The sequence below is a fragment of the Patella vulgata genome, chromosome 7 (genome assembly GCF_932274485.2).
Source record: "Patella vulgata chromosome 7, xgPatVulg1.2, whole genome shotgun sequence".
Lineage (NCBI taxonomy): Eukaryota > Metazoa > Mollusca > Gastropoda > Patellidae > Patella > Patella vulgata.
The window spans coordinates 66,629,286-66,690,233 of record NC_065885.2 but is presented as its reverse complement, the minus strand read 5'-3'; the positions used below and the strand labels follow the sequence as shown (position 1 = coordinate 66,690,233).

The following is a 60,948-nucleotide window of genomic DNA, read 5'->3' as shown; positions in this document are numbered from 1 at the left end:
CTTTCTGGAACAACACAGGGATCTGTCCCCGGAATCTCCCCGTAAATCTGTCATCTTTTTATACAAAATGAATCACTGCCCCCCCTCACCCCCCGCATGTTCTATGTGTACCGGGGTGGTTGGGTGCCCTGACATTGAGTCAACTGGCATGGTTTTTGATTTCCCGCTTGTACGTGACAAGGAGTAGGGTCGCCTGTCACGTAATATTTATTACAAACAACACAGCATCGAAAGAAAAAAAAAACTATTAACAAAAATAAAATATTTATTTTAAAAATAGTTATTGTAATTAAATCTTTAGATAACAATATCTTCAGCGAGAGAAAATATAACATGTTTGGCAGTGAGTCACGTGGTACAAATAGAACATAATTTATTGTTACAAAATATACAAATATTATAAATTGGAAACTACAATAAAAGATATTATACAGTCTAGTTTATCAACGATGTACGGCCACTTGATATCGCAGACATAAAACCAACTACTTTTAAAGCTGCAAATAAATCCCTCCAAATAAGATGATCTATTTTAATTTTACAAAGTTTGACTTAAAGATACATTATGAGAGATTAGATAAAGAGCTGGCAGTTCTCACTATAATAGTTAAAAACTAAATAATGTAAAGGGAATTTGCTGAAAATTTCAGTCAAATTGATTCTCTCTGAAGCGAGAATTTAGCGATTGAATTTGGGACCTAGCCTTGATCACCATTACTAAAGTCGGTACGATAAAAAACATAGTCTCGAATTTAATCATGAATGAGCATTTAGCAGTAGATCGGATCCTAATCCAGTAAATATCGCATTTTTTATAACGATAACTTGTTTGCATTAAAAATAAAACAAAAATTCAATTCTATAATTGACTCCTCTTATTTTCTATAATTAACTCCAATTAAATTCTATAATTAACTTCAACTTAATTCAATAATTAACTTCAACTTAATTCTATAATTAACTCCAATTAAATTCTATAATTAACTCCTATTAAATTAATCATGAATGAACATTGAGCAGCAGATCGGATCCTAATCCAGTAAATATCGCAGTCTAGCGATGCCATCGAGAGTTGATTATGATATGGATAAGTTAATTTTAAATGTCTAATTAATAATTAACAATAGGCAGATTTACTCTTGCATATAGTATGTTTAAACGGGCTGGGTTAACTCTTTTGTTGACTAACACTAACTTTGTGTTCTGTCCTCACCCAATATATGTGTCTTCATTAATTAACTCCAATTTAATTCTATAATTAACTCCAATTTAATTCTATAATTAACTCCAATTAAATCCTATAATTAACTCCAATTAACTCCAATTAAATTCTATAATTAACTCCAATTAAATTCTATTATTAACTCCAATGAAAAGAATAAATCCCAGAAAGATTTTAGTTTATATTATCAAAACTGTTTTAGACTAGTTAATTTGGTTTCCTTTGTCTAAAGGACACAAAGTAATATGATCTGAGGAATAATTACCAGTAAATAAAAATTAATCACGTGATAATTTGCGTTATTACTCTGGCCAATATTCCCTGTCTTCGTGTCTGTTTCTGCCTCATTGTCATATTGTTTGACATCCACACTTTCCTCTGTACTGCTGCGCATGGCCATGGTGGTTGGTCTAGTTGATGACGTAGGTTGTTTTTGTGTAGTTGATGACGTAGTCTGTTTTTGAGTAGTTGTGTCTGAAAGATAATAATAGTATTATCAAACCAATCAACAAAACATAACACGTCAGCTATCTAAAACTATAATTAGAATTTAAAAATTCCAAAAAATTAACACTTTAGAAAATTTTCTAATTTTCACCTAAAAATGATAACGACACAGTTTCGTTGGAATTGGATAGATGTGAAATACTCAAATTAAACATTAGCAATGTGAATGTTTCTAATAAAAAAACTATTTGTTAGCAAGCAATGTGAATTAATCCAGTAATGTGAATTACTCAAATCAAACATCAATTTGTTAGCAATGTGAATTACTTAAATTAAACAACATTTTTAGCTGTGTGAATTACTAAAATCAAACAATTTGTTAACAATGTAAATTACTTAAATAAAACATTTTCTTTGTTTGCTATGTGAAATATTCAAATAAGAAGTAACATTAAGATTACCTTCAACGGGACACTTCATTGCATCAAGTTTTGGTACCGTGTTTACGTCTAATATGGCGCGCATAGTTACCACAGCTTCCGGTTGACAATTAGTAGTAATGGCTTTGATTGTACAGTTCTTAAACACGGGGAAACTTCTGTAAATATATAAAAATATCAAATTTAATTCACGCTTATATTTACTCAGATGAATCATTCGACATTAAATATGCATTATGTAAATTTAGATAAAGAACTGATATTTCACGCTATTATAGTTTAAAAATAGAAAACGGAAAATGAATATGTTGAAAATTTCAATCGAATTACTACATGCTGAGCTGAGTTATAGCAGTTTATAGAATAGCGGGGGGGGGGGGGGGTTGGATGGCCGAATGGTTAGCACGTGTGCGTTGTATCATAAGGTCTGTCATTGAGTCAACTGGTGGGGTTTCGATTCCCCGGTTGTACGTGACAAGGAGTAGGGTCGCCGGTCCAAACTCGTGGGTATTCTCCTGGTCCTTCGGTCCCCTCCCACTGCTAAATACCGCTACCAGTAAGCGAATTATTGAAATAAAATTGAACCATATGTTAGTCAAGAAATAACCCACTTTGTGTCGAGTGGGTGTTAAACCCCATTTCTCTCAGAGGCTCTCAACCAGGAACAAGTAAGACTACCAAGATTCCAAACTAGGCTACTTGGTGATGTTCGATTCACAGCCCAGAACGTCCCGAATTGACAGAATTACAGTCTAGTAACGTGGAATTCAGTCCTGTCACAGTTCTGTCAGCCCCGACAATAGAGGTGGTGTGAGTAGAATCGTGACGTAATTAAACACAACGAATATGTTTCGGCTGCATGGTTGGTTGAGATATATTCTTGTTCTGTCGACGCACGCGTTGTAGCCCGGAATCCCCCATTTCACTCGATTGTCACTATTTTTGGGATTGAGAAAATTCAATTGCGGAACGTTCATTCGAGTACTCCCTTATTTATCTTAAATTATCTACGAACTACTCCATATGTTTAATAGTTCATCATTTCATAGAAATTACAAAACGATTTTAATTGGTTTAGTATTATAATATATATATTTTTTTATTATTATTGTTATTATCATCACCCCCCCCCCCCCCCCCTCCTTTTAAATTCCAATATTATTGTTAGTTCATTATTATTAGCCCACTTTGAATGCATGTGCAATTGATTGATTGATTGTAGTTATATTTATGTGTTATATTGTAAATAGGGTACATATTTCTTTTTTCTTAGTTCTTTACCTGTTCAAATTTTGGGGAGAGGGGATTATATAGGCTTTATAAATTTTTCTTTTATCCCCCTTGTTTTGTTCTGTTTCTTTTTCTTAAGCGAAGCATGTTTCACCCCAGGCCCGGGGCTGTATTATCCGCGTGTTATGTGTGATTCTCCGCAGGTTTATCTTCTGGACTTTTTGCACCTATTATTACAATTTACTGGAACAACTGTTTAGCTCGGGATTTCAATAGTCGAAAGTGGAAGAGTTTTAATTTTGGTGCAACCAACTAACATTTTCATTCCAAGTTGGCGATTTATCCGCCTTTATATAAACAGACCATCAGTTCGTTCCGTATAATATTTGAATGATACAAAGTAGTGGATATAAAATCAACTTACCCACATTCCATTTCATCCATGTTGTATTCCAGATCATCAGCACATTTTTCCATGGCTGAAACGGTCTCATCTTTGAAGAAACAGGACACAGATTCTCTATACGCTGTTGATAAATACAATGTGTATATTACTATATGTACTATGTGTGTATTACTATGCGTATATTACTATGTGTATATTACTATGTGTGTATTACCCTGTGTATATTACTATGTATATATTACTATTTGTATATTAATATGTGTGTATCGCTATGTGTATATTACTATGTGTATACCACTATGTGTATATTACTATGTGTATACCACTATGTGTATATTACTATGTGTATATTACTATATATACTATGTGTATATTACTATATATACTATGTGTATATTACTATATATACTATGTGTATATTACTATATATACTATGTGTATATTACTATGTGTGTATTACTATGTGTATATGACTATGTGTGTATCGCTATGTGTATATCCCTATGTGTATATCCCTATATGTTTATTGCTATGTGTATATTACTATGTGTCTATTACCATGTGTATATTGCTATGTGTGTATTACTATGTGTATATTACTATATGTACTATGTGTATATTACTATGTGTATATTAATATACGTACTATGTGTATATTACTATACGTACTATGTGTATATGACTATGTGTGTATTAATATGTGTATATTACTAGGTGGGTATCGCTATGTTTATATCACTATGTGTATATTACTATGTGTATATTACTATTTGAATATTAATATTGAATATTATAAACCTTAGCATACCTTTTTGGTTTTTACAGATGTACTTAGCAGATAAAATGGCACTTCTCCAGGCGATTTGTTCTCTCTGTTTACAGCCGCCAATAGATGCATTCAAACAATTGGTCAATGTTGTCACTACCCTGTAATTATTAACATAAAAACGTTATACAAAATTATATCTTGACAGAGAAAATGATTACAGATTGGGCTACGTACGTTACTACCAATTTGAGACACATTACTACCGGTTTGAAACACAATACTATCGATTTAAGACACGCTACCACCGGTATTAAGACATGCTACCACCGGTTTGAGGGACGTTACCAACGTTACTGTCGTTTTAAGATACACTATGGCGTGTCCGCTGCTCTCTTTCACGTACACAGCAAATCAGTGCCGGATATATAGAGAGAAAGGCCTTAGACTATCAACAAATGAGACCCTTCCCAATCCCAACCCTCACGACTTGAGAAGGATGAAAGTGCGATTTAAACACAGTTGAGGAAAACCGAGGATGATGATGGGTGTCAATATGATTAAAATACAGATCTATATTTCGTGTCGTTTTTTTAATACTTTCGATGGCCTACACTACATGACGATCTGATTGATTGGAGTTGAAGGTCGCGTCAGGTGTCGTACGAGCGGCTTTTGACCTATAACGTCACACAATTGATTAACCAATCAGCGTTGCTGTTTCTAGTGGGCTACCCACAGTTCCGTGCACCTCACGCCAAAAACTCGCCGTAACAAACCGTTTCACTGACTAATCCCTCACATAACAACTCTTCCAGATCCAAGTGTTGTGAAGACAATTAAAACGATATTTTGAACTGCAAAATACGAAACGAAATAGGATTTGTGTTTTTAATCAGATTGGACGGATGTTTAAGACAACAGTGTGACTAACAATATGCGCCGTGGCCGGAAGTCCCACTAGGAGCAAACAGGTCCAACACATGGAGATAAAGAGTTCGGTCCTATAAGTGATAATTAAAGATACATTATGGGGGATTAGATAAAGAGCTAGCAGTTCTCACTATAATATACTAAACCGAAAAATTCTGTGTTTAGGAAGGAGCCTTATTGCTCAGGTAAAGTTGGAGATGTGGTCACAAATATACAATAAAAACATTTGGCAAGTTTTATGCAATGCGTCTATTCAGAAAAACATACCAACCTGACGTTTCTTTTGCTGCTTAGTAGTTAAAAACTAGATGAAATGGGAATTTGCTGAAAATTTCAGTCAAATTGATCCATTCTGAACCAAGAATTCAGGATTGAATTTTGGGCCTAGCCTCGATCATCATTACTACAGTCGGTACGATAAAAACATAGTCTCGATTATCCATTTTTTGATTTAATCATGAATGAGCTTTGATCCCAATCCAGCAAATATCGTAGGCTAGCGATGCCATCTAGAGTTGATTATGGTCTGGATAGGTTAATTAATGTCTATTTAATAATTTAGATAACATTTCAGGCTTAAAGAAAGACCCGCAATAGGCAGATTTAGCTCTTGCATAATGTATGTTTAAAAAATAATTCATATCTGTAAAATATGGACGAGAAATGTTGCTACAAGTTTTCCTTGATTTATACTATAAAGAAATAATCGGGAAACTTACCTACACAAGGGCTCAATATCTTCGATTACCGGAAGTCCAAGTGGATGATCTGGGAGTAGATTATACCCGTCACACTCGGCCGCTCCATGTTTGTCGCATTCTCCTTTTATACCAACACAAAATACTATAAACATAATAATAATGGTGATGAATGAAATTATGATGATGATGATGATGATGATGATGATGATGATATGAGAGAGAGAGAGAGAGAGAGAGCGTAGGGGTCTGTAGCAGTGGGAGGAAACCGGATGTCCAGGAGAAAAGGGCTTGACATATCATAAGGATTACGTATATATATATGATTTAAAATAGTATTTAGAGGTTTTATTGTTTTGATAAACTGTTGAAAATCAGAAACGTCATCTGATAATTCTGTTCTCAATTTAACCAACTATAACGAGCACTTATTATCACTTGTTAATTTAATTAACAACACATTTGACGTCCCCCCCCCCCCGGACAACACATATACCTAACAAAGAAATACACCCGCCTCGTTGATCTAGGTCAAAATAACGTATTGAATTCACTTCATCTCATATCACATGAAATGGGTTTAATGTCATATTGTTCTGCTCCAAACTTATATCGAATTCCAACTGTCCAAAGATCTTTTATGTGCACGCCAATGTAAACACAGAAGCTCGGTTTGTCGTCCCAAACGGGTTTAACGTCCACTCGATACAAACTGGTTCATTTCGGGACTAACATCTGGTTCAATTTCATTTCAATAATTCGCTTACGCGTACGAGTCTTTATAGCTGAAAGAGGATCCGGAGAAAACCCACGAGGTTAGACAGGCGACCCTACACCCTGTCACATACAGGCGCACACTGATCAGCAGTGGATATTCGTTAGACCTCTACAATCACTGATAAGGATTACATCGATGCGACTTAATGGGCCACAAATATTTACTTTTTTTCCTCCGACAAATTTAATTCTAAAACATTTTCTGATGCATTAGAAAAATAAATAAAGACGTTTGACATATTTGTAGGTAAAAATTATTTCCCATTTAGTGTAAATTGGTATTAAAATGACTAAAAGGCACCTTTCGGCTCGGCTCGAACCCGTAACGTCTTATGTAAACATTGCACGCGCCATTGAGCTAATGATTGACGCCGCGTGATGAGACGTCACATCTTGAAGGTAGTCATCTTTGACAGAGATATTAGAAGACTTTCGTAATTCTCTTTAAAACAGGTTGATACAGGCGTTGAATAGAACCCACGTCACTTAACGCAATGGCCGACTTTCTGGTATATCAAGCAAGCAAGCGTTAAATCCCTCGCCCAACCCATCTCCAATCTCCATTTGCGACAGATGTACAATAGAAAGTTCAACACAGACCGAAACGATATAATTATTGAACCTTCCAAATTTTCACGGGATCGCCTCCCGCCAATTTCCCCCAATCATATTAAATATTAGGTCTCGAGCATCCCGCCCCCCTCCCCCACGACAAGTTCCCACCACCCCCCGCCATATCTTGTGCTTTTTTGTGCCTCCTACAAACTGAGAGATTTCTAAGTGAAAATTATCAGTTATATGCCGTTAATATGATGACGATATTAATGCCTGTAAATAAACTTATTTATAGTTATCGTGATGAGACACTATCCGGTGTGGTCTATTTAACGGTGTAAATATGGGTCGTGCTAATCAGTTCACTCGGCACTCGGCAAACCTCGGCAGATTCCGTTACTTTACATCTAGCCTCGGCTGTATGACGGTAAGTGATATGTACCTACGCCTATACAATTGCGATGCGGCACCGGTTTACTTTTTAGGAAAAGTTGCCGCTTTTAAAAAGAAGTTATCAAAATTGCGTCGTTCGAAGCGTGTGTAGAATTTTTAGTGAAAAGTTGTCCTTGTTTGAAGAAAATCGGATAAACTTGAAAGAAAAACAGCTTCAGACTTTGAAATATTTGTATGATAAAACATTCTTCAAAGGCGTCGCCATGGGCAACGCCGTTGGTAATCCGGAAATTTGAAAATAGTTCAATGGCGGACTTCGTCATACAGCCGAGGCTAGATGTAGGGTACTGGAATCTGCTGAGGTTTGCCGAGTGTTCACTGGGATGTTAAATTGTCTATATGTGTCTTTCATCTTGGACCCACGTTCAGGTTTAACTTCCTATACTTCATACAGTGTGCTATGAGACAAATTGTGCCCGGACGATAAACCCCATTTCATTTCATTTATTTTAATCCAAACCGGGTGACTATCTAATTAAATGTCTGATATTATCCGAAAAAAGCAAATCTTTTAACGCATATCTAGTCGTTCGGATGGAACAAAAAATCCCGTCTTTATTAGCCCAGAACTATGACGTTAAACCCCATTACATTTCATTTAAATAAACATTAAGATAATTACCTGCTAACAAGAGAGTGGCGAATAAATCCATTTTATATTTCTTAATTGACAAATATACACTTTAATATTCGCTTTGAAACCAAGTCACTAAGTTCTGTTAAGATGTCGATTGTTATCTGACGTGAACAGGCGTTATTATGACTTATATATAACTTTAATAGACGTAAACCGGAAAGCAGCAGACCGTAGTTGTATATAGTATGATATTATAGAGGGTAAATACTTCAATACAATATAGTATTTACACAAATAGGATACAATGACAATATCATTTCCGTTTTTACAATGCTAGCTCTCTCTATATTTCATCATAATAGTCACCGAGGCTATCATTTATAACACCATCCATTTTGTTTCTTTTGTCAAAATCATCTACACTGTCATCTCATGACGCCCAAGGTTCCCCCGCCTCCCACGTTAGCTCTGATTGTTAAAATTGCGAATTCATCGGTTTTTGAATCATTATTTTGAATCATTTTCAGCAATAAAATGTCAACTCATGATTGAAAAGGTTGGCATTTTTAGATGTCTGTTTTTAAAACCCAGAATAAAGCTTAAAGCCACTGACCACCATGAGTCTGGCTTGGTGTTCCTTGAAGACCCATATTGTCTAGCTCGGTCTTCCTTTAAAACCCATATATCTTGGTGTTCCTTGAAGTCCATGATCGCCATTGGTCTGGCTTGATGTTGCTTTGTAACTCAATGACAGACCTTATGATGCAACGCGCACCATTCGAGCCCCCCCTCCCCACACACAGACACACACCCATGTACGCAGGAACAAGAGATATGGGGGTTTAACGTCCACTCGACACAAACTAGGTAATTTCGGGACTAACATATGGTTTAATTTTATTTCAATAATTCGCTTGCGCGTAGGGGCCTTTTAGCAGTGGGAGGAAACCGGAAGACCCGGAGAAAACCCACGAGGATGGACAGGTGACCCTAATCCTTGTCACGTGCAACCGGGGATTCGAAACCACGCCAGTTGACTCAATGACAGGCTTTATGATAAAGCGCGCACGTGCTAACCATTCAACCATCCAACCCCCCGCTTCCAAACGAACAGGGGAGTCACGATGGCTAAGTGGGTAAGACGCACGTAAAAGATCCCTTGACAGTTGGAATTCGATATAAGAGTAGGCCGTAGTGCCGCTGTCCGGGCAAAATTCCCCTCATAGCACACTGTATGGCGTATGCCGGTCTTCATTAGCCCAGTTGGAGCAGAACAGCTGGACGTTAAACCCCGTTTCATTTTATTTATTTATTTGGACTCAAGTTTTGAAAATTTTGCGTCGGTCCCTTAAATGTTATTGTATGTATTGTATAAATATGTAAATAGTATTATTGAAAATAAATTATTAAACATAGATATTAAAATTAACAATAAGTGTTGTATACATCTTCGGGCGGGGCGTAATTCGTCCTAGATCAGGAGTTGGGAAGGCTAGCTTGAATCACATGTTTTTTATTCATGCAAGCCGTGATTATCTTGATGCCCCGCCCCCCTCTCATCCTGAGCCACAAGCAAGGGGGGTAAGCATGCTGGAAGATTCTGAGGAACTTTCTGGACCAACACCGGGATCTGTCCACGGATTCTCCTGGTTTGTATGTCAGCTCTTTATACAAAATGAATCACTGTGCCCCCCCCCCTCTCCAAGCCCTCCCGTGTTCTATGTGTACCGGGGTGGTTGGGTGCCCTGACATTGAGTCAACTGGCATGGTTTTTGATTTCCCGCTTGTACGCGACAAGGAGCAGGGTCGCCTGTCGAACCTCGTGGGTTTTCACCGGGTACCCCGTTTCCTCTCACAGCTAAAGACCCACTACGTGCAAGCGAATCATTGAGATAAAATTTAAGTATATTTTAGTCCCAAAATTACCTAGTTTGTTTAACGTCCACTCGAAACAAACTAGGTAATTTAACTTAAACCCCATACCCCCCCCCCCCCCATGTGTACCGCCCCCGTAACCCTTTCCAAGATAACCGCTTCCTTCTATATATATATATATATATATATATATATATATTCATTACAAACAACACAGCTTAGAAACACATTCTATAGTATGGTTTTATTCCAGATCTTCAACAATCCTATTTCCCGTCTCTTCGACACAGTGGTGTTATGTTAGAGACTAGAAACAGTAGCACATCGAATGTTTAAATTTTTATAAAACTATATTATCGCCCTTATCACGATTCCCTCTCTGCATTAATAATAAAGCAAAAATTAAGTTCTATAATTAGCTCCTCTTATTTTCTATAATTAATTCTAATTAAATTCTATAAATAACACCAATTAAGTTCTATAATTAGCTCCTCTTATTTTCTATAATTAATTCTAATTAAATTCTATAAATAACACCAATTAAGTTCTATAATTAACTCCAATTAAATTCTATAAATAACACCAATTAAGTTCTATAATTAGCTCCTCTTATTTTCTATAATTAATTCTAATTAAATTCTATAAATAACACCAATTAAGTTCTATAATTAACTCCAATTAAATTCTATAAATAACACCAATTAAGTTCTATAATTAACTCCAATTAAATTCTATAAATAACACCAATTAAGTTCTATAATTAACTCCAATTAAATTCTATAATTACCCCCAACTTAATTCTATAATTATCTCCAATTACATTTTTTTTTAAACAGTATTTTTATTCAGGTTGTCTGAATAGGATTGGGGAACAGGCTTAGCCTATGTAAAACCCCTCTCTCAATTACAATCTTTAATTAATTCCAATTAAATTCTATAATTAACTCCAATTAAATTCTATTCTTATATCAAATTCTACCTGCCAACTTAATTTTAAAATTAACTCCAATTAAATTCTATAATTACCTCCAGCTTAATTCTATAATTAACACCAATTAAATTCTATATATAACTCCAATTAAATTCTATAATTACCTCCAACTTAATCCTATAATTAACCCCAACTTAATTCTATAATTACCTCCAATTAAATAATTAACTATATAATTAACTCCAATTAAATTTTATAATCACCTCCATCTTAATTCTATAATTACCTCCAATTAAATTCTATAATTAACTCCAATTAAATTTTATAATCACCTCCATCTTAATTCTATAATTACCTCCAATTAAATTCTATATATAACTCCAATTAAATTCTATAATTAACTCCAATTAAATTCTATAATTACCTCCAATTAAATTCTATAATTAACTCCAATTAAATTCTATATATAACTCCAATTAAATTCTATAATTAACTCCAATTAAATTATATATATAACTCCAATTAAATTCTATAATTAACTCCAACTTAATGATTTTTAGTTGTGTTGTTTTCTGAATTTAATGTACATTGGTTTAAAGGAAACATAGTGATATGATCTGAGGAATCATTATCAGTAAATACAAATTAGTTGATGACGTTGGTTGTTTTTGTGTATTCGATGACGTAGTCGGTGTTTGAGTAGTTGATGACGTAGTTGTGTCTGAAAGTTAATAATAGTATTATCAAACCATTGTAGTAATATGGATGGCATTGATTTGTGCTAAAGAACACATACGTAAAATAACATTATGGTCTTGATTAATTATACTCCTTTGGCAAAGTTTAGCTATTGTATGAGTTATTCTGAAACGCAAATAAAAATTGTTTACGAAATATTGTGACAATAACAGGAAAAGTCAAAAGACAAGAAAGGGAGAAATATGATGGCTTAAACAATATTGTTATCGTTCATATTATTGATTCTAAGTTCATACCTAAAAATATAGAAAGTATATGCTGGTTATTTTGATACGTTAACTGAGCTATAGATTAATGAACATGTTTCTTTGTTATAAAACATATATCATATTTGTTAACCAAATTAGGTAACAATCCCTGTCGATATACAGGTTGGGGTGAATGTCCATTCCATATTTGGAATTTAGCTGTTATCAGTTGTTCACGTAAATAACACAGACAAAAGAAACACACAAAAGAATAGGCACCTATATAAGAGAGCAGGGCTAGAATATTTGGGAGAGACGCATTGGGTTCTTTAGACAACCATTTCACGATGTAGTGGTTTCCTGAGTCTAGCCACGCTGGTTAGACTTTTACAGGAGTTGGGGTTGAGAGAAGGAGATGTTAATTTTAAATATTGTAATGTAGCCTATTGTGTAATTGTTGTGACATAAAAACGCATAGAAAAAAAACTATCATTGTTCCTGTTCCTCATTTGAGTTCGGAATCCTAAGAAAACACAATGGTGAAGTCCTTAAGAAGAGAGATACAACAATAGCAGTCCAGAGTCAACAAACCCTCATTAGACGATCAAGGTCAAAACAAAAAGATATGTGGCAGCGGCAAAAAGCAGACCTGACAATCGTGACTAATATAAATTTACCTCTCCTCGCACAATTACCAGTATTAAGTTGAAAAGCAAAGAAACAGAAATCAATTCATGATATCTTTATTAATCTTGTTAATCTTTTCTTTTAACCCATACATAGATAGACTACTGATGATTGGGTGTAAATGTATCAACACATCGAAAGAAAATCAAACTTCTGGCCTCTCTTATAGATGCTGAGAAACATTTTATTACTCGATTTAAACTACGATTTGTTAACTATATGAACTACCCCAATACAACAACAATTTGTTAGCTGTGTGAATTACTCAAATTAAACAACAATTTGTTAGCAATATAAATTACGTAAATAAAACAAAAATTGTTTGCAATATAAATTACTTAAGTAAATTCTTTTTCTAGCTATGTGAAATACATGTACTCAAATACGAAGTAGTATTAAGATTACCTTCAACGGGACAATTCATTGCATCAAGTTTTGGTGCCGTGTTTACGTCTAATATGGCGCGCATAGTTACCACAGCTTCCGGTTGACAATTAGTAGTAATGGCATTGATTGTACACTGCTTAAACACGGGGAAACTTCTGTAAATATAGAAATCATGTTGTGCTAAAATATCAAATTTAATTCACGCCAATATCTACTCCGATTGATCATTTGACATTAAATATGCTTTATGTAAATTTAGATAAAGTGCTGATATTTCTAGCTCATATAGTTCAAAAGTAGATAATGAAAAATGAATATGTTGAAATGTCAATCGAAGTTCTTCATTCTGAGCTGAGTTAGGGCTGTTTATAGAATAGCGGAGTCTCGAATGTCATTGCTACCGTTGGTACGATAGTTAGCAAAGTCTCGATGTTCAATTTCGTAATTGAATCATTAAGTGCCAATCGCTTTTAAATCTGCTGAAAATAAAGAGTATCCAATAGCCTAGAGAGTTGATTATCGTCTTGTCATGTTAATAAATGTCTAATTAATAATTTAGATAACATTTCAGGCCCAAGGAAAGACCTGAAATAAGCAGATTTAGCTCTTACATAATGCATCTTTAAGGATTCAAATTCAAAATACAAACGCTAGATAATATTGAATCGGATTGAATAGGATTTATTTAACACAACACAGCCTTATCAATCAATATTCACGGACAACATCATATTCCTGAAGCAACGGCCCGAGAAACCCCCCTCTGCCCATTGTTGGATTGGCTTCTGATACTTGAGTTTTTGAGGTAGTGTGTCTATTCTTTCCGTTCAATCAAATTTATCCCACGTACATCAACATGACAGCCCTTCGTTTAGTCTGGGGTCTTCCCGAAAACTTTTGACAGTGATTTAAGGTATTAAAAACGGTGAAAGTATTCTTTGTCTCTATACAGTATTGTTTACATTGTATCCATGTTGATACTATAATGACAGCCTCGTTTGTCACGCAATTAATTTTTCTGCAATATTCTGCTATGCGCTGGTTAATTGGGCATAAAATCGTGAGTCATGACGTAATGTTATGTAAACATAATTAGTCCAATTTGGAGCCCTGTTTAAAGCAGTTAAGCAGTTAGCTATTGGTTGTTAATCGGACTATTGACCAATCATAATTTGGAACAGAAATTTGCTTCCATAAAAGCAGTGTTTAGTGGGATTAGTTGTAATCAAACGAAACGCTGCGAGGAGTATGGGACAACATATGTTCGTAAATACTAACATGACGCACCGGGACTTTCAGAACAACATTTTCTCCAGAATTTAAATATTGACAAATAAACACAAAGACTATTGATATGATATATAATCTCTGGTTTATTTGGAGGGTAGGGGTTGGGGTGATGGCCGAATGGTTAGTATTCTCCTGGTCCCCACGTTTCCTCCCACTGCTATTGAAAAAAATTGAACCATATGTTAGTCCCGAAATAACCTAGTTTGCGTCGAGTGGATGTTCAACCCCATTTCTCCCCCCCCCCCTTTCTCTCTCTCTCTCTTTATCCATCGCACCACAAGTTGAATTAGAAGCCCTCAACCTGGAACAAGTAAGACTACCAAGATTCGAAACTACCTGGGGATATTCGATTCACAGCCCAGAACGTCAAGAATTGACAGAATTTCAATCTAGTAACGTGGAATTCAGTCCTGTCACAGTTCTGTCAGTCCTGACAACCGAGGTGGGGTGAAAAGAATCGTGACTTAATTAAGCACAACGAATATGTTTTGGCTGCATTGTTGTTGTTGCCCGAAATCCCCCTTTACGCTGGGTTGTCACTTTTTGGGGGATTGAGAGAATTCAATACCGGAACGTTTAAGCAAATACCCCCCCCCCTTCCACTTATTTATCTTAAAGTATCTCCCTCGTTTTGTTCTGTTTTCTTTTTTTTTAAGCGAAGCATGTTTCACCCCAGGTCCGGGGCTGTATTATCCGTGTGAAATGCGTGTTTCTCCGCAGGGTTATCTTCTGAGCTTTTTGTGAGGTGCTGCACTTATTAATACAGCTGACTGGAACAAGCGTTTAGACCGGGATTTCAATTGTCAAAAGTGGACGATTTTTAATCTTGTTGCAATCAACTAACATTTTCATTCCAAGTTGGCGATTTATCCGCCTTTATATAAACAGACCATCAGTTCGTTCCGTATAATATTTGAATGATACAAAGTAGTGGATATAAAATCAACTTACCCACATTCCATTTCATCCATGTTGTATTCCAGATCATCAGCACATTTTTCCATGGCTGAAACGGTCTCATCTTTGAAGAAACAGGACACAGATTTTCTATACGCTGTTGATAAATACAATGTGTATACAATGTGTATATTACTATATGTACTATGTGTGTATTACTATGTGTATATCACTATGTGTATATTGCTATGTTTATATCACTATGTGTATATTACTATGTGTATAAGTTTATAAATTTCATCATACCTTTTTGGTTATTACAGATGTACATAGAAGTCAAAATGGCACTTCTCCAGCCGATTTGTTCAACCTGTTCACAGCCGGCAGCAGATGCATTCAAACAAGACGCTAATTTTGTCACTACGCTGTAATTATTTATACAAAAATGTTATACAAAATTATATGGTGGCAGAGAAAATGATTACGGGTTGGGCTACGTTACTACCAATTTGAGACCAGCTGACCAGCTATTACCGGTCTGAGACACGTTATTGTCGGTGTAAGACACGTTACCACCGGTTTGGGACACGTTGCCACTGGTTTAGGACATGTTACCACCAGTTTTGGACACGTTAAAGTCTGTTTAAGATACACTATGGCGTGTCCGCTGCTCAGTGCCGGATATGGAGAAAGAAAGTCCTTAGACTATCAACGAATGAGGCCCTTCTCAATCCCGCCTTCACGACTTGAGGAGGATGAACGCAGTTGAGGAAAACCGAGGATGATGACAGATGTCAATCTGAGTAAAACACAGATCTATATTTCGTTTCGGTTTTTTTTTATACTTTCGATGGCCTACACTACATGAAGATCTGATTGGATGGAGTGGAAGGTCGCGTCAGGAGTCATACACATGGAGATAAAGAGTTCGGTCCTATAAGTGGTATTTAAAGATGCACTATAGGGGACTGATTAGATAAAGAGCTGGCAGTTCTCACTACAATATACTAAACAGCAAAAGTCCGAACTAAAGGCTGGCCAGTGCATAACATTGACACCGTTCTATTGTAGAAAGTCCCGAGTAACTCTGGCGGTGTGGCCAAGGCGTTGTCATGCTGGAAAACGTTGTTTCGATGACGTGCGAAATGTGGTATGACGTGGGGTCTGAGAGCTTGATCGATGTAGCGCACTGCTGTGATGCCACCTCCTCTCCCTGGACGAAGATTTTGGAACACGACAGGACACACTCTCTGGTTCAGGCCGATTCCACCCCAAACCATTATACTTGGACCTCCCCATGGGTCTCGTTCCATCACACATTTGTCAGAATAACGCTGGTCACGTCGACGCAGTTGATACGCAATACCGACTCTCATCTGTGAACAGAACTGTTCTCCATTGCCTGTGTCGCCAGTTATGTTTTTTGGGTAAACTGTAGACGTTCACATTTCCTGTTTCCAATTCTGTGTTTGGGAAGGAACCTTATTGCTCAGGTAAAGTTGGAGATGTGGTCACAAATATACAATGCTGTATATTTGCTGCTTAGTAGTTAAAAACTAGATAATGTAAAGGGAATTTGCTGAAAATATCAGTCAAATTGGTCCACTCTGAACCAAGAATTTAGGATTGAATTGTGGGCATAGCCACGATCATCATTACTAAAGTCGGTACGATAAAATAAACATAGTCTCGATAATCCACTTTTTGATTTAATCATGTATGAGCGTTTTGCAGCAAATCGGACCCCAATCCAGCAAATATCACAGGCTAGCGATGTCAATGTGAGTTGATTATTGTCTGAATAAGTTAATTAATGTCTAATTAATAATTTAGATAACATTTCAGGCCTAAAGAAAGACCTGCAATAGGCAGGTTTATCTCTTGCATAATCTATGTTTAAAAGATAATTCATATCTGTAAAATATGGACGAGAAATGTTGCTACAAGTTGTCCTTGATTTATACTATAAAGAAAATATGAACGAGAAATGGTGCTACAAATATCGGGAAACTTACCTACACAAGGGCTCAATTTCGTCGGGTAGCAGAAGTCCAAGAGGATGATCTGGGAGTAGATTATACCCTTCACACTCGATCGCTCCGTATTCGTCGCATTCTCCTTTTATACCAACACAAAATACTATAAACATAATAATAATCATATTAATAATAATCATAATAATGATGATGGTGATGATGATGATGATGATGGCGATGAAATGATGATGATATGAGAGAGAGAGAGAGCGAGAGAGAGAGAGAGAGATAGATATCCTGAAAAGTGAGTAGGTGTCTGTAGCAGTGGGAGGAAACGGGATGTCCGGGAGAAAAAGGCTTGACATATGATATGGATCATTAAACATACATTATGCAAGAGCTAAATCTGATTATTGCAAGTCTTAATTTAGGCTTCAGATGTTATAGAAATTATAAATTAGATCTTTATTTAAACAACAAGCCCAAAATCAACTCTGTAGACCCACGGATGGCTCGGCTACAGCTCGGATTTAAATAGGATTTCACTAATTGATTAAATCAAATAATGGCTCAACCTGATGAAAATACGTCAGTTAGATCGAGGCTAAATGATAGAGTGTACTTAGCGAGGCCGCTGTAAAGCGTTTCCGTATGCCATTGAAAACTTTACTTGATAATCGAGATATGTAGGTGGAGTTAACGCCTGTCAATCAAACGATCGGCGAAGGTGAAGACGCATTTCGCTACCATTTTTAGTCAAATATTACAACGATGATAACTATGTTCAGAATAAAGTAATTTGACTGAAATTTTCAATATATTCTTCTTTCATCATCTACTTTTGAACTGTTATAGCAAGAATGGCCAACTCTCTATAAAAATCTCCCATAATGTATCTTTAAGTATATATGATTTAAAATTGTATTTACATATAGTTTTAATAAACTGTTGAAAATCAGTACCCTAATATGATAATTTTGTCCTTAATTTAACCCCTATAACTTAAGACGTCTTAATTTAATTAACAACACATTTCACCCTCCTGTAACTAGAACCGCATGTTCCTTTCACCTGTTGAATAAATTAACAACCGTCAAGTAATGAATTCACTTGATTCGGTAGGATATGAAAGAGGTTTAATGTCATGCTGTTCTGCTCCAAAGAGGACTTTGCCCGGACAACGGCGCTACGGCCTACTCTTATATCGAATTACAACTGCCAAAAGATCTTTTATGTGCACAGCAATGTAAATGCTGGAGCTCGGTTTGTCGTCCCAAACGGCTTTAACGTAGGGTTTAACGTCCACTCGATACAAACTAGTTCATTTCGGGACTAACATCTGGTTCAATTTTATTCCAATAATTTGCTTGGGCGTATGAGTCTTTTAACTAAGAGAGGATCCGAAGAAAACCCACGAGGTTAGACAGACAACTTTACAGCTTGTCACATACAGGCGTTGAATCGAATCCACGCTCTTTCACGCAATGGTCGACTTGCTGATATAACAAGCAATTATCCCTCGCCCGACCGGGGGGGGGGGGTTGTGTGGATGGCCGAATGGTTAGCACGTGCACGCTGTATCAAAAGGCCTGTCATTGAGTCATTTGGCGTGGTTTCGAATCCCCGGTTGTATGTGACAATGAGTAGGGTCGCCTGTCCAACCTCGTGGGTTTTCTCCGGGTCCTCCGGTTTCCTCCCACTGCTAAAGACCCCTACGTGCAAGCGAATTATTGTAATAAAATTAAACAATATGTTAGTCCCGAAATGACCTAGTTTGTGTCGAGTGGACGTTAAACCCCATCTCTCTCTCTCTCTCTCCCACCCCCAATCTCAATTGCGACACATGTACAGTAGAAAGTTAAACACAAGCGATATAATTATTGAACTTCTAGTTGAAGGTAAACGACGTCGAAATATTCACGGGATCCGCCTCCCGCCAATTCCCCATAGCCATATTAAATATAAAATCTCGTGCACCTCGCCCCCCCTCCCCCACGGCAAGCCCCCACTAACCCCCGCCGTTTCTTGTGCTTCCTACAGATTTCTAAGTGTAAATTATCAGTTATATGTTTTTTAATATGATGATGATATTAATGCCTGTGAATAAAATAATTAATAGTAATGGTGATGACAACTATCCGGTCCAATGTATATTTCACAGTGTTGTCGTGCTAATCAGTTCACTGGGATGTTAAATTGTCTATATGCATCATTCATCTTCGACCTACGTTCAGGTTCAACTTCATATACGTCATACAGTGTGCCGTGAGGGAAATTTTGCCCGGACAGCTCTGCTGCGTATGACTTACTCTTATGTCGAATTCCAAATGTCAAGGGATCTTTTACGTACACGTCAATGGATACACGGTATCTTAGAGGTGGGGGAGTGGGAGAAGGGGAGGTTGGGGGGGGGGGGGGTATCTTATAACTGGAATGACCCAGGCCATCTATTCATCTAAATCCGGCACTGTAATTTGACGAATAATAGAAAAGATTTTTACGTGTTACTAGGTCCTGTCTAGTCGTTGGCGTGCACCTAAAAGATCCCTTGGCGGATGGATTTCGATATAAGAGTAGGCCATAGCGCCGATGTCCGGACAAAATTTACCTCACAGCACATTTTATAGCGTACGCCCATATTCATTAGCCCAGTAAGACGTTAAACCCCATTTCATTTAATTTCTTTTAATCCAAACCGGGTGGCTATCTAGTTAAATGTCTGATATTTTCCGATAAAAGCAAATCTTTTAACGCATATCTAGTTGTTCGGATGGAACAAAAAACCGTCTTCATTAGCCCAGAAGTATGACGTTAAACCCCATTACATTTCATTTAAATAAATACTAAGATAATTACCTGCTAATAATCCGCCTTCATTAGACCGGTCGGTGCAAAAAAAACCCTATGACATTCAACCCCATTTCATTTCATTTCTTTTAATCCAAACCGGGCGACTATCAACTTAAATGTCCGATATTTTCCGAAAAAAGCAAATCTTAAACGCATATCTAGTCGTTCGGATGGAACAAAAAATCCCGTCTTAATTAGCCCAGAACTATGACGTTAAACCCCATTTCATTTAAATAAACATTAAGATAATTACCTGCTAACAAGAGAGTGGCGAATAAATCCATTTTATATTTCTTAATTGACAAATATACACTTTAATATTCGCGTTGAAACCAAGGCACTAATATTGACTTATATAGACGTAAAACGGAAACCAGACGTCATCAACGCCCAAGGTTCCCCCCGCCTCTTCCCTCGTGATTGTTAAAATTGTGAATTCATCGGTTTTTGAATCATTATTTTGAATCATTGTCAGCACGAAAATGTCAACTCATGATTGAAAAGGTTGTCATTTTTAGCTATTTGTTTTTAAAACCCCAAATAACGTTAAAGTTCCTGATCGCCATTAGTCTAGGTTGGTGTTCCTTGAAGTCCCCGATCGCCATGAGTGTGCTAGGTATTTCTTCCAGACCCATATTGTCATTTGTCTAACTAGGGGGGCGGGGGGTGGGGGTGGATGGCTGAATGGTTAGCGTGGGCGCGCTGTATCATAAAGTCTGTCATTGAGTCGACTGGCGTGGTTTCGAATCCCCGGTTGTACGTGACAAGGAGTAGGGGCGCCTGTCCAACCTCGTGGGTTTTCTCCGGGTCCTCCGGTTTCCTCCCACTGCTAAAGACCCCTATGCGTAAGCGAATTATTGAAATAAAATTAAACCATATGTTAGTCCCGAAATGACCTAGTTTGTGTCGAGTGGACGTTAAACCCCATTTCTCTCTCTCTCTCTCTGTCTAACTAGGTGTTCCTTTATAGTCCAAGAGCCAGTAACGAAAAAACTGCGTCATAAGTAATAGAAGGTTTGACCATATTAATTGGCAGCTATTGATAGGGCAAATTCAAAACACCCAGTCTTACGAGGTTTCAGTGGGGCATTTGGTTGGGCGGGGCAGATAAAAAGGGTCAAAAAGGGCTAAAATTTGCCTCATGTGTAATAGGATCAGAATTATTTCTGAAATATTGCCATACAATGTCTCAATATAAAAAATATAAATCTGACCGGAAAAAGTGGGGCCATGCCCTTTTCTGACTGCCTTAAAAGTGTGACGGGGGCCAAATGTTTTCAGTTTTGACTTAAAAGTTCCAAGATTATCACATCGCCTCACATCAATATCAATTTCGTTCCAGAATAATGGCGCAGCATGAGAAAATGACCTGTACCCGAAGGTCTTCACATGTTGTAGCCTGGAGTGTAAAGTTTCAGTTGGTTTCTTGATCTGAGATCGCGTGTAGGAATGTAATTGTGTATCAGTTCTTGAAGGTACGAAGGGGATGAATCGTTGACAAATAACGTCACAGTAGTCGAAATGAGGACGAATATATGAGGTATACATGGTTTGCAGAGATCTACGACTCAATCTATATTTTAATGAGCGAAGACAATTTACAAATTTACTTGTTTTGGCCAAAATCTTATTTATATGAGTATCCCCCTTACAGTATTTTGGAAAGTCAGCCCCAGGTGATTGTGCTCAGAAACTTCTTTAATTACAGCATTGTCTAGATTTAGTGTCGGAAGAAATGGATTCTTTATATTTGCTAGTGCTGAAAAGATACAAACCACAAGATATTCGACCATTAAAAGTTCTTGGGGGCAATTCAGGGTCCCAAGAATAATTTTCCAATTTTTGATGCTACCAAGATATGAATGATGAAGATGCACCTACAATAGAAAAGTTTGTTTTTTGTCGCACATATAGATTAGGTCTTTAAACAAGTGTAAATGAGGTCAGATATCTCCCATAACGTATCTTTAAAAAGATAGAAGAGGAAAAAACAAGAAAACTAAACATCCCCTGGGAAAGGTGTTTTTATTAAAGAGAGGGAGAGAGATATCATCATCATATTAACAACCATATAACTGATAATTTACACTTAGAAATCTGTAGGAGGCACAAGAAATGGCGGGGGGTTAGTGGGGGCTTGCCGTGGGGGAGGGGGGCGAGGTGCACGAGATTTTATATTTAATATGGCTGGGGAATTGGCGGGAGGCGGATCCCGTGAATATTTCGACGTCGTTTATCTTCCACTAGAAGGTTCAATAATTATATCGCTTGTGTTTAACTTTCTACTGTACATGTGTCGCAGTTGAGATTGGGGGTGGAAGAGAGAGAGAGAGAGAGAGAGAGAGAAAGAGAGAGATGGGGTTTAACGTCCACTCGACACAAACTAGGTCATTTCGGGACTAACATATTGTTTAATTTCATTTCAATAATTCGCTTGCAGTGGGAGGACCCGGAGAAAACCCACGAGGTTGGACAGGTGATCCTACTCCTTGTCACGTACAACCGGGGATTCGAAACCACGCCAGTTGACTCAATGATAGGCCTTATGATACAGCGCGCACGTGCTAACCATTCAGCTGTCCAACTGTCCTTTAATTAAAGAGTAACTAAACTTAACAAAACTAGAATAAAACAATCACCACAATAAATATGGACCACTAGGAAAAAGGTAAAATCAGCGGGAAAACTAAAGATACGAATTATATTAGTCCGCTGACAGTTCCTATCCCTTCCTTTAGCTGCAATATGAAAATACGGTAAAATACCGCTCTTCCCTACCTCAGTTCTCAGGCTATTTTGGAACCCTTAACTTCTATTTTTCACCGTGAATAATTAGACGCCATCTTTACCATGGTAACAGTAGTTGAAATTAACACCTGAAGACAAACTTTACCATTTATGTAGGTTAGATCTATTTTTTAAGGCCAACTTCAAGTTTGGTCAAAGGTTACGAGATCTAAACCCAACCCTAACCCTAACCCTGTACCTAGCCCCAAATGCTTACACTAACCCTAATCTACAATCTTTCCGTCAATCACGTGCCCTAACCTTATTTTACACCTCAGCTACCTTGACGAAAATTGAGCTGGCCTTAACAAATAGATTTTAGGCCATTTATAGCATGATCGCTTTCATTCTGGCTATTTAAGCAACTGGAGCCAGTGACCGCCTCCATAGTGTTATAGATCGGCACCAGGTGTGGAGTGTTTATTAACACCTGGATTAATACTCAAGTTCCAATTTGCCGTCCCGTTATTGGAATTTCACATCATTAGGGGTCAACAGAAATAATTGACATCACTGAAAAAAAAATCTTTTGAATAATATTTCTTGATTCATTTGATACGTTTTTTTGTTTTGTAAAATTCAGTTTTAGCAGGTAAGTTCAACCAGTATTTTTTTGTTTTGTAAAATTCAGTTTTAGTAGGTAAGTTCAACCAATATTTTTTTGTTTTGTAAAATTCAGTTTTAGTAGGTAAGCTCATCCAGTAATTTTGTTTTTGTAAACCGACCATGTAGAGCAGTGTGTAATGGTTTTGTTATAACCGTGTCCAACTCCTTGAGACTATCTATATGAAGGTTTGGGTGGCCGAGCTGTCTGGATCAGAATGTTTGTCATTGAGTCAAGTGCTACGGTTTCGATTCTCCGCTTGTACGTGATAACGAGTAGGGCCAATCGTCCAGCCTCGTGGGTTTTCCCCGGGTCCTCAGGTTTCCTCCAACTGCTAAAGACTCCTACACGCAATCGAATTATTGAAATAAAATTGATCCATATGTAAGTCCCGAAATGACCTAGTTTGTGTCAAAGGGGTTTCATTCTATTCTATTCCTCGTTGAATGACAACTACCAAGGATTCTTTCGCTTCCAAGAAAGAGACGATAAAACCCCGCACTCGATAGAAATAAAAGGGCGGAAGATTCCCTATATAAGTTTGGATCTCAGTGATGCATCCGAGGAAAGACAGGATCCATTCCTTGTAGATAAATCATAGTAGAATATCCCCGGCAACAAACTTGGCAAGACTGGGTTTTGTTGTTACCAGCCGATGAAGGGCACATCGCCCGAAACGCGTTCTAGAAATAAGAGTTGGCCATAGTGCCGCTGTCCGGGCAAAATTTCCTTCATAGAACACTGTATGGTATATGCCCGTCTTCATTAGCCCAGTCGGAGCAGAACAGTAGGACGTTAAACGCCATTTCATCTTAATTCATTAGCTAGTCACCGAACCCCTGGACACAAATTTTCATCAACAGACAAAAAAGTGAACGTAAGCCCCTCTAGCGCGATTGTTTATAGGTCGTAAGCCCATCTAGCGCGATTGTTTATAGGTCGTAAGCCCATCTAGCGCGATTGTTTATAGGTCGTAAGCCCATCTAGCGCGATTGTGTATAGGTCGTAAGCCCTCTAGCGCGATTGTTTATAGGTCGTAAGCCCCTCTAGCGCGATTGTTTATAGGTCGAAGGGCCACATGGCATTTTTTAGTACAAATGTACTAGCAAATGAGTAGCAAATAAAGGCAAACCTTGTTGGACAAAAAACCAGAAACAAAACATCCCCCACCCCCTAAAAAAAACCCCCTCACAATTTGAAAAGATTCTCACCAACGGGGCGTTACAACCTACCAGGACCACCTATTTCTTGTCATTGTTTTCCACCTATGACTAACGTCATGAAGAATTGAATCTCCCAGTCGTCACCACTTGACATGTAAGTAAATGAACAATGTCTGACTGTCAATATATTGATGTCAATAGGATGTAAACACCCTGTAACTATGTCAAGTTTTTCTAATTTATTTACAGTTATCCATTGTAAACTATGACATATACTCATCAAATGAAATGTTGTTTAACGGCCTACTGTTCTGCTCCTATACAGGGCTAATGAAGACGGGCATACGCCATACAGTAGGCTATGAGGGGAAATTTTGCCCGGGTAGCGGCGCTACAGCCCACTCTTATATCGAATTCCAACTGCCAAGGGATCTTTTACGTGCACGTCAATGTATACACGGGACCTCGGTTGTTCTTGCTATACGAGCGGTTAGACATCTGCCCTTGCCAGGCCCTCCTTCCTGCACCACTAACAAGGGGAACCCAATTCGGAAAATCTCGATGAACTTTCTCGGCCAATGTAGGGTTCGAACACGCGACTCCCAGGATAGCGAGCCAGTGTCTTACCCACTTAGCCACCGTTGCTCCCTTATAATATGGAAATGAGCTACTAATTTATTTCGAAGAGTATTCTCTCAACGGTATTAATATCAAACTAAATAAGTGGATGAGACGCTGGCTAGCTAGTCTATAGTTCGCATTGTCGGTCGCTGCACTGTATGACCTCTGACGCGACCATCCAGTACAGTTGGTCAGATATTCACGTAGTGTAGGTCATCGAAAGTATAAACAAAAACGAAACGAAATATAGATCTGTATTTTAATCATATTGTAAATTCACCATATCAATCAAAGCATGGATGTGAACGAATCATTTCTAATTTGATTTGAAACATTCATACACATCTTGGATGCCATTTTTAAAATAATAATAATAATGACGCATATGTTTGGTTTGATTTCAGGTATAAATTATGGAAGTGGTTGAGTATATTCCGGGGATGAACTTCACCCAGGTAAACACGTCTGCTACTAATTTATCCGAACCAGTTGGTAGATACGAATACGAACATCTTCAGGCGTTGGTCAGATTATGCAACAATTATTTAATACCGATCATTATTGTGACGGGAATGCTGGGTAATGGAATCTCCTTCCTCGTGTTTCTGTTCTCCAACTTACGTAGTGTGTCGTCATCAGTCTACCTAGCAGCTCTAGCCGTGTCTGAGACGGGATTCCTCGTCTGTGCTGGAATCGGTTGGTTGGATAGTACAGGAATAGCGATTGTCCATGTGCCGGGGGTTTGTCAGACGTTAGTCTACGTGACGTATGTGTTTAGTTTTACATCTGTTTGGTTTATTACAGCCTTGACAACAGAAATCTACATTGCCATTTTCTACATAAATATAGCCGCTAGAATGTGTACTCCAAAATCAGCTCGTACCATCGTGTGTTGTCTCATGTTGTTCTCGGTCATCTTGTATTCCTTCTCCTTCTGGACATCCGAGACTATCACGGTGGAGAATCACGTGCTGTGCGTCACAGTTGGGCATGTGGGAGTAGCGTTAGTTGGTATATCATTGACCGATACAACCCTTACCCTGGTCGTACCCTTCACGCTACTCGTTTTTATGAACACGAGGATTCTCATTGACGTCATGAGATGGATTCCCAGCAGACGTCACTCGAAAAACGAGAACGCACCCATGGATGCCACGGTGGAAGTAGATCCAACAGATGGAAGGTTCAAGGCACAGCGACAGATGAAGAAGACGCTGATCACTACAGTCGTCGCATTCTTGATTTTAAATTTGCCAAGTCATGCGTTGCGTCTACAGGCTTTCTTCCGTTCTATGATTGATGTTACCTACAGTACGACTATTCTGGAACATCTTCTGCAACAAATCTTTCAAGTCCTCTTCTATTTGAACTTCTCTGTCAATTTCATCATTTATAACGCATGCGCCAAGGGATTCCGTAAAGTTCTACTGAAGATACCCTACACAATTAGGCAACTGTATGCAAAGAAATCTTATACCCGACCCGGGAACGAGGTTGACGGGAAGCCAGAACATTCCCGTCTGGTAGAGATGCACTTATCACAGCTTCAATGGTCACAGATGGCCCCGTTTGACAGTGACTTTGTTGTCCAGTCGCCTCCATGTTATATCCAACAGGAACTGGACGAACGGGAAACGTGTGAATTGGAATAACAACGTTATCTGGGATTCAAAGCGTTGCATCTGTAGACCTGAGCAAATCTATTTGTTAAGGCCAGCTCAATTTTTGTCAAGGTCGCTGAGATGTAAATAAGGTTAGGGCACGTGATTGTTGGCGAGATTGTAGGTTAGGTTTAAGAATTTGGGGGAGAGGTTAAGTCTCCATATAAGCACTGAGCTAGTATGATATAAATTTGGTTCGTGATATTTCCTAGTTTTATTAAAAATACGTGCAATACATAGATTAATCTACATAGTTGGTTTCGCTCTTTTTGGTGTTGGTGGCACTGGTGGTCTTCCTTCAGTGTCGTTTGTAGTTTTCTGGTGTTTTTAGTTTCTGAAGAAAAAAGAATAAATTTGAGGCTCTCGGGTGGATTTCCTAAAAACGAGGTTTTTTTTCACTATCCTTGAGTTACGGCTAAGGATTCTTATAACTAGTGTATTTTATTTTCTATGGGTTAGGGGCTACGGTTTGCTATATTGTTTGCTTTGGGTTAGGGCGAGGGCTGGTGTTATTTAGTCTAATTTACTGTATACAAGGATGTCGTTCAGATTTACAGTATAGTGTTTTTTGATGATTTCGGATGCATTTGCTGCTGCCGAGCTAAATGGAACTACAAAGGGGGTTATTGCGCTACACGTATGAATATTCAAACCTAGAGGGGGGGGGGGGTGCTGTTGTTTTCAATTTGTCAATCCAGAATTTTTCTCGTTAGCCTAAACGTTTTAATTCATTCTGTAGTTTCAAAGTCGCTCTTGGTCTTTTCTATTGGCGTGACAATGAGATCAGAAATGTCATGATTTGGTTGGTTGAAGTGAATTGAGACCGTTTTGTCTTTTTGGGTGACTATGTCTCACCGATGATTGTTAATTCTTTCCCGAAGTACATCTTGAGTCTCCCCTACGTATTGCTTGTCACAGTGTCTACATGAAATTAAATAAATTATGTTTGAACAGCTGCATGGAAGTTTGTCTAATATTGGGAATTGTGTGCCAGATGTTTTGTTATGGAAATGGTCGGATATGTTTATGATTTTGTATGTTTGACATCTTGGGTGGCCACAAGTTTTGGGTTTAACTGCTGGTTGCATATTATTTGTTTCTTTGGCGGAAATTTCAACTAGAGTGTTGTTTTTTATACGTCGGAGATATCGTTTGGAAAATCCTCTTTCTCTTAGTTTGTTAAATACCAGCGTATTATTTGTTTCTTTGGCGGCAAGTTCAGCTAGACCTATGACGAAAGATTGAGCTGGCCTTATCTTGTTAGCACTAACACTCTAGGCCTGCACAAAAAAAAAATTGTTTCTTTGGCGGCAAGTTCAGCTAGACCTATGACGAAAGATTGAGCTGGCCTTATCTTTTAGCACTAACACTCTAGGCCTGCACAAAAAAAAAATTGTTTCTTTGGCGGCAAGTTCAGCTAGACCTATGACGAAAAATTGAGCTGGCCTTATCTTTTAGCACTAACACTCTAGGCCTGCACAAATAAAGTGCTCTATACCATCCAAACAATTTAGGGCATAATTTAGAGGCCTATTAAGAATGGTTTAATGTAAAAGGACCTGGCATGAACAGGAAGTGGTACCAGGTGTTATATAATGAGTAATCATTCCCAGATTATAGAGTTGTAATTGTTAAAATTGTTAAAATAATATATTTTTCGGTTATGTTAATTTTCTATGTTATTGTTAGTGCGCAACCGTGGTTGTTAACACAGGAAAAATTGAAGAGTGTTGTCCTTGTATTACAACGCTGTGTCGTCCTTCTATTACAACACCGCGATCAATCTTGTCCTTCTATTACAACACCGCGATCAGTCTTGTCCTTGTATTACAACACCGCGATTAGTGCTGTCCTTGTATTACAACACCGCGATCAATTTTGTCATTGTATTACAACATCGCGATTGGTGTCGTCCGTGTATTACAACACCGCGACCAGCGTTGTCCTTGTATTACAACACCGCGATCAATCCTGTCCTTGTATTAGTACACCGCGATTAGTGTCGTCCTTGTATTACAACGCCGCGATTAGTGCTGTCCTCATTTTGCAACACCGCGACCAGCGTTGTCCTTGTATTACAACACCACGACCAGCGTTTTCCTGTATTACAACACCGCGACCAGCGTTTTCCGTGTATTACAACACCGAGACCATCGTTGTCCTTGTATTGCAACACCGCGATCAGCGTTGTTCTTGTATTAAAACACAGCGATTAGTACTGTCCTTGTATTACAACACCGCCATCAGTGTCGTCCTTGTATTGCAACACCGCGATCAGCGTTGTTCTTGTATTAAAACACAGCGATTAGTGCTGTCGTTGTATTACAACACCGCGATCAGTGCCGTCCTTGTATTACAACACCGCCATAAGTGTCGTCCTTTTATTGCAACACCGCGATCAGCGTTGTCATTGTATTACAAGAGTGAGCAATGTTGTCCTTGTATTACAACACCGCCATCAGTGTCGTCCTTGTATTACAACACCGCGATTAGTGTCGTCCTTCTATTGCAACACCGCGATTAGTGTCGTCTTTATATTACAACATCGCGACCAGCCTTGTCGTTGTATTACAACACCGCCACCAGTGTCGTCCTATTACAACACCGCCATCAGTGTCGTTCTTGTAATACAACAGAGTGAATATAGATTAGCATGATAAATGAAGTATTCGTGGATAACTCTCACTGTACAGTACTTGTAGAATACGCCCCTTTCTCTATGTGTTTTCTGACTCCTACATACAGAATGTATCATATTTGTTCCTCTTAATAAATTTATCACCTCCGAATAGTGTTCTATTTTTATGTAACATCAAGTGGCGTGGGTTCTGGCCCCCACCCCCCAATCCTCCACTGCTAAAGAGTTCTACGAGAGTGAAATGAAAAATGAAATGAAATGGGGTTTAACGTCCTACTGTTCTGCTGCTAAACTGGGCTAATGAAGACGGGCATACGCCATACAGTGTGCTATGAGGGAAATTTTGCCCGGGCAACGGCGCTACGGCCTACTCTTATATCGAATTCCAACTGCCAAGGGACCTTTAACGTGCACGCCAATATGTACACGGGACCTCGGTTTTTCGTCCCATCAGAACGACTAGACAGCTGTCCTTGTCAGGCCCATCCGTCCTGCATCACTGGAAAGGGGAAACCAGGCCGGAAAATCTGGATGAACTTTCTCGGCCAATGCAGGGAGGAAGAGAGAGAGAGACTAACATATTTAATTTTATTTCAATAATTCACTTGCGCGTAGTTGTCTTTAGCAGTGGGAGGAAACCGGAGGACCCGGAGAAAACCCAGACGGTTGGACAGGCGACCCTACTCCTCGTCACGTACAACCGGTGAATCGAAACGAAGCCAGTTGACTCAATGACAGACCTTATGATATATCGCACACGCCTAACCATTCGTCCCCACACCAGCCCTTTTGAGGGATGTTGAATCCTTTGCACACACAATATTGGTTTAAACATATGCAAGAGCTAAATCTGCCTATTGCAGGTCTTTCTTTAGGTCTGAAATGTTATCTGTATTGTTAATGGTCGAGACCATTAAAGTTGCAATTGCACATTTTCAAGTTATATTTTTAAAATTTATTAAAATAAAGCCTTAAAATAGATGGTATCCATAAACAGTCCTACCTTGTTAAAGAATAATCCTATTAATCCTAGAATTCGCTATTGCCAGCTGAGAAATTGGCAAAAATATCATTTTTAACTTCAAATTCCAACATTGGAAAATGGCTGCCCCATGTTGTCAATAGCAAAACAGGGGAGGTAATTGTGTTATTTTCTGTGTCATAGATTTTTAAGGGTGGGAAATAATGCCCATGATCGTATAATTGTGATTTGATAACCTATTGAGCAAAAGACATAGAAATAATTATGTTTTGACTTTCTTAGAAAATTTGAAATTCTCGCTTTAAACAACTTAAAATACAGACACTTGCACGTGTTTTGCAATGAAATGCGTCACTCGGGTTCAATATTTTAACTAGTAACACTTGGCACATTGCCCGTACGTTTTTTTGAAATAATGGTACGCCAACATCAATTAAAAATTATTAATTAGACATTAATTAGCTCATCCAGACCATAATCAACTCTCGATGTCATCGTTAGCCTGCGACATTTGCTGCTCAACTTTCATTCATGATTAAATCATGAAATGGATAATCGAGACTATGTTTTTATCATCCGACTTTAGTAATGATGATCGAGGCTAGGCCGAAAATTCAATCGCCAAATTATCGGTTCAGAGTGAATCAATTGGACTGACATTTTCAGCAAATTCCCTTTCTAATCCACCATAATGTATCTTTAATTTGTTTTCATAATTTACAACGATATGATGAATCGGAAATTTTGCAACAATGGACGCCCTTTAGTATGGAAGCGTACAGGGGTCAATAGCGCGATAGATACCGCAATATTAAGTTGGTTATATGTTAACATATTGTAATTGTTATGAAGATTTTATCTCTGAAAAGACGATTTTTCCCGAGTTAATTAAATAACTCGCTATGATGTATGTCGTCATTTCGTTTTAAATGCACACGCCGACATAGCGAATGACAATATTTCGCGAAAATGTCGACATATACTACGACGAAATAGAATATGTCGACAAAGCTTCAGAATAGCACTACCTTAACGCACACGTGCACGAAATGGGGATATATAACATACCACGTTGATTGAATTAATTCCACAAAAAATGTCTTTTCAGAGATAAAATCATCAGAACAATCACAATATGTTGACATATTACCAACTTAATATTGTGGTATTTATCGCGCTATTGACCCCTGTACGCTTCCATTCTGTAGAGATGAGACATACGGGTTCCATTCAAAACGGATGTAAATCAAAACCACCCAAATTCACTTTGAACATAACGCCCAAACATGTTATGGTTGCTTTGACAAATCTATGGCCGTTTTTACAAAAGTCTGTGACCGTTTTGACTAGATCAAATTGTTGGCCCGTTTTGATTTAATGCCGTATATACACAAGAAACACTTGCGGACAGGGCATACAAAGGGGGGGGGGATGGCTGAATGGTTAGCGTGCGCGCGCTGTATCATTAAGTCTTTCATTGAATCGACTGGCGTGGTTTCGAATCCTCTTTTGTACGTGGCAAGGAGTAGCGTCGCCTGTCCAACCTCGTGGGTTTTCTCCGGGTCCTCCGGTTTCCTCCCATTGCTAAAGACCCCTACGCGCAAGCGAATTATTGAAATAAAATTAAACCATGTTAAACATGTTAGTCCCGAAATGATATAGTTTGTGTCGAGTGGACGTTAAATCTTATTTCTCTCTATCTCTCTCTCTCGCATACAAGGAAATGAAATGGGTTTAACGTCTCATTTTTCTGTCCCGACTGGACGACTAGCCTAATGAAGAAGGGCATATGCCATACATTTTCCTTTGAGCGAAACTTTGCCAGGGCAGCGGGGCTACGGCTTGCTCTTATTTCGAATTCCAACTGCCGAGGGTTCGTTAATTACACGCACACCAATGTGTACATGGTACCTCGGTTTTTTGTCCCATCCGAACGACTATACGTTGTCCCTTGTCAGGCCCTCTGTCCTTCTACCAGTGATAAGGGGGGATCACGCCAGAAAATCCTGATGAACTTCCTTGGCCTGTACCGGGATCGAACACGGGACCTCCAGGTTAGCGGTCCAACCTCTTAATCACTGAGTCACCGCGGCTTCACAATGGTGAGTTCTCTGTGTAGATATGTCAACCGTATGGCCGCATTCATCACAGAACTTTAGAAGTTGGCATGATCAGAACTTTTTAAAAGCCATATTTGATATTCCTGGGGCCTGTTTCTCGAAATCTTAACTAAAGATAAAATCCAAATTATAGTAGATACTTCAATTTTGATTGGCTAAGCACTAAAATCAATCTAATATTATCCAATCAAATTACTAAAATTTGGATTTTATCTTGGTTAAAATTTCGTGAAACAGGCCCCAGTTCTGTACAATAAAATCACGATTATCAACATTCCCATTCTGTCGAAATCAATTATCTTTACTTATAAACCTATAACGGTAAATCTCTTTGATCTTTGGGGTATAATCTACATGTATAATCTAACTTCACAACTGGGCAGTGTGAAGTTAGCGTGATTTTTGTTTTTCGTTTTTCGATATTGGTGAATAACGAAAAATGAGCTACTCGTTTTTCGATATTGGCGAATAACGAAAAACAACTAGCTCGTTTTTCGATATTGGCGAATCTCGAAAAACGAGCTACTCGTTTTTCGATATTCAAACTTGAATCTCAAAAAAGTAGATTTAATCGATGTACATCGACAGAATGTCTCCGAAACACATTTGATTAAATCAGTTTTGTAAAACGAACTAAAAATATCGTAATAGAGGATGCCTGAGCAGTGGATTCACATAAAACTGACATTTCTCCTTGTTTTTTGATATTGGCGAATGTCGAAAAACGAGCTATTTGATGGTTGTATATCTACAGAATGTCTCCAAAACACATTTGATTAAATACGTTTTCTAAAACGAACTAAAGATATCAAAATGAGGATGTCTGAGCAGTGGATTCACATAAAACTGATATTTCTCCTTGTTGTTTGATATTGGCGAATGTCGAAAAAACGAGCTTGTTTTTCGATATTCAAACTTGAATCTCAAAAAAGTAGATTTAATGGATGTACGTCGATAGAATGTCTCCAAAACACATTTGATTAAATCAGTTTTGTAAAACGATCTAAGTATATCGTAATAGAGGATGCCTGAGCAGTGTATTCACATAAAAACTGCTCTTTCTCCTTGTTTTTTGAGATTGGCGAATCTCGAAAACGAGCTACTCGTTTTTCGATATTCAGGCTTGAATGTCAAAAATACAGATTTTAATCATGTATATACAGAATGTCTCCAAAACACATTTGATTATATATGTATTATAAAATGAACTAATTGAGGATGCCTTAGCAGTGGATTCGCATAAAAAAGCTCTTTCTCCTTGTTTTTTGATATTGGCGAATCGTTTTTCGATATTCAAACTTGAAACTCAAAAAAGCAGATTTAATTGAATTACATCTATAGAATATCTCCAAAACACATTTGATTAAATCAGTTTTGTAAAGCGAACTAAAGATATCATTAATGAGGATGCCTTAGCAGTGGATTCGCATAAAAAAAGCTCTTTCTCCTTGTTTTTTTGATATTGGCGAATGTCGAAAAACGAGCTAGCTTTACAAAACTAATTTAATCAAATGTGTTTTGGAGACATTCTGTAGATATATACAACCATCAAATCTGCTTTTTTGAGATTCAAGCCTCAATATAAAAAAACAAGGAGAAAGAGCAGTTTTATATGAATCAACTGCTCGGGCATCCTCTATTACGATATATTTAGTTCTTTTTATAATACTTATATAATCAAATGTGTTTTGGAGACATTCTGTAGATATACATCCATCAAATCTGCTTTTTTGAGATTCAAGTTTGAATATCCAAAAACGAGTGGCTCTTTTTTCGACATTTGCCAATATTGAAAAACGAGCTAGTTGTTTTTCGTTATTCGCCAATATCGAAAAACTAGTAGCTCGTTTTTCGTTATTTACCAATATCAAAAAACGAAAAACGAAAATCGAGCTAACTTCACACTGCCGAATAACTTGCGGTCTGAAACTCGGGGGCGGCTTTGAATATATACAGGGGAATTTGGGGTTATTCTTCTGAATGTTTTTCTTTAAACCCGTAACGGGTTTTTCTTCCAGGGTAGGTTTTTTTCATAAGAAAACATGATATAAGGTTTTTCTTACTGGAATTCTAGGACATGCTCATTTTATGTACATGTAAATATATACGGTTTATAAGCAAGATAAAGTCCTCGACTTTGGTTCTGTTTGGGGAAAAAAGACTTCAGACCCGGAGGCCTCGGTTTTTCTTTTTCTCGCGTTATTTTCTTCAGTCTTTCTTTCCTCAGTATAATCCCAGTCTAGTGCTTTATCCCACACGCATGTTTTACAATATTATTAATTGGTTGTTATTATATTGCTATGGTTACCATGGTTAACTGTTAATGGCGGAACTTTCATAATTATCACACACCTTTTTCTGACCTATTCACTGTGTATAGAGGCCAAACAATCCGTTACGTTAACGGCGGACTTTTAGCACCTGCTCCTCTCGACGTACCTTCGCGGAAGTCATTAAATATTCCTACAAATTAGCTAAATCGGTCTCCTAAATGTTGAAGTTAATAAAATATTATCAGTTTTTGTTTATTTTTAAACTGTACATACATTCGAGCTATCAGTTTCCATGATGATAATTCTTAAACAAGACTAAAGCATAAATACAATTTGGCTTTCACTAATTCAAGAAAATATAGAATTACTCTTGCAATATAATTAAAGGAGCTAAATTGCTAACATTTGGGGCCTAGAAATTGACAAAAGTGGGTCGCAACGCATATAATACTGCAATATGAATGTATATAAACTGATTTACATTCAATGGTTTCCGTTTTTACTCTAATTTCAAATCAGTTATGTTCCGCGAAATAAGCCAGCAGTCTAAAGCGAGTGCAAATTTCTAGCGTCTGGTTATTCCAGTCTACATACGCCGTTTGATTTGGTGCAATGTGTCTAGCCTCGTCCGTCGAGTCTCTTGATACAACTAGGGCTGAAGCGCATTATGGTACACGATTCGTGTACCAATGGTAAAATGTTTATTTTGTCTTAAATATTGGATACCAGAGGGCCATCTTTTCCCGGTAAGATCACCAATGTTGATTTAAACCGACAAATAAATCGTGTTTTCAATGTTGAAAATTTTGGATGATATTGAGTTAGAGACTTAGCTACTTTAAGAAGATATTTTTATGGGAGATTTTTTCTCATTTTTGAAATTGGCAATAGCGTTTTCATCCTCGAAATTCCCAGTGGCCTCATTCCGTTCTAATCCACTAACCCCTAGGTTAATCCATGGTGCTGGGTTGGGTAGGGGTCGGGGAACACTTATTCACTTTATCTGCCCTTAGTCATTGTGCTATTTTTATCAACCAATCCCATAAATCGTTAAATGGTAAGGGACGCAGGCCACTCGCCGCTCAATCTGATTAAAACACGGATCCTATTTCGTTTCGTTTTTATAGTTCAAAATTTCATTTTACTTGTCTTTACTACACTTGGATCTGGAAGAGTTGTTATTTAAATCGTGTTCTGAATGGTGTCAGGGATAAGCGAGCTTTAGGCGTGTTTTGCACGGAACTGTGGGTAATCCACTAGTAACATCAATGCTGATTGGTTAATCAAATGTCTGACATCATAGGGTCATAAGTCGGTCTTTTGACCCCTGTTGTCAGATCTTCATGTAGTGTAGGCCATCGAAAGTAAAAAAAAACGAAACGAAATATAGATCTGTATTTTAATCAAATTGCTCACCGCTCACAGAACGCCGACGCATGCTACGTCTTGTGATGTTCTATAAAGTGGTCGAGGGGAAAATATGTAACTATTAATATAGACCCCATTGTATTATAAGGTGCATTCGATTTCGAAGCGGATCAGGGACAGGTATAACACTATCTTAGTGATAACAGTAGATCAGTTTAGTAAATATATGATTTATTTACATCAGGTATATATGTTACAGTCAATGTCTACAATCAGGCAATGTGTACAATGCCTTTGTAACCCTAACCCCCACCCCAACCCTAACCCGGCAATGTACACATTGACTGGTATATTTCAGGCATTGTACACATTGCCTGATTGTAGACATTGACTGTCACATATATAACAACTACAATTACATACATACAACATGAACTAAACTACATCGGAACTAGACTACATCGAGGACTAGACTATACTGGAACTATTACTACGACAGGAACACACCTAACTATGTTAATTCCACCAGTCTGCCCCTCTGCCAAGGCAGCGGCTGAACTCGGGTGAGTCCATACGCCGGTCTCTCCGTCTCTTCTGCTCGGTCTCTCTCTGCTCCTTTGTTGTCTTCCTAACTGTCCGTAAACTACTCAATATATACCCTCGGATGATAGATACGACACACATAGGCGTACGGGGAAATTTTTGACTGGGGGGGGGGGGGGGCGGTGGTGGTTGGTGCCCCAAAAATGTAGTTAGGTTCTTAGTATGTTACATAATAATAATAATAATAATAATAATAATATCTCTTTTGCGATGAATAAGTTCTTAATTTCTAAATCATCAATAAAAGAGAACTAAATTTTATATACTTGTAATATACACAACTAAAAACAGTTGTTTATGTAACTGTAACTCGTGGCTTACTGTACTCCAAACAATAGAGGGTTCGAGTCTTAAGATTTCTATTTAATTGCCTAACTATAGACACTCTGAATTTAAATTCGCTGTTAAATTGGACACATTCTAAAACACAATATTTTTTTATACAACTTTTACAAAGTACAATTGTGTGCACAAATTTTCCCAGCATTTGGTGCCCAAAATGGGGGGGGGGGGCGGCCGCCACCCCCCCCCCCCAGCTCGTACGCCTATGACGACACATGGTCATACATGCAATTGTCTCTTTTATCTCTTCACGGCATGCTACTGAAAAGTGCATATTCCTTTGAAGTAAAGCGGAACGTGTGCACAGATCATATGTAGCCTGTAAAGGACATATTGAATTAATTACATGTTTAACTACAACACAGACAATCGTGACTTAAGAACAGTGCATATAGAGTTAAAAGGTCAATATTATATATATTATCAAGCAGCTGAGGACATAAAGTTCCTGGCACCTAGATGACCGTTCAATGTGATGAAACTTAAAGAGTACTTTGTTGCAAATACCATCATTGCCCCCTCAGGAATTTATTACACCAATTGGAAATAAACGCAGGATTAAGACTCAAGATTTCAGTGACTTTGATCATCCAAACCTTATGGAGAAGTTCTCATTTAACAATTCTAAATGCTTTAAAATTCAAACGACTAAAACATCACTATATTTCGAAACTCGTTCTTTTACAAAATAACTTTAGACTGGAACCACCTACAAGACACATCAACGCATTGCACCACTGTTGAGACTCTTACACTCCAGAGCTAATAGATCGATGCACAGGACCCTGTGCTGTATATCCATAGATACAGAAACGGAAGTTGGCGAAGGGAAGTAAGTCTCATCTTGTAAAGTAAGCAAAAGGACAAAGCTCACCAAATATTCCTACGCCGTCAATCACCTCCACCTTTTGCATGACATTTTTTGTTGACTTTGTGGGGTAGAATCGAAGAAAAGGGTTTGAAAATACATTTCCTGACAGGTTTTGGTGAATATTCATGATTTTGAGGCGGAAGGATACAAGAGTTGAGAGGTTGGTTAGGCTGAAATGTAGGGTCGAAAATTGCATGTTTACTCATCTACTTCCAGCTTGTGTATCTCAAGTTTTCCATTGTGAACCTCATACATGCATTTGCGCAAGAGGTTGCCACATGTTGCTCCATCTGTGGCAGAACGTGTTTTACCCAACGAAAATTTGGAAAAAGTTAGAGCCGGTCTAAGAGCCAAGAATTAACAATAAAGTCAATGGGGGAAATAATAAGTGATCTGTGGCCAAAATGCAAAGGCAGAAAGTAGCCCAATTCTCCTCAACAAAAAATGACAGAAGGCCAAATTATGCTAAATGATAATTTATTAACATCAAATTATAATATTTATATTATATATTAAAGCGAGAATTTCATATTTTCTAAGAAAGTCAAAACATAAATATTTCTGTGTCTTTTGCTCAATAGGTTGCTCAACTCACTTTTATTCGATCATAGTTATCATTCTCACATTCAAGACGATGTTGTCTTTAATCGCTTACTATTTATTACAAAATGAAATGAAATTAAATGGAGTTTAACGTCCTACTGTTCTGCTCCTAACCTGGGCTAATGAAGACGGGCATACGCCATACAGTGTGCTATGAAGGAAATTTTGCCCAGACAGCGGCACTACGGCCTACTCTTATATCGAATTCCAACTGCCAAGGGGTCTTTTACGTGCACGCCAATGTGTACACGGGACCTCGGTTTTTCGTCCCATCCGAACGACTAGACAGCTTTCCTTGTCAGCCCCTCCGTCCTGCATCACTGACAAGGGAGAACCACGCCGGAAAATCTGGATGAACTTTCTCGGCCAATGCAGGGATCGAACACCCGACCTCCAGGCTAGCGAGCTAGCGTCTTACCCACTTAGCCACGTGATCCCACTATTTATTACAAATATCGAATCCTAATTAAATTCTCGGATTATCCACTACCCGCGTCTTTTTCCGTCATTTTTATCTCAGAAAGTATTGTACGTCTAACTCTTCATAAAGTTTATCAACTTGTACATCAAGCGCTCAATGTTCGCGTGTGACCTTTGACATCACGGATGCAGAAATTCCTAATCGTTGGGATGTAGATTAGGGGAACCCTTACATTTTTGTCCCGTATACGCTTCATGAGTATTTTTCTAGTAAGATTGGATATTTCTACTTTCAATATATATACCATCTTTAACACAAATTTTAAAATCTGCAGAAGAAATTATCAAGTATAAGTTCAATAATAATAAACATAACAGAATGGTAAAAGTTTATGAAATATTTCAGAAAGAGAACGAATAATATTTATTATAACAAAAGTGCAACATAATCATGTTATAATATTTGAAATCGGCGACACATACTACAGAATTTGATAATACATTTAAATATAAATGAATTAGAAATATATACATTATTTACATAAATCATTCAGTAAATTGACAAAAATATGGTTATCTACCGTTATAAAAACGAACGCAAAACGAAGGTCGTTTCATTAGTAAGGATGGTTTGTAAAACTGTTTTTGATTGGTTCGTAGACTCAAGCTACAATCAAGGCCAGGGCAGATAATTTGAAATCGTGGAAACCCTATGGATTATCCCAGGGTATATTGGAGTAGAACGGAATGAGAACACTGGGGATACCGAGGAGCTTTTATGGCCCCTGCACAATTTTATAAACTTCAAGGATACGCACAGATGCTCTCATCAGCTTTATACATATATGACGTAACCGGGGTCGTCACCACCCTGTATACGGCCTTCATTGAACTTATGGTCTACTCTTATTCCAACTGTCAAGGGATCTTTTACGTGCAGGCCAATGTGTATACGCGACCTCGGGGTTTCGTTCCATCCGAGCGACTAGACAAATGTCCTTGTCAGGCCCCCCGTCCTGCACCACTGACAAGGGAAATTCCGATAAACTTTCTCGGCCAATGCAAGGTGGTATGTCAAATTGAGTGGTACAACGCTACGTTCATTGATTGTCCCTGAAAAATGTTTTTATCAGATATTCGTGACATGCTGTACCACGTCACTCGGCAAACCTCAGCAGATTCCAGTACCCTACTTCTAGCCTTGGCTGTATGACGAAGTCTGCCATTGAAGCTACTTTCAAGTTCCCGGATTATCAACGGCGTTGCCCTTTACAACGCCCTTGAAGAATGTTTTATCATACACATATTTCAAAGTTTGAAGCTGTTTATCCGATTTTCTATAGACAAGGACAAGTTTGCACTGAAAATTCTACACACTCTTCGAACGACGCAATTGTGAGAACTTACCGTCATACAGCCGAGGCTAGACTGTAGGGTACCGGAATCTGCCGAGGTTTGCCGAGTGGTAACGTGTAGTAAATTTGAAATGGTGGTTAGCAGTCAGAATCCTAGTGTCGTTCTTTCAAAATGGAGTTATGTCCCTTAGATTGATGTTCCGTGAAATGAAATGAAATGGAGTTTAACGTCCTACTGTTCAAGTACGTGAATATTACGGGGCAGTCGCGGTGGCTCAGTGGATAAATCGTTACTTTGCCAACCTGGAGGTCTCGTGTTCGATCCCTGCGTTGACCGAGAAGGTTCGTCGAGATTTTCCGACGTGGTTCCCCCTTGTCAGTGGCGCAGGACAGTGGGTCTGGCAATGGATAACGTATAGTCCTTCGGATGGTACGAAAAAACCGAGGTCCCGTGTACACGTTAAAGATCCCCTGGCAGTTAGAATTCGATATATGAGTAGGCCGTGGTGCCGCGATGTCCGGGCAAAATTTCCCCCATAGCACATTGTATGGCGTATGCCCATCTTTATTATCCCAGTCGGAGCATAAGAGTAGGACGTTAAACCCTAGATAACAAACCTCATCTCTCAACCCTCCGTGTTTCGAGATAAGATATAGTGATATATATTTCCACGTAGCAAAGCCCAACGCAAATCACATCGGGCCTCAGTGAGCAAAATTGACAATATTTTTCACCAAAACATCGATTGACTATTGCTATTTATAATATTTCTGCCACACCCAACTACAATTAAGTATCTAATCCTACCTGAAACGGGTATAAATCATCGTATTTAAAATCGATACCATTTTTAAACGAGAGATGTATGACGGTGTATGTCGGATAAAAACAACGCTTCTTTAATTTAAACGCGAATATTTGGAGTGCCACTACAATGGGCTCTGTAAGTTTAATTGGTCATAATAGTATAAAATCGTCTTATTTTTAAGATGTTACGTGCATTAATTATTAATAAAGATATTGAGTTTGCCACTTGGAACTAAGGCATCTATTCGTAGCTAAAAACAAACACATCAGTAATATATCTCAACGTTTTTAGCAACGTTCTCGTAGCTAGTTAGGCTAAAACCCATTTCATTTCGGGGGGTTGGATGGCTGAATGGTTAGCGTGCGCGCGCTGTATCATAAAGTCTGTCATTGAGTCGACTGGCGTGGTTTCGAATCCCCGGTTGTACGTGGCAAGGAGTAGGGTCGCCTGTCCAACCTCGTGGGTTTTCTCCGGGGCCTCCGGTTTCCTCCCACTGCTAAAGACCCATACGCGCAAGCGAATTATGTAAATAAAATTAAACCATATGTTAGTCCTGAAATGATCTAGTTTGTGTCGAGTGGACTTTAAACCCCATTTCTCTCTCTCTCTCCATTTCATTTCATTTTGAACGGCCGGTAAACCCCGAGCGATTAATAGAAGCCGGAAGTAAATAACAGTGAACAAGACTACAGTGGGTCGAGGCCGTGGCGTTAATAAAGGACACAAAATCTCTGGAATTATTGACTGCACAGACTCACCTCGCGACACAACGAAGCAGGCAGGAACGGTAACTCTGTTACCAAATTAAAAAGAAAAACAACCTGAAATGAATGTGACGTAATTACGTTAAAAAGCACTAGAGAAAGAGAATGATAAAGGTTTGTATAAGTATTAAAGTCAGTAGAGCAAATCGTGTATATAATTCACATGTGAATGGGCATGGTGAGGCTATATATATATATAGTTTCACGTACATCGTGTAGTATATGTATATAACCACATATTTATAGGCCCCCCTATATCCTGCTATATCGCGGTTGACCCAGATAAAACGAGTCGATTTACACTTAATTTTATCCGATGTGGTTTCCACTAATTGTCACTGACAGTGGTGCAGGCCGGAAGACCTGACAAGGACAGCTATCTAGTCATTCGGATGGGACGAAAAAAACGAGGTCCCTTGTATACATGGTCGTGCACGTAAAAGATTCCTTGGCAGTTGGAATTCGCGGATACAAAAGTAGGCCATAGTGTCGCTGCCCGACCAAAATTTTCCTCATTGCACACTGAATGGTGTATGTCCGTCTTCATTATCCCAGTCGGATCAGCACAGTAGGGCGTTAAACCCCATGCCATTTCATTTCATTTCCTAAAGGCACTAAACGTTATCTGCATTTTTCCGACGTTGTGTAATTTCAGGCTAACCCACCCTGAAATGTACTGAAACTGATTATTTAATTAAAGCGGCACTAGGTAATATTAGAGAGAGAGAGAGAGAGAGAGAGAGAGAGAGAGAAGAGAGAGAGAGAGAGAGAGAGAGAGAGAAATGGGTTTAACGTCCACTCGACACAAGGTAGGTCATTTCGGGACTAACATATGTTTTAATTTTGATTTTATTTCAATAATTCGCTTGTGCTTAGGGGTCTTTAGCAGTGGGAGGAAACCGGAGGACCTGGAGAAAACCCACCAGGTTGGACAGGCGACCCTACTCCTTGTCACGTACAACCGGGGATTCGAAACCACGCCAGTTGACTCAATGAGAGGCCGTATGACAGTAGGAAATCTCCTGGCTTGGATTTAATCGGGGGGGGGGGGGTGACCCAATGGTTAGCACGTGCGTGCTGTATTATAAGGCACTATGCCCTATTCTTATATCGAATTCCAACTGCCAATGTATACACGGGATCTCGGTTGTTCGTCTCACCCGAACGACTAGACAGCTGTCCTTGTCAGGTCTTCCGTCCTGCACCACTGACAAGGAGAAACCGCGTCGGAAGCGCCTTAAGGAGAAATGAAATGAAATGAGATTTAATGCTCTACTTTTTTGCACCAACCGGGCATAATGAGGACGGGCATAACCCATGTATTGTGCTATGGGGGACCTTAAAGGGGCTTCCACATTAATTCTAAACAAAATCGAGTACCCTTAATTAATTTATATGTTGTAGGGTGGGTGGACGGTCGAAAGGTTAGCGCGTGCGCGTTGTATCATAAAGTCTGTCATTTCGATTCCCCAGTTGTACGTGACAAGGAGTAGGGTCGCCTGTCCAACCTTGTGGGCTTTCTCTGGGTCCTCCGGTCTCCTCCCATTGATAAAGATCCCTACGCGAAAGCGAATTATTGAAATAAAATTGAATCATATATTAATCTCTCTCTGTCAATGACCATTATATGCCCCCTTTTCACTGTTGCAGCATGTTGCAGCAACCGTGACCCGACTCTGTATATGCTAAGCAATAAATTAAAGCCTAACTTTATTTTTTCAGGTTGAAGGTGTTTGAGATCATTGAACCATGGTTTATAAAACGCTGCCAGCCTCTGAAGTTCCTGTTCCAATGAGAGAACCTTTTATACTGACCGGATATCGTCTGCTACACCAACCATGGACATATTACGTCATCAGTTTACTTAAATGGCATAATGAAACCCTGGCCGTCTGGTCCCATCTGTTATCCGCCATCTTGATAATCCTACAAACTTTATATTACGGACAAACGTACGATCTCTTATCCAATGAAGACGGGAAGAAAATATTGATGTTTTCTATTGGCTGTGTATCCATGACGTCACTTAGTGCGTTTGCGCATTTAATGCATTCGAAGTCCGTTAAATATCATTACGTATTTTTCCTTTTCGACTACTCAGGCATCGCTCTTTATGCGTATTCTACAGCAGTGGGTTCGCTCTATATTTGCTCAGAACCATACATTTTTTCGGTATTAGAACATTATTACATTCCTGTAACCGTTGTCCTAGGAACCGTAACTTTCCTGTTAACTGTAATAGCTAAGTTAAAAGTTACCAATCCGTTTTCGTGGCAACGTAAGTGTCTTATGATTGTTCCATACGTAATATATGCTGTTTGGGTGTCGACTCCAATCATTTTTAGATACCGGAGGTGTTTCTATGACAACGGATGTAGTTTGACGTCACTGAATCACATCAGTTTGGTGTATTGTCTGTTCATACTGACTGCTGCAGTGTATTCAACGCATCTACCTGAAAAATGGAGACCTGGTAACTATGACAACATAGGTCAGAGTCATCAGACATTTCACTATTGTTCCCTAGCAACCATTGTTATGCAACTCGTTGCTATACGAATAGACATAGAACAGGGACAATCTCAGCATTCTGTTTTTAATTTTAGAAGTGGTTTAATGGGTTTTATTATTTTTTTTAATATTAATACGCTAATCATTATATATTATCTACCGCTCATTGTGTCTAATTCTCAAAAATTTGAACAATTCATGCGCAATAATATAATGCGCAATAATCAGATGCGCAATAATCATTCGTACCAGAAAAAGAAAAGATAAGACGTGGAAGCCTTGAAATCTCTCATTTAGAAGACAGGGGCTAGGCCATACGAAACATACGCTATCTGTCTTCAATTAGCTCCGCTCGAAGAGAGACACGAAGCTGGGTGACCGACATTTTTAGTACTAAATGGATGATTTTATGTCGAAAACATTACATGTAACTATACTTCGAGAATTTTGAAAAGTATTTATACTTATTTTATTTAATAAAACTGAAAATCTTTTATTCAGTCTGTGTGGGTATGAAAGATTTAACCGCATTACAAAATAGAATACCCATTTTTGAATATGGCGGCTATCCAGGCCAGTGATCTATCCCCAAAGCATAAAACCCACGAGGTTGGACAGGCTACCCTACTCCTTGTCACGTACAACCGGGGATACACCTTATGATACAGCGCGAACGTGCAAACCATTCGGCCATCCAACCCCACATACTGCTACAGAAACATGATAGGACCCGTCTATTGCACAATAACAACCATCTAACCCTAAGCCATGAAATGAAATGAAATGGGGTTTAACGTCCTACTGTTCTGCTCCTATACCGGGCTAATGAAGACGGGCATACGCCATACCGTGTGCAATGAGGGAAATTTTGCCCGGGCAGCGGCACTATCGCCTACTCTTATATCGAATTCCAACTGTCAAGGGATCTTTTACGTGCATTCCAATGTATACACGGGACCTCGGTTTTTCTTTTCATCCGAAGGACTAGACAGCTGTCCTTGTCAGGCCCTCTGTTCTGCACCACGTCGGAAAATCCCGACGAACTTTCTCGGCCAATGCAGGCATCGAACACCCGACCTCCATGCTAACGAGCCAGCGTCTTAACCACCTAGCCACCGTGGCTCCTACCCTAAGCCAAGTGAACCATATCCCTTCAAGGGGCCAAGTGAAGGGGTTTAGAGTTTTTGCGTCCCGACTCAAATCAGCGTACACCACGCCCATTGGGCTTACGACTGGACGTAGGCGTTACCGCCTAATATTCCAACTGTTAAGAGTTGTTTTACGTTTTTGTCCCTTGCATACGACTAGACACTCGTCCTTGAAATGATCCCCATCCTGTACCACCGAAAATACGCTGTAGAATATCGCAGAATATTCTCAACCAACGTCCGCTTCCACCGAGAGTGACATCGCAGACAATCCTTCCACCCAGTCAGTCAGTGTGGCGTAACGTCCGCTTCCTCCTAGAGTGATTTCGCAGACAAAATCCTTCCTACCTGGGCCACGATAGTATTTGAAATGAAAGGAGGTTTCTGCTCCTATACTGGGCTAATGAAGACGGACATACGTCATACAGTGTGCTATGAGGTAAACTTTGCCCAGGCAGCGGCACTATGACCTACTCTTATATCGAATTCCAACTGCCAAGGGATTGTTTTACGTGTGCCACTGACAAGGGGGAAACCACGTCGAAAAATCCCAATGAACTTTCTCGACCAATGCAGGGATCGAACCCGCGACCTCCAGGATAGCGAGCCAGCGTCTTACCCACTTAGCCAACGTGGCTCCCGATAGCATTTGAAGCAAGAGAGAGAAAGAGAAATGGGGTTTAACGTCCACTCGACACAAATAGGTCATTTCGGGACTAACATATGGTTTAATTTTATTTAAATAATTCGCTTGTACGTAGGGGTCTTTAGCAGTGGGAGGAAACCGGAGAACCCGGAGAAAACCCACGAGGTTGGACAGGCGACCTTACGCCTTGTCACGTACAACCGGAGAATCGAAACCACGCCAGTTGACTCAATGACAGACTTTATGATACAGCGCGCAGACGCTAACCATTCAGCTACCCAACTCCCCTTATATGAAGCTAGGGTATTGATTGTCTACAGTGGGTTTGTTGACATGGTGGACGACATAGCTCCTAAATTGATCCGTTTTATATTATTTATTAGTTTATTCCAAACCCAACCCAACAGAAATAGCCGTATTATAATCCTATACCAATCACAAGCTTCTATCCCAATCATGCATCCTATCAATCAACTTTGAACTCGACAGACCGATCGGGCGCGGACATGGAGTTACTTCCCCTGGTTTGGAAACATCTCACGCGACTCAGCTATACTCATGTGATCTAATTGGAACCGTATATTATGCCAAACATAGATTAATATTCACACAAAGAGGAAATAACAAAAATCACTACTGGATGAACTTGATGAACGTCGTGGTGACTGTGCAAAGAGAGTGGTCTGTTTTAATCCACCAAAATAGACGATGTGTAGAGAATGGAGTTTGTATTGATTGATTGGGATTGCCTTCTACTAGTAGTTCTAACAGAAGGGGAATAATGGCATGGTTTATCTAAACCACCGACCTTCATCTCAGATCAATAAACTTTATTTGGAATACAAGAAACTGTTCTATGTAACCTAGTGAGCGCGAGACTGTGATCGTTACGCTTAGCGACGTACAGCTTTAAGGTGCATCCATCCTATCGATGTATGTCTAGCAGTATGAACGTGTACGATGTCGATCTGTAGCTAAAACAAAAGGTAAGTCTTTCTGTAAGTACAGTTTATACCATCTTATAACGCACGCGATCGTAAGTCCTAGCTGCGATTACTTGCGATCATGTCAGTAGTGCATTTTGTTCTTTCCAGCGTAAGGGGGGTTGGATGGCCGAATAGTAAACACGTGCGCGTTGTATCATAAGGTCTGTGGGCAAGCGAATTATTGCAATAAAATTGAACCAAATGACCTAGTTTGTGTCGAGTGGACGTTAAACACCACCTCTCTCTCTCTCTCTCTCTGTCTGTCTGTCTCTCTCTCTCTCTCTCTCTCTCCAGCGATGCCCCAGATCCCCAGTCGTATTTGGAGCATCGATTACTTGCGACCATGTCAGTACTGCGTTTTGTCCTGGTAGTCGTGGTCTTTCCAGCCATGTTGTACCAGACCCCCTAGTCGTGGGATGTACGGAGGTTTAGGACCGATCGTCTTATGGTTTTTAACGATGTCAGCCAAGTTGTCAAACAATAAGTCCTTTCCTCGGCAGGTCTTAAGGTCTGTGGCTTTTAACAGAGTGATAGCATGACAGGTTTTAAAGTTTTTTTACGTCCATGCCAACGCGACCTAATTCTTTCCTTGCTGTGCCTCCCGTCCCGAACCACTTCCAAGTAGAAATCAGGCTAGAAAATCTGCAGGAACTTTTGGGGCCAACACCGGGATCGAACGGAATCCGGAGTGCCTTACTCACCGAGTCCCTGTTGGTCCTTGTAGGATGTTTAAAGCCAGGACAACCAGGGTTGACCCCTAAAGTTGGCAAAATGTCTAGCACGCTGCATGTCGTATGCAAATGAAATGAAATGGGGTTTAACGTCCTACTGTTCTGCTCTGGGCTAATGAAGACCAGCATATACCATACAGTGTGTTATGAGGGGAATTTAGCCCCGACAGCGGCGCTACGACCTACTTTTATATAGACCGACATACACCATGCAATGTGCTATGAGTGTACACGGGACTTCTGTTTTTCGTCCCATCCGAACGACTATACGTTGTCCCTTTTCGGGTCCTCTGTCGTGCATCACTGACAACTTTATCGGCCATTGCAGAGATCGAACACGGGACCTCTCCTAGCAAGCCAACTTAGCGACCGTGGCCCCGCATGTCGTTTGCGCGTCTTCTTTACTTGGTACAGGAAATTAAGACGCCAAACCCCATCCCATTTTATTTGGTTGAACTTTAAACCCCATTTCATTTCGTTTTACTAAAAATTTTTCCATTGATATTAGTTTGTTTCTAGCCATTATTTTGTTTGATGTCGTGTAATCACAAATGACGTCATCATAGTTGCGCGGACGTTGTTGCCGGATCAACAAACGAAGAAAGAAAATTTGAAAACAGATTTTATCTTTAAAGAGGCAAGTTAGGCATATAGGTCGACATACAAATTGCTACTATTTCAACCAAATCTGTGGCAGACATAGGCAACATATGGCAGACCTGGGAACAATATGGCAGACCTGCGTAGATACTAGAATATGGCAGACCTAGACCTAGGCAACAATATGGAAGACCTAGGCAAAATTGGCCGCGCATATAGGGCCTATTGTCCTCGTGATTTTCCGACTCGGTTTCTCCTTGTCAGTGGTGCAGGGCACAGTACATGACAAGGACTGCTGTCTGGTAGTTCGGATGGGACCCAAAAAGCGAGGTTCCGTGTACACATTGGCGTGTACGTATAAAACAACACTCTTAACACATTCATGGCGTATGTTGGTCTTAATGAACCCAGTCGGGACATAACAGTAGGACGTTCAGTTAAATGGGCATTATGTAAGATTTAAATAAAGAACTGACGGTTCTCGCTATAATATTTAAAAAATAAATAATTTCATTCAAATTACTTAATTTATAGCGAAGTTATCAATGGTTGTAGTTTTGACAAGATTTGTGCATTGATCATAACCACCGTACTAGTCAGTCGAGTCTTAGCCTCGCTCCTCTAGTTTTGAATTAAATCATTAAATGACCGAACCGTTCTAATCCGATGGCATCGCGAGTTGATTATGGTCTTGTCATGTTGATAAATGTCTAATTAAACATACATTATGCAAAAGCTAAATCTGCCTATTGCATGTCTTTCTTTAGGCCCGAAATGTTATATAAACTATTAATAAGACATTTATTAACAAAACCAAACCATAATCAACTCTCGATGGCATCGAATACTCGAGATTGTAAATAGATGAGAACGGTTCGCCATTTAAAAATTTAATTTAAAAATGGGAAAGCGAGGCTAAGTCTCGAATATACCAGCGCCCTGTGGTTACCACAATGCACACATCTTGTCAAAACTACATACAGGGATAACTTGGCTCATAATGAAGTAAATTAAATGAAATTTTCAATACTTTCATTTTGCATTATCTATTTTTAAGCTATTGTAGCACGAATGGTCAGATCTTTATCTAAATCTTACATAATGTATCTTTAATAGTTTATATAACTTTTCAGGCCTAAAGAACGACCCGCAATAGGCATATTTAGCTCTTGCATAATGCATATTTAGGTTTAAGAGAACAAAATCGAAATAATGCTTGTTTAAACCAATTTTATTTCAAACCGGTCGTTTATTGTGTATACAAAGTAGCTTTGTATTGATTGTGGTTCTATATAAGTAGGTCTATTATAAAAACTATTGATTTTATTTGACATAATTATTTTATTATTAATGTTCTGTGAAAATGAACAGTGGTTGCTATGGAAATTCGTTTATTCTTCAAGCAGTTACACTAGCCTGAAAACTGTATGCGTATCTACTCGGGTAATTCTATTTGTTAAGGCCAACTCAATTTTCGTCAAAGTCGCTGAGATGTATATACGGTTAGGGCACGTGATTGTTGGCGAGATTGTAGGTTAGGGTTAGGGTAGGTCCAGGGTAAGGTTTAAGAATTTGGGGGAGAGGTTAATCCATGTCGCGAGAATCTATTTTTATCAGCCGTGACGTGTTGGGTGGGGGGGGGGGGAGAATTCATTAACAGCTTATTCATTTACAATAAATATCGAAGCCTGCGTAAATTCTCTGTCAACTTATTTTTCTGCTGTTTAATCACTAAGTGGGGGGTTGGATGGCTTAATGGTTAGCGTGCGCGCTGTATCATAAAGTCTGTCATTGAGTCGACTGGCGTGGTTTTGAATCCCCGGTTGTACGTGACAAGGAGTAGGGTCGCCTGTCCAACCTCGTGGGTTTTCTCCGGGTCCTACGGTTTCCTCCCACTGCTAAAGACCCCTACGCGCAAGCGAATTATAGAAATAAAATTAAACCATATGTTAGTCCCGAAATGACCTAGTTTGTGTCGAGTGGACGTTAAACCCCATTTCTCTCTCTCTCTCTAATCACCAAGTCTACTTGACGTTTTATTCTCTCAATGTTTCCACAAGTAGATGAACGTATAAGAAGCACCCCCTACGTAACTCGAGGAGATATGCTGTCCTTCAGGGATACCCTCAAAGTTTTATCTTGTGCACGTCTCACAGCTTTCTAGTAAGACTGAGTGTGCATAACAAAATTGCTATACTTTTATTGGCAATTGGAACCACGGAATTTCCGACACGGTTCCCCTTGTCGGTGGTGCTGGACGGAGAGCCTGACAAGGACAGCTGTCTAGTCATTCGGATGGGACGAAAAACCGAGGTCCCGTGTACACATTGGCGTGCACGTAAAAGAACCCTTGACAGTTGGAATTCGAAATAAGAATAGACCGTAACGCTGCTGCCAAGGCAAAATTTCACTCATGGTGTATCTCCGTCTTCTTTAGCCCAATTCGCACAGAAAAGTAGGACGTTAAACCCCATTTCACGTAATTCTATTTTATTCGCAAACACCACGATGAACAAAATATCACCGATCTTAGTTTTCAAAAAGCAAAGTATTAATCATTTAAATCAACAATGGCGTCTGATTCTAATCATTTCACAATAACAAGGCGGTCCGGGTTCGTGAAACCTCCATAAGATATTTCAACGTGATTTCCTCTTGTCAGTGGTGCATGGCAGTGGCCATGACACGTTAAAGATCCCTTGAATTCGAAGAAAAGTATAGGTGGACACAGTTCCCCTCAGGGAGAGAGAGAGAGCGAGAGAGAGATGGGGAGAGAGAGGGAGAGAGAGAGAGAGAAACATTTCGGGACTAACATATTGTTCAATTTAGCAGTGGGAGGAAACTGGAGGACCCGGAGAAAACCCACAAGGTTGGACAGGCGACCTTACTTTATGTCACGTACAACATGGGAATCGAAATCGAAACCACGCCAGTTGACCCAATGAAAGACCTTATGATACAGCGCTCACGCGCTAACCATACGGCCATCGAACCCCTCATATTATAACAAACTGCATGACGTTGTTGCAATAAATTATACTCCAAGGTAGGCTCAGAGCTCTCCCTTCATTTGATTTGATATTTCCCGGAGGACGGAGGTCCTGACAAGGACAGCTGTCTAGTCGTTCGGAGCAGGGGGGGGGGGGCAGTCCTGATGAGTGTAGTCGGTATATCGTCCCCGGGGTCCATAAAGCCCCTTGGTGCCCATAAACTTATATTTATTTTTTTTTACATCGGCATGAAAAGTAATTATGCCACGGATCCCCCGGCCGATGTCCTACTCTGGCTATGGAACGGTAATGTTAGAAACCATATTTAATTTACATAGTCCTTACACAGTTGTACGAGGGGCGGGTCAAAGTATTTCCATAGCACATAAAAATTCTCCCGATGGCCCTGTGTAAGAAAACTATTGTCGATACTAGCCGACTTGTCGTGGGTGACGCATCCGAGTATAGGCCTACCAATCACCAGGCGACTTTTGATTTATATTTATTTTAAAATGTTAATGATTTATTATTTCAGGTTGTATGGGATATAATTCCTACCTCCAGTACAAGATGACTTTCAAAACCCTTCCCTCGTCCAAAGTTCCGGTTCCAATGAGAGAACCCTTTATACTCACCGGATATCGTCTGCTACATCAACCATGGACATATTACGTCATCAGTTTATTTAAATGGCATAATGAAACTCTGACCGTCTGGTCCCATCTTTTATCCGCCATCTTGATAATCCTACAAACTTTATATTACGGACAAACGTACGATCTCTTATCCAATGAAGACGGGAAGAAAATATTGATGTTTTCTATTGGCTGTGTGGCCATGACCTTACTGAGTTCATTTGCGCATTTAATGTGTTCTAAATCTATAAAAAGTCATTACGTATTTTTTCTCTTCGACTACTCAGGCATCACCCTGTATAGCTACTCCATAGCCATTGGCTCAATGTATATCTGCTCACAACGAGAAATGTACAACATATTGGAACCGTATTACATTCCTGTCACAGTTGTCTTGGCAACCGTTACTTTCGTGATAACTTCAATCGGCAAGATCAAATATACCAACACGTCGTCATGGCAACGGAAATGTCTTATGATTATTCCTTACGCATTATTTGGCGTTTGGTTGACAGCGCCGGCGTTCCCGCGTTACTGGCTTTGTTACTATAGCAACAACTGTAGTATGGCGTCTTTAAATCACATCACCTTGGTGATTTGTTTATTTATGTTGACAGCGGCAGTATATTCTTCACATTTACCCGAAAAATGGAGACCCGGTTACTATGACAACATAGGCCAGAGTCATCAGACATTTCATTTATGTACTTTAGTAACCATTGTTATGCATCTGGTTGCTATACGAACAGATATAGAAGAGGGACAATCTCAGCATTCTGTTTTTAATTTTAGAAGTGGTTTAATGGGTTTTATTATTGTTTTTATTATTAATACGTTAATCATTATCTATTATCTACCTCTTATTACTTCCAAATCACAAACATTTGCAAACAACAGAAAAACGAAATAGTCTTCCTATGAGTCGTCTCGCCAACATTCTAAGCAGGCCAAACGCTGTTCTATGTAAAAAAAAAAAAATAATTTGTTTTTATTGTTTAATTTTTATTGTTAATTTATTAGGAAAGTAGCAAAACAGAATTATTGGGGTTTCCCCTTTTATAGATATGCAAATATTCACACCATAACAATCTGATTAAAACACAGATCCTATTTCGTTTCGTTTTTTTTTTTATAGTTCAAAATTTCGTTTTACTTGTCTTTACTACACTAGGATCTGTAAGAGTTGCTATCATTGACGTGTTCTGGATAATTTGAGGGGTTAGCCAATGAGACGGTCTGTTACGGCGAGCTTTGGGTGTGTTTTGCACAGAACTGTGGCTTATCCACTAGAAACATCAATGCTGATTGGTTAATCAAATGTCTGACGTCATAGGATCAAAAGCCATTCGCATGACCTTTGACGCGACCTATCACTATAACTGGTCAGATCTTCATGTACTGTAGGCCATCGAAAGTATAAAAAACGAAACGAAATATAGATCTGTAATTTCTAACGAACGACGGGGGGCGGGTGCATTTCAGTGAATATTGCATCCCGTTATTATCGGCACTATTCGACAGTAATTCGCTTTTATAAAGCCACGTCCAATCTTAACCGGGTATCGTTTCAATTTCATCTTCCCAGTAGTCTTTTTCCGTAGGGCGGGGGTGGCCGAATGATTAGCGCGTGCGCGTTGCATCATACTGTCTGTCATTGAGTCAACTGGCGTGGTTTCGATATCCAGGTTGTACGCGATAAGGGGTAGGTTCGCCTGTCCAACCTCGTGGGTTTTCTCCGGGTACTTCGGTTTCCTCCCACTGTTAAAGACCCCTACGCGCAAGCTAATCATTGAAATAAAATTGAACTATGTGGTAGTCCCGAAATGACCTAGTTTGTGTCGAGTGGATGTTAAACCCCACCTCTCTCTCTCTCTCTCTCTCGTAGGTATCGTACATCTTTTTGTTTTGTACTTTTCCGGCTTTTCGCGACAGTTCACGATTCATTAATCACTATCTTCTGCAATACCGTTGTAAAGTCGTTATACCAATATTACCCAGGGGACCTCAACTCGCCCTGCAGTCTATCCCACGTTATAAAGTCATTTTATTCTCATTTGATTAAATCTTATTTCTAATGATTTCTTAATTGATTTGGTTGTCATAGTAACGTAATTTATATCCGCTAGATCTATTAAATACCGTTTCTTTATATACCAATATTAGTGTTTTTATAAATAATTTATATAAATGTTATATCAATTATTATTTAGACATTTATGCACATAACAAGCATATAATCACTAGATCGTTGGATGGCCGAGATTAACATAGATGTTTACACAAGCGAGATGAAAAAATTTAACGATAAATTGGACTATCGCGGCTTAGTCTTGGTTGTCAAGTACCGTTGCTAGGACAATAAACAATCTAGGTTACATCTTCAAACACTCATAACTTCGCTCAGAATAAAATCATTTGAATGAAATTTTCAATATATTCATTTTAAATTATCCGGGCGGTTGGATGGCCGAATGGTTAGCACGTGCGTGTTGTATCATACAGCCTATCATTGAGTCAACTGGCATGGTTTCGAATCCCCTGGTTGTACGTGACAAGGAGTAGGGTCGCCTGTCCAACCTCGTGGGTTTTCTCCAGGTCCTCCGGTTTCCTCCCACTGCTAAAGACCCCTACGCACACGCGAATTATTGAAATAAAATTGAACCATATGTTAGTCCCAAAATGACCTAGTTTGAGTCGAGTGGAAGTTACCCCCCCCCCCCCCCCCCCCCTCTCTCTCTCTCCCTCTCTCTCTCTCTCTCTCGTGGGTTTTCTCCCGGTCCTCCGGTTTCTTCCCACTACTAAAGACCCCTACGCGCAAGCGAATTATTGAAATAAAAAATATAAACCATATGTTAGTCCCAAAATGACCTAGTTTGAGTCGAGTGGAAGTTAAACCCCCCCTCTCTCTCTCTCTCTCTCCATCTCTCTCTCTCCCTCCCTCTCTCTCTCCCCCTCTCTCTCTCTCTCTCTCTCTCCCTCCCTCTCTCTCTCTCCCCCCCTCTCTCTCTCTCTCTCTCCTCCCTCTCTCTCTCTCTCTCTCTCTCTCCCTCCCTCTCTCTCTCTCTCCCTCTCCCTCTCTCTTGAATTATCTACTTTTGAACTATTATAACAAGAACGGGCAGCTCTTTATCAAATTCTTACGTAATGTATCTTCAATAATTCACTGTATTACGTATTGTGACTCAATGTTGAATAGTGGGGGGGGGGGGCAAGGGGTGTAACAGTCCTCTAGCTCTATTCACTCGGTTCTGTCAGGTTCCCGTATTAAGGGGCGACGGGATTTTTAACATCCTAACTCATACCTCAATTACAAACACGAATTATTGGGCCATCACTAACACGAATTATTGGGCCATTCCAATCAAAATTGATGTTTTTGTCGTACCGTGAAGTTAAGTTATATTAATTATTTAATTTATTCTAATTGTTACCATTCAATAATACTCTAAGTTTAATTTGTTATCATTCAGAAACATCCCATTTATTTCAATTGTTATTCTGTAATATATTATATTTGTTATCATTTAATAATGAATTTCATTTGTTATTATTTTATTTCAATTGTTATCATTTGATAATACATACCATTTGTTATTAATCAGTAATTTAATGTATCTCAATTGTTATTATTTAATAATATTCTATTTGTTATTAATAATAATTTTCAATTGTTATTTAATTATTTAATGTATTTCAATGGTTGTTCTTTAATATATTCTATTTGTTATTTAATAATAGTTTTCATTTGTTGTCATTTTAATAATTTAATATATTTCAATTGTTAATGTTCAATGTATTCTATTTGTTTTTTTTAATAATAGTTTTCATTTGTTATCATTTATTTCAAATGTTATTATTTTATTTCAATTATTATTTTATTTCAAGTGTTACTATTTAATACATTTTATTTTTTATCATTTATATTTTTTTTTAAAAACTGTGTTTCACTTCGATATATCTGTAAAATATATTTTTTGAATTTTCGCACATCGAAGATATTTTGAAGGGCATGACTATTACAAGTAAAAATTATGCGGTAGATACCCCTCTGATAGGAAGAGGTGTTTGTCTTCAATGTTATTCATATGTTATTGATATGAATATCAAATCATATTTAAGGTGGGGAGTCGCCGTGGCTCAGTGAGTAAGACGCTGGCTTGCTAACCTGGGGGTCCCTTGTTCGATCCCGGAGTTGGCCGAGAAAGTTCGTTGGGATTTTCCGGTGTGGTTTCCCCTGTAGACTTGCACTTTGTAATCTGGGCATTCAAGCTCGAATTACACACATAGTCAAATACAAGATTATTTTGCGCTGATTGGCGGCGCCCATGTGAATCGGCGTTTCTCTGGAGAAATAATATTGATGCATTATGCATTTTTATTGAAATTACCTAAATTATTTCCATTTTTTTCACTCTATAAATTCTTATAATGATTTATTGAATTACATTTTCTTTTTTTTTCTACCAAAAATATTTCTCTTCCTATTAGCTACAGTAAAAAAAAATGTTTTTTAATAAAAAAAAATAAAGATATGAAGTCACGAATTGTTTATTTTGTGATTAGGCCCATGGAGCGCTGTTAACCGCCCTATGTCACATGGGAGAGAGAGAGAGAGAGGGAGAGAGAGAGTGTGTGTGTGTGTGGGGGGGAGAATGGGGTTTAACGTCCACTCGACACAAACTAGGTCATTTCGGGATCAACATATGGTTCCAATTTTATTTCAATAATTCGCTTGCGCGTAGGGGTCTTTTGCGGTGGGAGGAAACCGGAGGACCCGGAGAAAACCCACCAGGTTGAACAGGCGCCCCTAGTCCTTGTCACGTACAACCGAGGAATCGAAACCACGCCAGTTGACTGAATGACAGACGTTATGATACAACGCGAACGTGCTAACCATTCGCCCCCCCCCCCGCCCCCTTCACATGAGGAGAGAGAGAGAAATGGGGTTTAACGTCCACTCCATACAACTAGGTCGTTTCGGGACTAACATACGGTTTAATTTTATTTCAATAATTCGCTTGCGCGTAGGGGTCTTTAGCAGTGGGAGGAAACCGGAGGACCCGGAGAAAACCCACGAGGTTGGACGGGCGCCCCGATTCCTTGTCACGTACAACCGAGGAATCGAAACCGCGCCAGCTTGACTGAATAACAGACCTTATGATACAACACGCACGTGCTAACCATTCGCCCCCCCCCCCCCGTCACATGAGGAGAGAGAGAGAGAGAGAAAAAATGGGGTTTAACGTCCACTCCATACAACTAGGTCATTTCGGGACTAACATATGGTTTAATTTTATTTCAATAATTCGCTTGCGCGTAGGGGTCTTTAGCAGTGAGAGGAACCCGGAGGGCCCTGAGAAAACCCACGAGGTTGGACAGGCGACGTCACATGAGGAATGTAGGCTGCATTACGATTTATATGTATAATAAACATGATGGCATTTTGTTCAAGTATGTGGATGACGGTCATTATAAACCAAACTGGCCGAAATTCACGTTTAGTTTATGGCCGTTATGTCTATAAACATAACCCATAAATAGAAGCCGGTGACAAGCTAAAATGTCTCAAAGTAACAATGTGTGATTTGCATTTTTCGGAAAATATAAATGAAATGAAATGAAATAAGGTTTATTGTTTATTGTCCTACTGTTTTGCTCCGACTGGGATAATGAAGACGGGCATACGCCATACATTGTGCTATGAGGGAAATTATGCCCAAATAGGGGATCTATAAGACTACTCATATTATATCGAATTTCAACTACCAAGGGATCTTTTAAGTGGATGCCGATGTCTACACGGGACCTCGGCGTTTCGTAGACATCCGAAGGACTAGACAGCTGTCCTTGTCGGGCCATCCGTCCCGCACCACTGGCAAGGGGAAACCACGTCGGAAAATCCTGATGAACTTCGGAAAACATGAAATTTCTCACGGCTTAATCCAGAATAATTATGTGCCCAGATTGAGTAATTAACATTTAATTAAGAAACAAAATCAAACTACCAAACTAGATAACCTCACGCATTAGATCAATCAGGTTAAAAACAGTTCCATCAATTTGGTTGGCGGCAAATAAAAATGGCGGCGAGCTTGTTACCTATAGAGCCGATAGATCGATATAATTTTCAATTCGTCATATATTTGTAAATAATGAATGGAATCGAACCATTTTCTGACTGATATTTCTAAATTTCTCTATATTTGTAGTCTGCAAGGTATTCACGCTCAGGGCTTTAAAAATGAATCGTTGCGGCTTATAGTGGCCTAGCTGTCTCAATTGTGTCTAATTTTCTGTGAATAAAAGAACGCTTGATATCTTTCAGGAAGAAAGCCTGGGGTACGCCTATTTATTCGGATAATGTTTATGATCAGTGCAAAATGTAAATACCCTCTGGGATTTTCTTAGATATGCCATTAATTATTATTTACACCTGTACGATTATTACGTGATTGTGATCTGGCCTGCCCAGGGGCCTCCGAGTCAAAGTTCTTGTAGAATTATCTCCCCTTTCTGTACGCCCTCTATTGACACGTTCTCTTTCAAGATGGCAGCCACCACAAGCAAGATGTTGACGATATTAGTTCTCGCTGTTTTAACAGTTTTTACTTCGGGTATGGCCATTTTGTTTTATCTGATTACGTTTTCAGAAAGTTAGATACTATTCGTATCGTTCCTGTGTTCAAATATTCTAAGGACACCCAGAAAAACCCGATTAATCTCGTCTGTTTACAGTGTTTATGAAAAGTGTGTGCGTGGCAAACACCGGCTGAATCCAACAGATTGCAAAATAACAACAAGCGTACACTTTTCCCTATCTAAATAATGATTTTTAATTTTATATGAGAGGGTACCTGGTATATTTATCCACCAATCAGATTAACAGTGCTGCACATGGACTCCGGCGAGAAAGGTTCATTATTGATTAGATTGAGATTTACCCAAATCCATCATTATTTCAACTCGTATCATGATTGTTTCAAAAATAGAGAAGGTAGCTCATCTCTGTTCTATGTATACCTGCTAATTACCTATAGATAATCTTTTCTTTTGAATTCTGTTTATGTGAGTTTAATATTGGTTCTTGGTACGTTTCGCACTGATCAGCAGTGAATATTCGCTAGACCGCGACAATCACTGATAAGCATAACATCGATGCGATGTTGACCACGCATAAATTTAAGGGTATCACGGCATTTCGGTCCCCCGCCATTTCGTAACTCAACACAGGCAACGTTTCGGACTCAGTAGGACGATTTTTCTGACTTACTTGACGACTTTTCGTGAGCAGAAGAATCGCGATATTTATTTTTAATTTTATATATTATCTGTGATATTTGTTTTTATTTATGGATATAAATATATTTCTGTGATTTCTTTTATTTTGTCTTGGATTTTTCACCATATGTTTGGCGCAATATAGCCCGGTTGGAGCTGACGTGCCATAAAACTACATTTCATTCATTCATTCATTCCTTTTTTTTTTAGCTGATGTATGTTTGGGGCCAGTAGTGAGGAGTGAAACTTACACAACATCAGAGACAACTGTTTCTACGGAAACCGTATTTATCTCACAGTTTACGCTAACATGTAAAAATGGCCTACAGGTAAACACAACTTTTATATATATTTGTCTGTTTGGGGTTGGGGAATAAAAGGGAATGCCCCAGGACTGGGATGATATATGAGTAACTTGATTTGGGTAACATGACATAGCCTTGTGACATTGTACTACTTCCTATTTTGAAGTTATAATATATTAACGGTTGGGGGCTAATGTAGGTCTGTCGAGGCTTAAATTTTGGGTATAAGGACAGCTTAAGTTGGGCACTACTACTCCTGATTTTAGGAGTTATAATCTTTCTGGGTTTACGAAACATATAAGGAAGTGTCACAGGGCCCTACCAAATAATCAGCTACTTGTAATTAAATTGGCTGTTCGATCATGTTGTGTCTTATAATGGAATATCCTCATTGATCTGAGTGAGAAATGAAATTGTTTGATACTATAATCTCGCTAGCCTGGAGGTCGAGTGTTCGATCCCCGCATTGGCCGGGACAGCTGTCTAGTCGTTTGGATGGGAAAAAAACGAGGTCCCATTTACACATTGGCGTGCAAGTAAAAGATCCCTTGACAGTTGGAATTCAAAATTCGATATAAGAGTAGGCTGTAGTGTTGCTGTCCGGACAGAATTTCTCTCATAGCACACTGTATGGCGTATGCCCATCTTCATTAGCCCAGTTCGGAGCAGAATAGTAGGACGTTAAACCCCATTTCATTTTATACTATATTTGAATTTATATAGTATGGCTAACTTTCTTCACTCCATATTGGGGGGTTTGTAGTTTAAGGCATTCATGTGAAATTACAAG

The 60,948-nt window shown here is 38.9% G+C and overlaps 3 protein-coding genes and 2 long non-coding RNA genes across 7 annotated transcripts in view; 3 read left to right on the top strand and 2 right to left on the bottom strand.

The window, feature by feature from the left end:
- Positions 1–247: 247 nt before the first annotated feature.
- LOC126826772 (uncharacterized) lies at positions 248–8,671 on the bottom strand. Its single transcript, XR_007682383.2, has 6 exons — positions 8,550–8,671; positions 6,164–6,287; positions 4,554–4,672; positions 3,764–3,866; positions 2,131–2,267; positions 248–1,696 (listed from the first exon to the last, which is right to left on the bottom strand). It is a non-coding gene; the product is annotated as an uncharacterized LOC126826772 (long non-coding RNA).
- Positions 8,672–10,608: 1,937 nt separating this feature from the next.
- On the bottom strand, positions 10,609–20,691 carry LOC130013658 (uncharacterized). Its single transcript, XR_008788864.1, has 6 exons — positions 20,598–20,691; positions 17,534–17,657; positions 15,825–15,943; positions 15,573–15,675; positions 13,350–13,486; positions 10,609–12,031 (listed from the first exon to the last, which is right to left on the bottom strand). It is a non-coding gene; the product is annotated as an uncharacterized LOC130013658 (long non-coding RNA).
- A 21,564-nt stretch (positions 20,692–42,255) lies between these two features.
- Positions 42,256–45,333, top strand: LOC126826760 (membrane progestin receptor beta). Of its 3 annotated transcripts, XM_050555847.2 has the most exons (3): positions 42,256–42,442; positions 42,984–43,037; positions 44,051–45,333. In XM_050555847.2, the coding sequence occupies exon 3, from the start codon at positions 44,078–44,080 to the stop codon at positions 45,104–45,106; it is 1,029 nt and encodes a 342-aa protein (XP_050411804.1). In that variant the 5' UTR covers positions 42,256–42,442; positions 42,984–43,037; positions 44,051–44,077; the 3' UTR covers positions 45,107–45,333. The 3 variants fall into 3 exon arrangements, with proteins under 3 accessions (XP_050411804.1, XP_050411803.1, XP_050411805.1); XM_050555846.2 differs by lacking the exon at positions 42,984–43,037; XM_050555848.2 differs by lacking the exons at positions 42,256–42,442; positions 42,984–43,037 and adding an exon at positions 43,081–43,137.
- A 1,892-nt stretch (positions 45,334–47,225) lies between these two features.
- Positions 47,226–55,295, top strand: LOC126826763 (membrane progestin receptor alpha-B). The gene is made up of 2 exons (XM_050555853.1): positions 47,226–47,619; positions 52,476–55,295. The coding sequence occupies exon 2, from the start codon at positions 52,481–52,483 to the stop codon at positions 53,483–53,485; it is 1,005 nt and encodes a 334-aa protein (XP_050411810.1). The 5' UTR covers positions 47,226–47,619; positions 52,476–52,480; the 3' UTR covers positions 53,486–55,295.
- Positions 55,296–59,060: 3,765 nt separating this feature from the next.
- The window catches only part of LOC126826773 (translocon-associated protein subunit delta-like), a 7,918-nt gene continuing 6,030 nt past the window's right edge, over positions 59,061–60,948 (top strand). The window contains exons 1-2 of the mRNA XM_056102574.1: positions 59,061–59,189; positions 60,064–60,182. Of these exons, the coding sequence (XP_055958549.1) occupies positions 59,123–59,189; positions 60,064–60,182 (186 nt within the window). The 5' untranslated portion in view covers positions 59,061–59,122. The remainder of the gene's footprint in view (positions 59,190–60,063; positions 60,183–60,948) is intronic.

Excerpts from the sequence above, each read along its gene's own strand:
- LOC126826760 (XM_050555846.2), top strand. The coding sequence starts at position 44,078 with ATGGTTTATAAAACGCTGCCAGCCTCTGAAGTTCCTGTTCCAATGAGA.
- LOC126826763 (XM_050555853.1), top strand. The coding sequence starts at position 52,481 with ATGGGATATAATTCCTACCTCCAGTACAAGATGACTTTCAAAACCCTT.